This window comes from Crinia signifera, unplaced genomic scaffold (genome assembly GCF_055691185.1).
Source record: "Crinia signifera unplaced genomic scaffold, ASM5569118v1 HAP2_SCAFFOLD_379, whole genome shotgun sequence".
Taxonomy (NCBI): Eukaryota; Metazoa; Chordata; class Amphibia; order Anura; family Myobatrachidae; genus Crinia; species Crinia signifera.
The window spans coordinates 43,391-105,012 of NW_028142272.1; the positions used below are offsets into that span (position 1 = coordinate 43,391).

General features: G+C 44.3%; 2 protein-coding genes across 2 annotated transcripts; both read right to left on the bottom strand.

Annotated features, from left to right (window-relative positions):
* Positions 1-34,349: 34,349 nt before the first annotated feature.
* LOC146055223 (uncharacterized) lies at positions 34,350-44,806 on the bottom strand. The gene is made up of 3 exons (XM_083168221.1): positions 41,580-44,806; positions 34,485-34,598; positions 34,350-34,440 (listed from the first exon to the last, which is right to left on the bottom strand). Exons 1-3 carry the CDS (start codon positions 44,804-44,806, stop codon positions 34,350-34,352), a joined length of 3,432 nt encoding a protein of 1,143 aa, XP_083024347.1.
* Positions 44,807-45,988: 1,182 nt separating this feature from the next.
* LOC146055222 (thioredoxin domain-containing protein 11-like) lies at positions 45,989-53,064 on the bottom strand. The gene is made up of 2 exons (XM_083168220.1): positions 53,022-53,064; positions 45,989-47,122 (listed from the first exon to the last, which is right to left on the bottom strand). The coding sequence occupies exon 2, from the start codon at positions 46,999-47,001 to the stop codon at positions 46,528-46,530; it is 474 nt and encodes a 157-aa protein (XP_083024346.1). The 5' UTR covers positions 47,002-47,122; positions 53,022-53,064; the 3' UTR covers positions 45,989-46,527.
* Positions 53,065-61,622: the final 8,558 nt, after the last annotated feature.

Consider the following 61,622-nt stretch of genomic DNA (forward strand, 5'->3'; position numbering starts at 1 on the left):
CAATTTTGAGCCCCAGGTTCCTGAGTTTTTGGCCAACCCAGGAATCCAATTTGATAGTACAGGCCTCAAAGAAATTGACTTTTTCAAAGTCTTTTTCTCTGATGATTTTATAAATTTAATGGTGGACCAAAGTAATTTATATGCCCAGCAGTTTATTGCCCAAAACCCCACGTCATCATTTGCTAGGTGGACCCCTGTAGATGCAGTAGAGATGATGACGTTTTGGGGTCTGGTGTTACATATGGGCATAGTTAAAAAGCCAGAAATTAGGCAATATTGGAGTACAGATGTTCTGTACAGCACCCCACTTCATCGTATGGCCATGACCCGGACTCGTTTTGAGACGATCCTTAAATTTTTGCATTACAACGATAATGCACAGTGCCCACCCAGAGATGATCCCACCTTTGACCGGCTATTCAAAGTCAGGCCGGTCATTGATCATTTCAGCGCCAAATTTGCTGAGATGTACATCCCCCAAAAATTCATTTGTGTGGACGAGTCACTTATACATTTTAAAGGAAGGGTTAAATTCCGCCAGTACCTTCCCAATAAGAGGGCAAGGTATGGCATAAAAATGTATAAGCTGTGCGAAAGTACCTCAGGGTACACCCACAGGTTTAGGGTATATGAAGGGAAGGACTCAAGAAATGAACCACCAGAATGCCCCCCCTCCCTCGTAGGTGTTAGTGGAAAGATTGTCTGGGATTTAGTGCACCCCTTCCTGGATAAGGGTTATCACCTCTATGTGGATAACTTTTACACCAGCATCCCCCTGTTTAAGGCCCTTGGTTCAAGAGGTACAGCAGCTTGCGGTACTGTGCGCAAGAACCAAAGAGGCCTCCCAAAAACGCACGTTGCCCAATTACTGAGAAAGGGTGAAAGCAGGGGAATATGCACCGAAAATATGTTGTTGGTCAAATATAAGGACAAGAGGGATGTCCTTATACTGACAACTATACACGGAGACAGTACCACCTCCGTCCCTGTACGAGGTACCAGTACCCACACCTCAAAACCTATTTGTATCCTAGATTACAATAAGTACATGGGCGGAGTGGATCTTTCAGATCAGGTACTGAAGCCGTACAGTGCCCTGCGGAAAACAAAAATATGGTACAAGAAGCTGGCCGTGTATATCATCCAGATGGCACTGTATAACGCTTACGTACTATTCCGTTCTACCAGCCAGACGGGGACATTTATGCACTTTCAAGTGGAAGTCATAAAGGGCCTAATATTTGGGAACCAGCAGGCAGAGGGCCCCAGTACTTCTAGTACTGGCCCCAGTACTTCTAGTACTGGCCCCCGTATTGTATCAGGGCAGCATTTTCCTAACGAAATCCCCTCCACTGGAAAAAAGGGCAGGACACAAAAAAGGTGCAAAGTTTGCTATAAAAAGGGAATACGAAAGCAAACTATTTTCCACTGTGAAACTTGCCCCGACAAACCCGGCCTATGTATGAAGGAGTGTTTTAAAATATGGATTATTAGGTTCATCATTTCACCGTGCTTCGGGGGTCTTGCTAATGCGACATAGCACCCACCATTCATTCCACCAGAATCTGTGCTGCAAAATCCAAATATCACTCCTTCCCTTCTGAGTCCTGCCATGCACCCAAATGGTATTTTTTGGTCACATATGAGGCATTGCCGTACTCGGCAGAAATTGGGGCACAGATTTTGGGGTGCTTTGTCTCCTTCATTCCTTGTGAAAATGAAAAATTTTGAGCCAGAACTGCATTTTTGTGTAAAAAAATGTAATTTTTCATTTTCACAGCCCAGTTGTACCACAATTGGTGAAACCCCTGGGGGTTTGAAATGTACACTATACCCCTAGATGAATTCCCTGAGGGGTGCAGTTTGCAAAATGGGGTCACTTGTGGGGGGGTTCCACTGTATTGGTGCTTCGGGGGTCTTGCTAATGCGACATAGCACCCACCATTCATTCCACCAAAATCTGTGCTGCAAAATCCAAATATCACTCCTTCCCTTCTGAGTCCTGCCATGCACCCAAATGGTATTTTGTGGTCACATATGAGGCATTGCCGTACTCGGCAGAAATTGGGGCACAGATTTTGGGGGGCTTTGTCTCCTTCATTCCTTGTGAAAATAAAAAATTTTGAGCCAGAACTGCATTTTTGTGTAAAAAATGTAATTTTTCATTTTCACAGCCCAGTTGTACCACAATTGGTGAAACCCCTGGGGGTTTGAAATGTACACTATACCCCTAGATGAATTCCCTGAGGGGTGTAGTTTGCAAAATGGGGTCACTTGTGGGGGGGTTCCACTGTATTGGTGCTTCGGGGGTCTTGCTAATGCGACATAGCACCCACCATTCATTCCACCAAAATCTGTGCTGCAAAATCCAAATATCACTCCTTCCCTTCTGAGTCCTGCCATTTTTTGGTCACATATGAGGCATTGCCGTACTCGGGAGAAATTGCGGCACAGATTTTGGGGGGCTTTGTCTCCTTCATTCCTTGTGAAAATGAAAAATTTTGAGCCAGAACTGCATTTTTGTATAAAAAAATGTAATTTTTCATTTTCACAGCCCAGTTGTACCACAATTGGTGAAACCCCTGGGGGTTTGAAATGTACACTATACCCCTAGATGAATTCCCTGAGGGGTGTAGTTTGCAAAATGGGGTCACTTGTGGGGGGGTTCCACTGTATTGGTGCTTCGGGGGTCTTGCTAATGCGACATAGCACCCACCATTCATTCCACCAAAATCTGTGCTGCAAAATCCAAATATCACTCCTTCCCTTCTGAGTCCTGCCATTTTTTGGTCACATATGAGGCATTGCCGTACTCGGGAGAAATTGCGGCACAGATTTTGGGGTGCTTTGTCTCCTTCATTCCTTGTGAAAATGAAAAATTTTGAGCCAGAACTGCATTTTTGTGTAAAAAAATGTAATTTTTCATTTTCACAGCCCAGTTGTACCACAATTGGTGAAACCCCTGGGGGTTTGAAATGTACACTATACCCCTAGATGAATTCCCTGAGGGGTGTAGTTTGCAAAATTGGGTCACTTGTGGGGGGGTTCCACTGTATTGGTGCTTCGGGGGTCTTGCTAATGCGACATAGCACCCACCATTAATTCCACCAAAATCTGTGCTGCAAAATCCAAATATCACTCCTTCCCTTCTGAGTCCTGCCATGCACCCAAATGGTATTTTTTGGTCACATATGAGGCATTGCCGTACTCGGCAGAAATTGGGGCACAGATTTTGGGGTGCTTTGTCTCCTTCATTCCTTGTGAAAATGAAAAATTTTGAGCCAGAACTGCATTTTTGTGTAAAAAATGTAATTTTTCATTTTCACAGCCCAGTTGTACCACAATTGGTGAAACCCCTGGGGGTTTGAAATGTACACTATACCCCTAGATGAATTCCCTGAGGGGTGTAGTTTGCAAAATGGGGTCACTTGTGGGGGGATCCACTGTATTGGTGCTTCGGGGGTCTTGCTAATGCGACATAGCACCCACCATTCATTCCACCAAAATCTGTACTGCAAAATTCAAATATCACTCCTTCCCTTCTGAGTCCTGCCATGCACCCAAATGGTATTTTTTGGTCACATATGAGGCATTGCCGTACTCGGCAGAAATTGGGGCACAGATTTTGGGGTGCTTTGTCTCCTTTATTCCTTGTGAAAATGAAAAATTTTGAGCCAGAACTGCATTTTTGTGTAAAAAAATTTAATTTTTCATTTTCACAGCCCAGTTGTACCACAATTGGTGAAACCCCTGGGGGTTTGAAATGTACACTATACCCCTAGATGAATTCCCTGAGGGGTGTAGTTTGCAAAATGGGGTCACTTGTGGGGGGTTCCACTGTATTGGTGCTTCGGGGGTCTTGCTAATGCGACATAGCACCCACCATTCATTCCACCAAAATCTGTGCTGCAAAATCCAAATATCACTCCTTCCTTTCTGAGTCCTGCCATGCACCCAAATGGTATTTTTTGGTCACATATGAGGCATTGCCGTACTCGGGAGAAATTGCGGCACAGATTTTGGGGTGCTTTGTCTCCTTCATTCCTTGTGAAAATGAAAAATTTTGAGCCAGAACTGCATTTTTGTGTAAAAAAATGTAATTTTTCATTTTCACAGCCCAGTTGTACCACAATTGGTGAAACCCCTGGGGGTTTGAAATGTACACTATACCCCTAGATGAATTCCCTGAGGGGTGCAGTTTGCAAAATGGGGTCACTTGTGGGGGGGTTCCACTGTATTGGTGCTTCGGGGGTCTTGCTAATGCGACATAGCACCCACCATTCATTCCACCAAAATCTGTGCTGCAAAATCCAAATATCACTCCTTCCCTTCTGAGTCCTGCCATTTTTTGGTCACATATGAGGCATTGCCGTACTCGGGAGAAATTGCGGCACAGATTTTGGGGTGCTTTGTCTCCTTCATTCCTTGTGAAAATGAAAAATTTTGAGCCAGAACTGCATTTTTGTGTAAAAAAATGTAATTTTTCATTTTCACAGCCCAGTTGTACCACAATTGGTGAAACCCCTGGGGGTTTGAAATGTACACTATACCCCTAGATGAATTCCCTGAGGGGTGTAGTTTGCAAAATGGGGTCACTTGTGGGGGGGTTCCACTGTATTGGTGCTTCGGGGGTCTTGCTAATGCGACATAGCACCCACCATTCATTCCACCAAAATCTGTGCTGCAAAATCCAAATATCACTCCTTCCCTTCTGAGTCCTGCCATTTTTTGGTCACATATGAGGCATTGCCATACTCGGGAGAAATTGCGGCACAGATTTTGGGGTGCTTTGTCTCCTTCATTCCTTGTGAAAATGAAAAATTTTGAGCCAGAACTGCATTTTTGTGTAAAAAAAATGTAATTTTTCATTTTCACAGCCCAGTTGTACCACAATTGGTGAAACCCCTTGGGGTTTGAAATGTACACTATACCCCTAGATGAATTCCCTGAGGGGTGTAGTTTGCAAAATGGGGTCACTTGTGGGGGGGTTCCACTGTATTGGTGCTTCGGGGGTCTTGCTAATGCGACATAGCACCCACCATTCATTCCACCAAAATCTGTGCTGCAAAATCCAAATATCACTCCTTCCCTTCTGAGTCCTGCCATTTTTTGGTCACATATGAGGCATTGCCGTACTCGGGAGAAATTGCGGCACAGATTTTGGGGGGCTTTGTCTCCTTCATTCCTTGTGAAAATGAAAAATTTTGAGCCAGAACTGCATTTTTGTATAAAAAAATGTAATTTTTCATTTTCACAGCCCAGTTGTACCACAATTGGTGAAACCCCTGGGGGTTTGAAATGTACACTATACCCCTAGATGAATTCCCTGAGGGGTGTAGTTTGCAAAATGGGGTCACTTGTGGGGGGGTTCCACTGTATTGGTGCTTCGGGGGTCTTGCTAATGCGACATAGCACCCACCATTCATTCCACCAAAATCTGTGCTGCAAAATCCAAATATCACTCCTTCCCTTCTGAGTCCTGCCATTTTTTGGTCACATATGAGGCATTGCCGTACTCGGGAGAAATTGCGGCACAGATTTTGGGGTGCTTTGTCTCCTTCATTCCTTGTGAAAATGAAAAATTTTGAGCCAGAACTGCATTTTTGTGTAAAAAAATGTAATTTTTCATTTTCACAGCCCAGTTGTACCACAATTGGTGAAACCCCTGGGGGTTTGAAATGTACACTATACCCCTAGATGAATTCCCTGAGGGGTGTAGTTTGCAAAATTGGGTCACTTGTGGGGGGGTTCCACTGTATTGGTGCTTCGGGGGTCTTGCTAATGCGACATAGCACCCACCATTAATTCCACCAAAATCTGTGCTGCAAAATCCAAATATCACTCCTTCCCTTCTGAGTCCTGCCATGCACCCAAATGGTATTTTTTGGTCACATATGAGGCATTGCCGTACTCGGCAGAAATTGGGGCACAGATTTTGGGGTGCTTTGTCTCCTTCATTCCTTGTGAAAATGAAAAATTTTGAGCCAGAACTGCATTTTTGTGTAAAAAATGTAATTTTTCATTTTCACAGCCCAGTTGTACCACAATTGGTGAAACCCCTGGGGGTTTGAAATGTACACTATACCCCTAGATGAATTCCCTGAGGGGTGTAGTTTGCAAAATGGGGTCACTTGTGGGGGGTTCCACTGTATTGGTGCTTCGGGGGTCTTGCTAATGCGACATAGCACCCACCATTCATTCCACCAAAATCTGTACTGCAAAATTCAAATATCACTCCTTCCCTTCTGAGTCCTGCCATGCACCCAAATGGTATTTTTTGGTCACATATGAGGCATTGCCGTACTCGGCAGAAATTGGGGCACAGATTTTGGGGTGCTTTGTCTCCTTTATTCCTTGTGAAAATGAAAAATTTTGAGCCAGAACTGCATTTTTGTGTAAAAAAATTTAATTTTTCATTTTCACAGCCCAGTTGTACCACAATTGGTGAAACCCCTGGGGGTTTGAAATGTACACTATACCCCTAGATGAATTCCCTGAGGGGTGTAGTTTGCAAAATGGGGTCACTTGTGGGGGGTTCCACTGTATTGGTGCTTCGGGGGTCTTGCTAATGCGACATAGCACCCACCATTCATTCCACCAAAATCTGTGCTGCAAAATCCAAATATCACTCCTTCCCTTCTGAGTCCTGCCATGCACCCAAATGGTATTTTTTGGTCACATATGAGGCATTGCCGTACTCGGCAGAAATTGGGGCACAGATTTTGGGGTGCTTTGTCTCCTTCATTCCTTGTGAAAATGAAAAATTTTGAGCCAGAACTGCATTTTTGTGTAAAAAATGTAATTTTTCATTTTCACAGCCCAGTTGTACCACAATTGGTGAAACCCCTGGGGGTTTGAAATGTACACTATACCCCTAGATGAATTCCCTGAGGGGTGTAGTTTGCAAAATGGGGTCACTTGTGGGGGGTTCCACTGTATTGGTGCTTCGGGGGTCTTGCTAATGCGACATAGCACCCACCATTCATTCCACCAAAATCTGTACTGCAAAATTCAAATATCACTCCTTCCCTTCTGAGTCCTGCCATGCACCCAAATGGTATTTTTTGGTCACATATGAGGCATTGCCGTACTCGGCAGAAATTGGGGCACAGATTTTGGGGTGCTTTGTCTCCTTCATTCCTTGTGAAAATGAAAAATTTTGAGCCAGAACTGCATTTTTGTGTAAAAAATGTAATTTTTCATTTTCACAGCCCAGTTGTACCACAATTGGTGAAACCCCTGGGGGTTTGAAATGTACACTATACCCCTAGATGAATTCCCTGAGGGGTGTAGTTTGCAAAATGGGGTCACTTGTGGGGGGTTCCACTGTATTGGTGCTTCGGGGGTCTTGCTAATGCGACATAGCACCCACCATTCATTCCACCAAAATCTGTACTGCAAAATTCAAATATCACTCCTTCCCTTCTGAGTCCTGCCATGCACCCAAATGGTATTTTTTGGTCACATATGAGGCATTGCCGTACTCGGCAGAAATTGGGGCACAGATTTTGGGGTGCTTTGTCTCCTTTATTCCTTGTGAAAATGAAAAATTTTGAGCCAGAACTGCATTTTTGTGTAAAAAAATTTAATTTTTCATTTTCACAGCCCAGTTGTACCACAATTGGTGAAACCCCTGGGGGTTTGAAATGTACACTATACCCCTAGATGAATTCCCTGAGGGGTGTAGTTTGCAAAATGGGGTCACTTGTGGGGGGTTCCACTGTATTGGTGCTTCGGGGGTCTTGCTAATGCGACATAGCACCCACCATTCATTCCACCAAAATCTGTGCTGCAAAATCCAAATATCACTCCTTCCTTTCTGAGTCCTGCCATGCACCCAAATGGTATTTTTTGGTCACATATGAGGCATTGCCGTACTCGGGAGAAATTGCGGCACAGATTTTGGGGTGCTTTGTCTCCTTCATTCCTTGTGAAAATGAAAAATTTTGAGCCAGAACTGCATTTTTGTGTAAAAAAATGTAATTTTTCATTTTCACAGCCCAGTTGTACCACAATTGGTGAAACCCCTGGGGGTTTGAAATGTACACTATACCCCTAGATGAATTCCCTGAGGGGTGCAGTTTGCAAAATGGGGTCACTTGTGGGGGGGTTCCACTGTATTGGTGCTTCGGGGGTCTTGCTAATGCGACATAGCACCCACCATTCATTCCACCAAAATCTGTGCTGCAAAATCCAAATATCACTCCTTCCCTTCTGAGTCCTGCCATTTTTTGGTCACATATGAGGCATTGCCGTACTCGGGAGAAATTGCGGCACAGATTTTGGGGTGCTTTGTCTCCTTCATTCCTTGTGAAAATGAAAAATTTTGAGCCAGAACTGCATTTTTGTGTAAAAAAATGTAATTTTTCATTTTCACAGCCCAGTTGTACCACAATTGGTGAAACCCCTGGGGGTTTGAAATGTACACTATACCCCTAGATGAATTCCCTGAGGGGTGTAGTTTGCAAAATGGGGTCACTTGTGGGGGGGTTCCACTGTATTGGTGCTTCGGGGGTCTTGCTAATGCGACATAGCACCCACCATTCATTCCACCAAAATCTGTGCTGCAAAATCCAAATATCACTCCTTCCCTTCTGAGTCCTGCCATTTTTTGGTCACATATGAGGCATTGCCATACTCGGGAGAAATTGCGGCACAGATTTTGGGGTGCTTTGTCTCCTTCATTCCTTGTGAAAATGAAAAATTTTGAGCCAGAACTGCATTTTTGTGTAAAAAAATGTAATTTTTCATTTTCACAGCCCAGTTGTACCACAATTGGTGAAACCCCTGGGGGTTTGAAATGTACACTATACCCCTAGATGAATTCCCTGAGGGGTGTAGTTTGCAAAATGGGGTCACTTGTGGGGGGGTTCCACTGTATTGGTGCTTCGGGGGTCTTGCTAATGCGACATAGCACCCACCATTCATTCCACCAAAATCTGTGCTGCAAAATCCAAATATCACTCCTTCCCTTCTGAGTCCTGCCATTTTTTGGTCACATATGAGGCATTGCCATACTCGGGAGAAATTGCGGCACAGATTTTGGGGTGCTTTGTCTTCTTCATTCCTTGTGAAAATGAAAAATTTTGAGCCAGAACTGCATTTTTGTGTAAAAAAATGTAATTTTTCATTTTCACAGCCCAGTTGTACCACAATTGGTGAAACCCCTGGGGGTTTGAAATGTACACTATACCCCTAGATGAATTCCCTGAGGGGTGTAGTTTGCAAAATGGGGTCACTTGTGGGGGGTTCCACTGTATTGGTGCTTCGGGGGTCTTGCTAATGCGACATAGCACCCACCATTCATTCCACCAAAATCTGTGCTGCAAAATCCAAATATCACTCCTTCCCTTCTGAGTCCTGCCATGCACCCAAATGGTATTTTTTGGTCACATATGAGGCATTGCCGTACTCGGCAGAAATTGGGGCACAGATTTTGGGGTGCTTTGTCTCCTTCATTCCTTGTGAAAATGAAAAATTTTGAGCCAGAACTGCATTTTTGTGTAAAAAATGTAATTTTTCATTTTCACAGCCCAGTTGTACCACAATTGGTGAAACCCCTGGGGGTTTGAAATGTACACTATACCCCTAGATGAATTCCCTGAGGGGTGTAGTTTGCAAAATGGGGTCACTTGTGGGGGAGTTCCACTGTATTGGTGCTTCGGGGGTCTTGCTAATGCGACATAGCACCCACCATTCATTCCACCAAAATCTGTACTGCAAAATTCAAATATCACTCCTTCCCTTCTGAGTCCTGCCATGCACCCAAATGGTATTTTTTGGTCACATATGAGGCATTGCCGTACTCGGCAGAAATTGGGGCACAGATTTTGGGGTGCTTTGTCTCCTTTATTCCTTGTGAAAATGAAAAATTTTGAGCCAGAACTGCATTTTTGTGTAAAAAAATTTAATTTTTCATTTTCACAGCCCAGTTGTACCACAATTGGTGAAACCCCTGGGGGTTTGAAATGTACACTATACCCCTAGATGAATTCCCTGAGGGGTGCAGTTTGCAAAATGGGGTCACTTGTGGGGGGGTTCCACTGTATTGGTGCTTCGGGGGTCTTGCTAATGCGACATAGCACCCACCATTCATTCCACCAAAATCTGTGCTGCAAAATCCAAATATCACTCCTTCCCTTCTGAGTCCTGCCATGCACCCAAATGGTATTTTGTGGTCACATATGAGGCATTGCCGTACTCGGCAGAAATTGGGGCACAGATTTTGGGGGGCTTTGTCTCCTTCATTCCTTGTGAAAATAAAAAATTTTGAGCCAGAACTGCATTTTTGTGTAAAAAATGTAATTTTTCATTTTCACAGCCCAGTTGTACCACAATTGGTGAAACCCCTGGGGGTTTGAAATGTACACTATACCCCTAGATGAATTCCCTGAGGGGTGTAGTTTGCAAAATGGGGTCACTTGTGGGGGGGTTCCACTGTATTGGTGCTTCGGGGGTCTTGCTAATGCGACATAGCACCCACCATTCATTCCACCAAAATCTGTGCTGCAAAATCCAAATATCACTCCTTCCCTTCTGAGTCCTGCCATTTTTTGGTCACATATGAGGCATTGCCGTACTCGGGAGAAATTGCGGCACAGATTTTGGGGTGCTTTGTCTCCTTCATTCCTTGTGAAAATGAAAAAGTTTGAGCCAGAACTGCATTTTTGTGTAAAAAAATGTAATTTTTCATTTTCACAGCCCAGTTGTACCAAAATTGGTGAAGCCCCTGGGGGTTTGAAATGTACACTATACCCCTAGATGAATTCCCTGAGGGGTGTAGTTTGCAAAATGTGGTCACTTGTGGGTGAGGTTCCTGACTTTTAGCATCTTATGGTGCCTAGAAACCTACATGGTGCCTAAAAAATAATCTCATAAAAAGGAGGCTCCAAAATCAAGTAGGTGCTCCTTCTATTATGAAGCCTGTGGTTTGGTCAACGTGCACACTAGGGCCACATATAGGATATTTATGAAAACAAAAGAATTGGGGGAATCCATTTTTAGTCACATTTCTCTAGTAAAATCTACTGTGTTCCTTAGAAAAATTTATTAAAATTGAAAATCTGCAAAAAAAATGAAATTTTGAAATTTCACCTACACTTTGTTTTAATTCCTGTGAAACACCTAAAGGGTTAACAAACTTCGAAAATGCTGTTTTGAATACTGTGAGGGGTGCAGTTTTTGAAATGGCATCATTTATGGGGGTGTCTCACATACAAGTCCCTCAAAGTCACATCAGAACTGAACTGGTCCCTAAAAAAATCAGTGTTTGAAATTTTCTTGAAAATTTTAGAATTTGCTATTCATATTTTAACCCTCCTAGTGTCCAAAAAAATTAAAAGGAGGTTGAAATAATGATGGCAACATAAAGTAGACATATGGTCTTTGTTAGTTATTAACTATTTTGAGTGGTATGATTATTTGTCTCACAAGCAGAAAATTTAACATTTTGAAAATTGCAAAATTTTCAATTTTTTCACGACATTTTGGTATTTTTCACAAAAAAACACAGACTGTATCGACCAAAATTTACCATTAACTTGAAGTACAATGTGTCACGAGAAAACAATCTCAAAATCACTGGGATAAGTAAAAGCAAAAAAAAGTTATCCCCACATAAAGTGATATATGTCAGATGTGAAAAAAAGGGCTCTGTCAGGAAGGCAAAAACTGGCTGCGTCGGGAAGGGGTTAAAGTACAAATACTCGCATAAAAAAGTATAATACTGGACTTTGCTCAGCAATTTACAATAGTCACAACATTTTGAAAGGTTATTTGACTTTGGTATATTCCACTTTCTAAGCCCTCAAATAGGTGGACACTGGAAGGCAGGAGTATAGTGAGTGAAGGTGCTTGAAATTCTAAATGCCTGTCCATGCTTCACCCCTTATACCCCAAGCTTACAGGAAGCATCCTGGGTAAGAATGGATTCTAATGTACGACGGTGGATCAATAAGTTACCTGTGTTTGAAGACAGGTGGCATTGCTGAGGAAAGTTGGTATTACCGTCGGGCACTACCATCTTTCAAACAACTCCATACCAAATTTCAGAATGATTAGTAGGCTTGTTTTTTTCCCCACTAGGACAATGCACCAACTCCCTCATCAGGAATTGTTGCGGCCAAATTGCATAAATTACACAATGAATGGTTGCCGCATCGACCGTACTCGCCCTACTTGGCTTTCTGCAACTTCTTTCTGTTCCCTAACCTGAAAATGTGGCGCGCGGAAAAAAAAACAATTCATAGCACAATTCATGCAATTTGGCCGCAACAATTCCGGATGAGGGAGCTTGGTGCATGTCGTGGTGGGGAAAAAAAATAACCTATGAATCAATCTGAAACTTTGTTTTTCGTTGTTTGAAAGATGGTAGTGCCTGACCGTAATACCATCTTTCCTCAGCAATGCCACCTGTCTTCAAACACAGGTAATTTATTGATCCACCCTCGTTTAAGTTGACTCCTTCTGAATGACAGGTACACAAGATCGACTAGATCAAAAGGTTGAAATGACAGCGGGTGACACCAGCTGCATTAAAACTTCCAGAATTATTCTCCTTTTAGCTATTTCATAGAGGTTAACAGAGTTTTGGAGCCGGGTGCTCTGTCTAACAAAGCTCTCTTTTCAAGAAGGTAGGTTCCTGGTTTTAAAGTCAGAATATAATGTTTTTTTTCCCCTTTATTGGAATGTTGTAGGTGTACATAACCGATAGGTTTCTTTGATTCATGGAATATAATTCGGGTATTGTGGATTTATAGCCCACAACCATCCATGGCTAGACTGATTACAACCATCAGGATGGGTAACCTGTTCTACTCCTCTCAAGCACGTTCTACTAGTTCAACAAATAGCTGCTGGGCGGCGAAACAGCTGCAGCTGAGATGCTGTGTGAGGCAGCCACCCGCATGTTAGTTTATACAGTTACAAAATGAAACAATAAAACAAAACAAACAACCTAATATTGACCAAATAATGGAGGTATATGGTGCACACAATTGTTTACAAATCTAAACTGCGATTACATCTCCTGCTTCCACTATATTCCAAAACCTTCTAAGCATTCCTCAGTGGTCATAAAGAAGTTATCTTACGTACAAAAATCCTCATCAAGAAATTGTCATTAGCAGTACATAATACACATTTACAATGGAGGTATTTATGCTGTAGCAGCAAATCTCACTACACAACTGCCCAAGAGCTATGGAACATACAAAAAGGCACTACCAAGCAACATGTGTAATAATAACATGAAGATTTAATGTTTGGACAGTGTACTCTAAATGACAATAATACTGAATCACACTAGAGCAATATCAGATGCAGGGAGAGCGGAGGAAAGCACCTTGTCCCAAACATAGGGAGCCAAGTGGTACACTTAATTGGGGTCCATGTTATCAAATCTACATATTGACACCAAAACACAAGCTGTGTGGAAGTTTTGTGTATGTTGATACACACAGAGACTGAACATTTATATAAAATACTGTGCAGGCATGTCCAAACTGTGGCCCTGTGCAACTACACATCCCAGCATGCTTTGCCATAGTTTTAGCATTCCCTAATAGCAAATCTGTGGCAAGGCATGATGGGCCTTGTAGTTTCACAACAGCTGGAGGGCCTTAGTTTGGACTGTAGAGGCTATAATGTTCTTGATATATTTGATTGGCTCTGGGCAGCCATAAGAAAGACCAAGTAAGGACATAAGTAGTTAATACTTATACATACATTAGCCTAGTTCTGGAACCAGCTATGTGAATCCATATGCTTGTCATATATAGAACTACGAATGTGTAGTTATATAAACTGCTGACTATCCTAAGCCTTACAGGAGGAGCCTCATTTCCTAGCTGTAATCTAATACATATCACACAAGACATAATACAGTCATGCAGATAAGGGCACAGCCGTTGAACACATGTTCTGTTGAAACTAGTTTTTTCCAAGGCTAAAAAAAAAAACATAACAAAACTGCTTTGACCTATACAACATTTTTTTTTCCCATAAGGCAACAGATCTGATCTCTTACCAAGAACACAGCTCCCTTATAATGTATCCGTTCTACCATGTAAGAATCATGGGCACTTGTGTAGTGTAACTGCAGCAGCTGGCCGCCCACCCGCTCCTTCACGCTCCTTCATGCCCCCTCACGCTCGTAACACTTTACAAAACCAACTCCACTCCGACGTGGATAGTTCATACTGTCCAATATCCACGTTAGTCTGGAGTTGATTTTATAAAGTGTGGCGAGCTCAGCAAGCCACGACCCCGAAGTGTGGGGGAGCGCAGCGATCCCCGCGAGGGGACATGGACACGGAAGGAGCGGGTGGCCAGCTGCTGCCGTGAAACTACACAAATACCTAATCGGGTCTTCTCTAAAGGGATCCATTGCTGCACCAGAGCCCTGCCAGTTGCTACATGCAGCCATACTGTATAACAAAGGGCTTAGGCCATTATGAAATATAGACCCAGCAAATTAATTTTACCTCACCTGCTGAGTTTTTTGCCAAATCAGACAGCTGGGGTTACCTTGGGGGAAAATATTTGCAAGGTGGAAGTACAGGTTAGAACAGATTGAGTAATGTGATCATACAAACAAGGAGAGAATTGTTCAGTTACAAGCCTGTACACAAAGGCATCTTACAGTAGGATCAGTATAAGGATAGAGCCTTAAAAACTCCATCGAGAAGCATTGAGTGGAGTATAAGGCATAGGGCCAGATGTATCAAGCTTCACACAGTGATAAAATGGAGAGTGATAAACAGCCAGCCAATCAGCTCCTACCTGTCATGCTACAGGCTGAGCTTGAAAAATGACACGTTGGAGCTGATTTGCTGGTTGTTTATCACTCTCCATTTTATCACTTTGTGAAGCTTGATACATATGGCCCTAAGACCTTTATCTGGCGACCACAGATGGAAATGTGACTTTATGTCAGTGCCCCACGTGCTTTCATGGTTGTGCAAGTCTATAGCTGCTTATAATTTTGTTACAGGATTAATATAGGCATATATATTTATTATAAATCAAAAGTTAAAAATAAAGGGTGATGTAATAACGTGGGAGAATCAGAAAGTGAGATTTTCTAAGAGAATTCTTCCATTTTTATAAAACGGCAATCGTTTACATGACAAAATCAACATGGCTTTGCAGTTGACAAACATGGCTTTGCAGGAGACAACTTTCTCGGCTCCCGATTGGCTGCTAGGCGGCCAATAGAATCATTCAGTGGAGAGGCGCGGAAGATGAAAGATCTCTGCGTCTCTCATCAGTTCGATGCGGGGAGCTGCCGGAATCGCCGGCATGTGACAGAAGACCAGGACTACGGCGGATCAAGACGACAGATCTTCGCCGGAGGACCTGGGTGAGTTGGATTTCCTTCCACAGGTCCCCCATGGATTTCTTCGGATCCGGAACGGACGCCATCACAGACGCCGACAGCATGGAGCCGAACGCCGACATGGACCAGGAGCAGGAGACCAGACCAAGACCCAGGGACCTACCTACGGGCAGGGCCGGTGCTAGGGTGTTTGGCGCCTACCTGCAAAATCTAAATTTGCGCCCTCCCATATCTTATAACAGAGCGCACGCTAGAGGCATGCACCACAAAAAAAGGAATTTTGTTCTCACAAGGAATGTGTTCTCAAATAACACCACACAGTAGCACAGTCTTATTCACATTACACCGCATGTAGTGCCACTGATTCAAATTATACCACACATCAGTTTCCCATTACGAAACACAATACAGTCCATTATTTGTTACGTCAGGCATTTGTACCCTTTATACACATTATGCCACACAGTAGTGCCCCTTATATAAAATGCTAATAGTAGTAGTGCCTTTTACACATAATGCCCACAGTAATATGTCTTACACATAATGTCGACAGTACTACATCTTACACATAATGCCGACAGTACTACATCTTACACATAATGCCGACAGTAATGCCACTTATACATAATTTCCAGAGTAATGCATACACATAATGCCAACAATAGTGTGATTACAAATAATACCCACAGAAGAGCTGCATACACATAATGCCAACAATAGCGATGCTTATGCATAGTGTCCACAGTAGCACAGCTTTCACATAATGCCCAGAGTAACATCCTTTACGCATAATGACCAGACTAGCATTGTTTATGTAAAATGCTTACAGCAGTGGCACTTACGCGTAATGCCCAGAGTAGCGACAATTATGCATAATGCCCAGAGAAGCCCTGCATATATATAATGGCTAGGGTAGAGCTGCTTATGCATAATGCCCAGAGTAGCACCCCTTAGCCATAATATCAACCATTGTATTGTTTGCTTAATGCCCAGAGTTGTGCCACCACAATGCCACCTTCCATATCTATAATATGCAAGTGTTTCTTTATACACTTAATTTTGAGAGTGCCACTGCCAAGTCTGTGTTAACTCATGTGCCTCTCACCTCATGTAATGGGAAGGCCACAGTGTCTAGTATAGTGGCCCACCATTCTGGCCGTGGGTAATTAGTTACCCCTTTATTTACAGTGGCACAAACCTTTGCTATACACACTGTCACACAACAGTGTCATTACGTCACCTGCGGTCAGAGCCGGCCCTAACCAATTTGATGCCCTAGGCAACATTTCAGCTGGAGCCCCCAAGCACTGCCACTAGTTCTGCCTCTGTCCCAGCACCTATCAGCGAGCAAACATAGTATCCCTCACCCAGAGCAATCCAAATCCACAGAGACACAAGTACACATTTTGGTGCCCTGTGCCATCAGTGACCGTATGATCCTTATTACCACAGTGAAGCAGGAAGCTACACCTTCAAGATGTATTAAATCATGTCTGATGAAGAAGGCATAGGTGGACAGATTGGTTTCTGGGAGTCTGGACATGCAGACAGGGTATTGGCAGACAAAGCACCATATGGGGGTTATAGACAGACATTAGTAGCATTGATGGAAAGGTGGAAAGACTGCACAATATGGGGGCATAGATGGACAGGCAGACAGACGGATGGATGGATGGGACAGGGCATAGAAGGGTGGATTGGAGGGCATAGATGGAATACAGTACGTGGGGCATGGGCAGACAGGCAAAGCATCAAATGGGGGCATAGATGGACAGACAGACAAATGGGAGGGTGCACAGATGAACAGAAGGGAGGGGGCATAGACTGACAGATGGGAGGGGTAGGAGATATAGACTGACAGAAAAAAAAGACAGATCATTATATGGGGATGTAGAAGGGGGTATAGAGAGATGGACGAGAGGGGGCACAGATGGACAGGCATGGCCCGGACCCTCTAACTAGGAGTGTGCAGCTGCTTTGGGGCCCAACAGATTAGGGGGAGGTCCCAAAAGCAATCTCACTAAACCCTCTAAAAATATATATTTTTATTTTTTTATGACTGCTTTGGCAGAGTTTGGGGCCTAGTAGGAGTCAGTAACAGTGATGGTGAATTAAGCTGGTCACAGGGAGGGGGAAGGTGGGCACAGAAAGACCTGATGGTGGCACAAGGAGAGCGAAGGGTGCTCACAACGAGGGGTAGGGTATCTGTCAGGTGGGGGAAAGGTTTCACATCACTGAGAATAATCCACCCCCCAGACACACCCTTGTGTCCCATCAGGGACTGCAGCATCAACCCATGCACTACTGACCACTGTGCATGTCGCAGCTCCGGCGGTAGGGGAGAGCTGAGATCACCTGGAAGCTCCAAGCAGCAGCATCGCTAGCTTCTCTTCAAGCTGCAGTCCAACTCCGGCCACTTGCTATCAGGGGTGGCGCTGCTGCAGCTGCTCCTTCCTTGCTGACGTCAGAGAGAAGTTCCGTGAACCTGGAGTGCTGCAACCGGCTCAGGTTTTTTAATGCGCTTGTCAGGCAGCTGCAGTGGTCAGCTGGCCTGATGTGGGTTGGTAGGGGTTTGGAAAAATATGTAATATTACCACCTCCGCATGCCGGATTTACTGCAATTCCACCCAGACCAGGCGGGGCAGCGTCACTCACCAGGACTGGGTGGGGAGCTTCCATCCCGCTGCTGTGTGGGGAGCTTTCATCCAGGCTGCTTGTGTGGTGGCCTTAGCCTACTGTCGGCGCCGCTGCCTGTCATATACTTTGACAGACGCAGGCTCCGGCAGCCGGCAGCCCGGACCTACACTGCAGTAATGAACGAGGGGAAGAAGCGCCTCTAAGGGCCGGCGCCTACCTGCTTTGCAGGCTGTGCTGAGCGGGTAGCGCCGGCCCTGCCTACGGGCTCAAGGTAGGTAAGTATCAGTATGTATGGGCTTTGGATGTATTAAAGTTTTTTTTTATTGTGTGTCAGTGTGTGTTTATTTGACTATTTTTATTACTGTGGAACTACAAGTGTCAGCGGGCCCTTTAATGCCCCGCATGCTGGGACTTGTGGTTCTCCAAGTCCCAGCTTGCGGTGGAGGCTTGCTGGGACTCATAGTTCCACAGTAAAAGACAATAGTTTTTATTCTATTTTTTTTTTACACTGAAATCAGCCCGGTGACCACGCACAGGGTCACCGGGGAATGCACCAGGATTCAGCCTGGTCAGGTAAGTTCTGGAGGGGGGGGACCCCTTTATTGGGGGGGTCCCCACTCCCCCAGGGCCCCCACTCCCCCAGGGCCCCTGGCCAGGCTGACTGGTCAGTAGGGTGATGTTTTGGCCGCGTGACCTTATATAATAAGTGTCCCCCGGCTGTGACATTACCCTTCTGGCTGGTTTGGCCTGGGGCTGGTTCTTAAAATACAGGGGACCCCTAGTCATTTTGTCCCCCGTGTTTTGGGAACCAGCCCCGGACCTGGGGGCTGGTTTTAAAAACTCGGGGAACCCCTATTTGTCGGGTTTCCTGATTTTTTATTACCGGCCCGGCTCTGTCAGCCTGGTGCTGGTTATGGCTGTGGAGGGGACCCCACGCCGTTTTTTTATTTATTTATTTTTCTATTTTTTTTTACACTCTGCAGCCTTCATGGATCTGACTGATCCGTGCAGACTGCCTGTAGGAATTCGTATTAGCGGCCGTATATATGGCCGTTAATACGACATTGGAGGGTTACAAAAGCAGTCGAATTTGACTGCTTTGTAAATTCCCCTCCAGAACGACATATGCAGTCGTAGTCATTCGTATCAAGAATACAAATACAATTTTTTGTATTCGTATTCTTAGTAAAAGTCCCCCTAAATGTTTTACCAAATACAGATAAAAATAACACAAACTTCATGACTATCCCAAAAACAAGCTGAACTGCAAGCACTCATGCAACGCAATAAAGCCCACTCTCTACTAGCCCATAGTCTCTGGTCTAAGCAAGAATCTCAAACTATTGCCTCAATTAAGGATTCATCGGGAAATATGATGTATAAACCTAGAGAGATCAATGAGGTCTTTGCTTGTTACTACAAAGCATTATATAATTTGGATGCCCTATCTGATGTTTCCTCTCACGTCCAAGCAACACAACAATATTTAGACTCATGCAGCCTCCCTACTATCACAGAGGAGGAATTTACTGTTGCCCTTAAATCACAGAAACCTTCAAAGGTTCCTGGTCCTGATGGCTTCACGATGGCTTATTAGAAAACATTTGCATGGCAATTTTCCCCCCACTGATCCGACTGTCTAATGCTGTTCTACAGTTTCACCCTGATTCTGCTACCTCCAGAATAATTGTCATCCCCAAACCGGGTAAGGACCCCATCAATTGCGCGAGCTACTGTACCATTTGCCTGATCAATATGGATCTTAAATTATTTGCCAAGATCCTAGCCACTAGACTGAAAGGGTGTCATGAACCCCGGTTCTCGCACTGCTCGCATGCGCCCCTTACCGGCACGCTGGGGTAGTGTCCTCCGTAGGTCGGCTGCCGGCACAGTCGGCAATCCCTGGCGTGATGTCTTTTGCTTCCAAGTTGCCCCTGCGTCACTGTGAGCTCCAGGTGTATTCCCTGATCAAACTGCGGGTCACATGATCCAGGTAAGCTCCAACTCACTTCCTGGTCTGTGTGCTGCTGCTGCGGCTAATCCCATCACCTGCGTCTGATTCCCTAATCACCTGGAGGAATAAAAGCCCAGCTCACAGTCTCCTCCTTGTCTTGAACAACTCGTCAGTTTACCTGTGAGTTCTCCAGCGTTAAGCTCCTGTCAAGACTCCCCACGTGCTCCAGAGGTCCGGTTTCCTGAGTCCGCTGTCACCTGTGTTACTCTCAGCGTCCTGGTCATTCCACTCCTGCCAGAAGTCTCCACGTGTTTCCATCTGCCGTGTGATCCTGTCTTCTCGTGCAGCCCAGGTTACTTACTCAGTGTCCGGTTATCCGTGGGTTTCCTGCCCGTCTCCCCTCAGCTCTCAGGCCGCTCCAGCGATCCCCAGTGATCTCAAGTACCGGCTCTCAGGCCGCTCCAGCGATCCCCAGTGATCTCAAGTACCGGCTCCCTAGCCGCTCCAGCGATCCCCAGTGATCTCAAGTACCGGCTCCCTAGCCGCTCCAGCGATCCCCAGTGATCTCAAGTACCGGCTCCCTAGCCGCCCCAGCGATCCCCAGTGATCTCAAGTACCGGCTCCCTAGCCGCCCCAGTGATCCCCAGTGATCTCAAGTATCGGCTCCCTAGCCGCCCCAGTGTTTCCAGTGTCTCCAGCGCCCCCCTGTGCTACCCTCGTGTCATCCTCGGCTTCCAGGCCGCATCTCTCACTTCTCAAGTACCCTCTGTGTTGCTGTATAGCATTCAGTGCCATCGACCACCATCGATGGTTTAAGTACCCCGTTAAAGACTCTTGTTGTCCCAACTCTGCCAAAGCCACAGGGGAACCTGGGCAGAGGGCCGCGACCTGGTCGGCAGTTGCAGCGAAGTCCATATCCCCTTGCAGGGGTCCCTGGTGAATACCACTGTCGGCTTAGACCCCACGCCTCTGCTTTAGGTCTCAGCCAATCCTCTGTGTCCCCGGCAGTTCATCTCCCTCCAGTCTCCGTGCATGAGCTCCAGCTACCTCAAGCCTCCTCGCTTCCTGTTCCCTGCGCCCTCCACTGGCGCACCCAGGTCAGTGCCGGGAACACAGACAGTCCAGGCCGTGACAAAGGGCTCTTGACCTCACTAATTCACTCAGATCTGGTAGGTTTTGTTCCTACGATATTTCTACGGTAGGTGCACCATTAATCTGATTCATTACTCCAATGTGAGATCCACTCAATAATGATGGTTCTTGATACCGAAAATGGGTTTGACCACCTCTTATGTTCACCAGACTAGCTTCAGCGGACATCTCTGGCAATTTTTTACAAGCTATAAGATCTCTATATTGTTGCCCAACATCCACTGTTATGACCAATGGTTCTCCAGTCCTCACAATTTGCTCTAAGAAATGGGACAAGACAAGGATGCCCTCTTTCCCCCTTCTCTCTGCTATATGTATAGAGCCACTGGCAGCTAGAATTAGAGCTAATCTTGATCTGCGCGTAATTGAAGTGGGGAATCACTAGCACAAATTGTCTCTCTTTTGCTGATGATGTAATCCTCGCCCTATCCAACCCTTTGGCATCCCTCCCTAATCTTCATTTGGAACTTAACACCTACAGTATGTATCACTCTCGGGTTACAAGATCAATAGCTCCAAGTCTGAATCTCTTACTATGGACATTACATACTGGCAATCTCTCTAGATCTCCTGGATTGGTAGGATTAATGCGATCAAAATGAACCTAATCCCGAGGCAACTGTATCTCTTTCAGACCCTAGCCATACCTGTTTGCGCATGGCCCTGGACTCCTTGCAGACACTATTTAACCTCTTTATCTGGGCAAAACTACTGCTGCTAGACCCACATCTAAAGGCAGACTTTGACTCCCAGATCTCCCCTCTTATTACCCGCCCATTTTAATCGGGTAATTTCATGGCAATCTAGCCCCGGATGTAGGAGATCGGTCGACCTTGAAAATGCTTTGCTCCCGGTAGGCCGAGTCGATGAGATAGTTTGGCTTCCTGATCACATAGGCCAGCCTTGGCCTATACGACCCTGACCATCCGTTTAACCCTGACCATGTAGGACAAACTCTGCTCATTGCTGAATCTAGCCCCATTTCCCTCCCCTATGTCACCTATTTGGGACCACCCTCTCTTCCCCGGGGTGCCTTGGCGTAACTTGCAAATAACTTGGTTCAAACATGTTAGGGACCAATTGTCCGCACCCACCTTTGCTGAGCTGCGATCTTCAGATTCTGTCCCTGCCGTGATCTGCTTCCAATCTGTGCAGGTTTTGAGTTTTGTTGTTTCTCAGTACCCCTCTACCAAATTCCAAATCTTGACACCATTCGAACCACTTTGCTCACTCTCAATGGGCTGACAAACCCCAGGGAGCATGGGAACAGGACCTGCCAAGATGACTGCCAAGATGACTGCTCTGCCATTCAGACTAGAATTGCTAAAGCTTCCATTAGTGTGGCTATCAAAGAGACTACAAGGTCTACACACGATGGTTATTAGTTCCGTCTCGGTTGAACGCCATATTTCTTTGTGGGAAATTATAACTTTAAAGAAGCTTAGCCATTGTATTTTGTTATAATAATCAATAATGTTTCAATATAAGGAAACTAATTCTTAACATATTAGCTTGTAACGGCAAAGAGAAAGTACAGTACCTGCACTCTGGTTTTTCAGAAAAACCACATGTCAGCTATCTGCGCTCATCTCAGAGTCAGACTAGACAGCCAGAGACCACAAAGATAGATGTGCTAAGAGATTGTAGCTCAACAGACGTGCAGATAGGAAACCAGAGCTGTATGAAACTATAAGATTAGATTAGGGACGCTAGACATTGCACGTACTCTTATGTTTTATCATATGTACGGGGGGGATATTTTGTAGTCTGTAAGCCCTGTGTTGGGCAGGATATGTGTGGGCGGCCAACTATGGCTGCATATAAATATGCAAGTTGTTCACAAATAAAGTCCAGAATGCTTTGAAGACATAACTGGATGGTGGTGTCTCTCCTCATTGTGTTCTCACCAATGCATTGGTAAAAGGTATCTGAGAGGTGACCTGATTAATTGAAGGGATTTCTTAGTGCTTCAAATAGCGATATCAGATGGGGGCTCGTCCGGGATGACACATGGAAGGATCGACATCTAATGGCACACTTCTAAACTGGACGAATCTCTTGGACTCTGACTGATACCCGGGTGAGTGGAAAGATTGATTTCAGTCTATTTTACTCAAGTCAGACTCTTTGAGTTTCATCTGGTATTTTGTAGAAAACTATACATTTCCTGTCTTTCCTTGCTGTCATTATAGTAACCCAATTAACTGGTCACACAGCCTAGGTTATTTGTAGTTGTATTTGTATTGTTTCATTTTCAAGGTATAATACACTACATTGCTGCTATATATGTTTATATGTTTTATATGTGTATGAAAGGTTTGGGCCAGCCTTAACGGGGTCTGATCGTTAACTGAACACTGAGGTATTGGTCCGCCTGCCGCCTCAGTTGACAGTCCGTTGTTGTCTGCTGTCTGTGTCGACTAGTGTTTTAAAGTTTAAATCAAATGAGTGTAAAGTGTATAAGGGCTGTTAATTAGTCCATAGGTACTCAAAGACCACCCTTGGCACTTGCTACCATAGGCTTGATCTGTCTCTTGTCAATGGTGGCCCCTGGATGTTCCTAAGGGACCGTACCAGCTCAGCCTTTACAATTGATCGCATTATTGTCATGTCTGTATAAGTCAAACGTGGTTGAATGACTGATCCAAGTACTTGCCTTTATCCTATAGGCACTTGTACCCATTGTACAACCAGCATTGTGTTGTGGTATAAACCAGTATCCAGTTTCAGTTATTATGCAACTTTATCCAGTGTTTTACAAAATAGAACACCTTTTAAGATAACCATTTCAGAAAAGGAAAAGGTTTTAACAGCGTTTGTTGTTATTGTGGGATGTCATTTGAATGCAGAATTATTGTCAGGATATATAATTCTATCATATCCTTCATGTTTAGACAAATGGCCCATTAATCATTGCAATATACCAACAATTTGTCCAAAATTTTTTCAAGAGTTAGCAAAAATTAAATACGGTGTTAAGATTTCAAGTATCATAGATGTAGGATATCTTCCTAATGTTAAACCCAGATGAATTAAGTGGGTAAATTTTCAGAGTAAACAGAAGAGATTGAGAAAGTCAGTGTCCAAACAAAAGCCAGCCAGTGATACACAGTTTACTTCCCGCACAACTATACATCCCGCTTCACCGCAATTGGATACGGCCAATACCCATAGAGCTTAATTACCTCTATCGGAGGGAACGGGATTAAGATACAGGAGCGCTCACCTACAGAAGTTGTTGCAGAACGGGAAGGTAGGAAAAGGTATTAAAATCATCAATACCATTTTTAAGAAGACTAATTTTCCCAAGTAAGGGACATTAGATCCACAGCAGTCTTGGAAAAGAGTCCAAGTCACAGACGGTCATTGGTTACAGAAGGGTTATTTAGACACTGTACAAACATGGCAAATTGTTTCACAAGAAATTGATGTAGGAAAAAAGGTCTGAACAGGAAGATTATATGACTGATATAATGCCACCACTGTATGTTCCAATAATACATAATACTGTTGACAATGTTGAAATTGTTGCGGTGGGGTCATCACAATTAGTACTGCCCACAAATGTAGAACAAAAGACACCTGAAAAACGTTATTTAAAAACACTAAGTGATTCAGAAAAACCAGAAGATACACTAAGCCTTAAAGATGTAATCCAAAAATACCCTGTTTGTGGGGAATGTGTTCCGGAGGGCAGTGAAAATGGTCGATTTTGTAATATTGACTTGGTGCAAAGGAGATTATGGGATTACAATACTAGTCCCAATAGAAATGGTAATCCAAAATCAGGATTTAACATACCTGGTAATGAATACCAAATAATGCCTGTCAGGGTGAATAGCCATCCTAACCCTAGACATACACCTAATTTAGGACCTAATGATGTTGGGTATGTTGAACAGGAAAAGTACATACCATGGTTTTTCTCAGATATTATGCGCATTGTAAATGATTTACCAGATATCAGAAAGAGTCCAGCAAAATTTGAAAAGAGAATCAAACCCATGTTGGGTTGACTTAGAACAGATTCTTAAAGCCTCTATAGGAATAGGTGAATTCAATACTATTCAAGCCATAGGTGCCCAACGAGCACAAGGTGATAGAGGGGCAATTGAGGCAGCCACCACTCCTCCTAATCGCTACACTACAGCTTCAGGCAAACAGTTGTTATATAGAGTGCAATACAGATGTGATCAGATTAGAGACACTGCACCAGCCGAGCCTGATTTGGTGCAAAATAACCTCACCATTAGACAATAGTATAACAGATTGTCAGTCAGACATGAAAATGAAGGATTTTCCCCTTAACAGAGGCAATAATGTCAGACTGTTCCAACTTCTCTCCTTGTAAATGATGAAGTTACACCTGTACCTAATGAATTTTTAACCTCACCTACATGTCCAGTGAATCTGCTTGGAGGTGATATATACCAGTAATATTCCAGCTGCCATGAAGCCCAACATTGAAGCTGCAATCAAAGTTTACCTATTACAAGAAACTGCCACAGGGGTAAAATGCATTTAAGTAGAGTTTTATACAAGGTTCTAGCAGAAAACAACATTCAAGGTTACACCTATTTTGTTATGTTATGTTTTAAGTAAAGGTAGATGTTTATTGAGAAACCATTATTTGGCCAACTGCATTGTTTTCTTCTTCCCAAATGGGGGATGAATATATATATCGAATGGGAAGAAGAGAGATCAATGAGTTAATTACACATGATGAGGTCATTGGCAACATTAATTAGAACATGTCTTATATACAGAAATCAATTTGCTGGGTCAACATTAGTATTAGTACCAGAGTTTGTTGTTGATTGGAAGCATAGCTTCAGGTACACCTAATGCACATTCACAAACTGTAATAACATTGATAAAACATAGGAGGTTTGCAGTTATTAAATGCCAAGATCATATTAGACAAATTGATCTTGTTTCTAGGGGTAACGAATGATTGGTTGGTTGACATTATTGCCAGGGAGGTCCCTCCCATGTCATGACACATATAACAATAATTGTTGTTTTGTTATTAAATGAAGATTGATTTACTGAAAAAGTATCAAAAGGAGTAGCAACTCTACAAAAAAAAAAAAAAAAACCTGACATTTATTAGATGTCATAACAGTGTATTTGGATAAAGTCAGAAAATAAAAGAGTAACATCAAAATAATTACCGAGAGTTATAAAAATGAATAAAGCCAAATGGCAAAGTAGTATTATTTGTTTAAGAAATAATTAAGAGACAAGGGTGTTTATGAAATAAATTAAGATAAAGCATTTGTCACATTTGTAGAGGTTACAAATCGATATTATTGATTTTATTCAGTTACAGAAAAGAAGGTTTATGTACGTATATGAAAGTGCTTATATGTTAAGAGGTATGGCCTGAAGTGTCTGAAATTGAGCAGTTTACTGCCAGAAAAGGATTTTGCAAGAATTGGTATGTAGATATGGTTTATCAAGTGTCATAGAAAATGACCAAGGAACAAATACAGTATTATAGGGAAAGTTTTTCAAATAATGTGTGAAATGATGGGAATGGAATCAAAAATACATATGTCTTTATATCCAAAGGTGGTTAGGACGGTATCTTACAAGGGAGAAAGGAGTGGCATGACCAGAAGCACTGCACTAGTGCTTCATAGTATTTATACCACACCTGGGCCTCTGCTTAACCTCTCTCCACATAAATTCAGATGGCAGACCAGATACGATACGGTACTGATCCAAAGACTGACTTTGAAATTGCATCATAATTTGACTGTTCAATATGTTATCCACTTATTTAAGCAGTTACAAGACCTTCGTCGAGTTCAACAGGAGATCCAACGTCTTCTTCATTTGGTCCAGAGCACGATACACAGCCTGGAGACCATGTTATGGTGAGAAGTTTCTTGCATTCAGGTTCCCTTGCAGATACACAGACTGGAGACCATGTTATGGTGAGAACTTTCTTGCATTAAGGTTCCCTTGCAGATTGATGGGACAGTCCTTAAGAAAGTATTGCTGACAACAGATACAGCTATGAAAGATGCTGAGAAGGACATTTACCTGGATTCGCAGGTCGCATTGCAAAACGGTGAGATGTTCAAGTTTTAAAATCACCAAAGGCTAAGCTGTGTGCATACACAGAGACTTTAATAGAGTTCTTCAATCAAGATGGAAAGCATTGTTTATAACTGACTGTATACTTACGGGACAATGTTAAGGACAATATTCAAGTTGCGTGAGTGGAGTAATCATGGACATTGCAGTATTTGAAAGTATCGAAGATGTGAGTGTCCCCTCCAATGGTGCCAAAGCAATAGATACAGGAAATATAAGGAAGTACACCCCTTACAGATGGGAAACGATCCTCTTCTCCAAAGTACGACCACAAGTTTTAATGTTCACAATTTCCGCCAAAAGGTACCAATGGGGATTGCAGTATTTATAATTATCTACTTTGGAGAGGGGCCCAGTCGAGGTTCATGGTCTGAGTACAGTACCTGTCCATTAGTATGGATAGGGGTTATTTCACTAAGTCCAATTCCTTTGTCCCTTCTAAGCAGGTCAACAAGAACATTTAAGGATATTTATAAGGAACAGGGTACAACACCCTTTGAAAGATTAATTTGTGATTATTGTACTTCCACCAAAGGAGAAAGATATAATCTGATGTATGGATAACATGGTATATTATTCGAAAGAATATCTAAGTTGACGGTATCATTCACTGTATGAACAGGTAACAAATGCAACTGATTGTTGAGTATGCATTAACACACCATTGATGAGTAATAACATGCCAATGTCACCACATGTTTCATATAAGGAAATACTAAATAGTTACTTTTGGAAATTTGTGGAAAAAAAGGATTGTGATTTATATAAGATATCATTATTTTGTTTCAGCAAAATTATAAGTGAGATGAAACTAGATTTTAGGTAAACAGAGGAATGTACACACTTCCACTACCAGGAAATGCCATACAAGATAAAAGTTTATGTAGGATATTGCAACAATATTTTTACAATGCATACGCCATACAGTATGTTCTGCTGAACCATGTGCAAATATTTTTTAAAGGTTTTCGGTTTATCGTATGCACCTTAGATTGAAATGATAAAGTATTTGAGTTTACACTACATATGACTGTTCCAGAGTTTAAAGTTATAAGTTAGGAATAATGGTTTTCACCATAGTTCTAGAAGTTTGATGTTCTTTTTCTTTATGCTAAAACCAAAATTTATAATATTGGTTGAAAATATGGTTTGAAAAGATTACCAATAAAGTTTGAAGATTTTGCTATTTGGGAATAAAGAGAATATATACCAAAATCTTATACAATAACCCATGATGAGTTGAATGAAGTCTTTTCACAGGTCAATCAACATCTAAAAAGAGACATTAATCCGGTTATTAGGAAATATATTCCATTTATCGATTCTCCAGTAAAAATCATATGGATACCACCTTGGAAAATATCTGTACATATATATGGAAATGGTGGTTATTTGGACAATCAACAAGAGACTATTGAGTTTGCACAATTTATGGACAATGTTACTGGACTTTACAATGACATTTTTAAATATGATGGACATGATCTAAAAGCTAAAAAGCAATGAAATATTACAACAATTATTTCGGACTGCATCTCATTACTCAAAGTTAAGTTTGGATAGGAAAAATGTATAATTTACCCGAGCCAGACAAAGTAATTTACTGATGTTTTCTTTTAAAAGCTGTTGGAATTGCAATTGTACTATATCTGTGTTTTAAGATACTGCTTTACTGTTTTTCAGTTTGTCAAAAACGGATAAAGAAAGCTTGTGAATCCTCTAAATATAAATCATTGCAGAAGAGTCTGGTAAAAAAGGTCCAACAGCAGTCTACCTTAATGGAGATGCGCCAACAGTCCGCCAACTGGACACAGCCAAGGACCAACTCACTTGATAGGGTGTAGCATCCTACTTGTGGAAACAAAGCCATGTTTTCTTTTTTATGCCATTAGAGTAGACTGTTATTGCTTAGACTTGTTGGGCAGAGAAATTGTAATGCCAGATAATTCTGTAGTGTTTGATTATTATAAAGACGTGGGGAAATGATAACTTTAAAGAAGCTTAGCCATTGTATTTTGTTATAATAATCAATAATGTTTCAATATAAGGAAACTAATTCTTAACATATTAGCTTGTAACTGCAAAGAGAAAGTACCTGCACTCTGGTTTTTCAGAAAAACCACATGTCAGCTATCTGCGCTCATCTCAGAGTCAGACTAGACAGCCAGAGACCACAAAGATAGATGTGCTAAGAGATTGTAGCTCAACAGACGTGCAGATAGGAAACCAGAGCTGTATGAAACTATAAGATTAGATTAGGGACGCTAGACATTGCACGTACTCTTATGTTTTATCATATGTATGGGGGGGATATTTTGTAGTCTGTAAGCCCTGTGTTGGGCAGGATATGTGTGGGCGGCCAACTATGGCTGCATATAAATATGCAAGTTGTTCACAAATAAAGTCCAGAATGCTTTGAAGACATAACTGGATGGTGGTGTCTCTCCTCATTGTGTTCTCACCAATGCATTGGTAAAAGGTATCTGAGAGGTGACCTGATTAATTGAAGGGATTTCTTAGTGCTTCAAATAGCGATATCACTACGATGGAACACATTACTTGTCTACAGAATTATTCTGTTTCCGCATTTCATACTATATGGTCCCCTTGATTTAATTTCCACTTCTCCCCATCCATGGACTCTGCTAGGTAATCTTTGTATTATTGTTGCTCATTTTTTCATTGTTTTGTTTTTAATATACTCATAATGTTGATTTTTTTTTGTGTACCATATCTCTGAAAATACTGTATTTAATTTTTTTGTTTCTTGTCACTGCTGGTTATGTTTATCGGTACAATACTAAAGGTGCCCACACACACACCGATCCCGGCGTGCATTGTGGGCTTAACTAGCACACATAGCATCGCATCGTATGCCTTGTGCATGCGATGCGATGCTATGCTATAAAAAGCTAGTACAAAAAGTATGTGCAGCACATACTTTTTGTACTGTGCGATGAGGTGCCGCGGGAGCGCGCACCCCATCGCATAGCATCGCCGGGATCGGTGCGTGTGTGGGCACCTTTAGTTCTTTGTCTGTTTTTCCCTGTGTGAATCTTTATTCTGCATAAGTAAAACAAATACACTATAAAAAAAATAATAATTTAAATGGACAAATCTATCCAAACTTTTTTTGTAACTAAACTGTTTATTAGAGAAACTGATCAGGTATACAGTTCAATAAACACACTGAGGTTTGGGACTATAAATAGAAGCCCCAGTGAGAAGCCCACAAGCAGGACATCTTAACTATGACATCCCAACATGAACAATACACATTGGGGGTTATTCTGGTTGGTTTACAAAAGCAAACTCCTTCTTTCATAGACAAACACATGTGCACTGCAGGTGGGGCAGATGTAACATGCGCAGAAAGTACATTTGGGTGAGTTATTTTGTTTCTGTGCAGATTAAATACTGGCTGCTTTAGTCTTACAATGCAATTTAGATTTCAGTTTGAATACACCCCAGCAAAATGAAACTCTCTCTGCACATGTTACATCTGCCCCACCTGCAGTGCACATGGTTTTGTCCATTAAAGAAGGAGTTTGCTTCTGCAAACCAGCCTGAATTACCCCCATTAGCTAGAGCAACCCGCTGCCTTTGCATATGGCACAGACAACGCTGTCCTACAGTATTCCCCAGCAGCAAGAATATATTTATTAGCCAAATATACTGTTTGATAATCTTCTCTGATGTAGTTCAGTTATCATTGCCAGCTATACTCAGGATCTGAAAGAACTTTCTTACATCGTTCACAAAAAGGTTTCGGGCTCCATAATCAACTTCTTTATTCAGCATTTACGCTCTTGCCAATCACATCTGTATGCAAGTCTTGCCAAAATAGCTTCCACATATTAACCCTCTCTTCACATCTTTAGACAAATTTTGTTCTAATCAATGAATATGCTATATGCAGTACTGCAGATCATTGGTTTATCCTTTGAAAGCGGATCCAACCTATTGTTTTTATTTATTTATTGGTGATCAATTTGGGGTGATCGTTTATCTAGTAGCATAGCTATCTTCACATTGGATTTAGAAGTCATTCTTATTTTAGCTCAGTTGCTTTATGGGATCTTTTATGAGAAACACTTTTACACCCAAATGTTATTGAACTTAATAACAATACAGGTGCAGGGATTTTCTGTGACTTACCTATTAAACAGCCTTCCCCTAACGGCAGAGGGGGCCTTGATGGGCGTATTCTCCCCCAACACACCAATATTACCCGATAGTAAAAAAATGATGCTTATAATCTCGGCAGTGGCCCGCAAATGTGTCCTACATCAATGGATCCTCCAACCATTCCACTGTTTAGGGCGAAACTTTTCCATATCTTTCATATGGAGTGTGTAGAGACATCCCTTCAGAAAGTAGAACGCATAGAGATTTTTTTCCAAAATATACAAAGGTTTGATTGACATCAACACAATTCTCATATTTTGTGCTCTATACACCACCACAATGTATTTGAAATGAAACAAACAAGATGTGCTTTAACTGCAGATGTTCAGCTTTAATTTGAGAGTATTTACATCCAAATTAGAAGTACAACGGTTTCTACATGTGCCCCCCACTTTTTAAGGGACCAAAAGTAATGGGGCAATTGGCTCAAAAGCAATTTAAAGGACAGGTGTGGGCTATTCCACATATAGTCCATCATCAATTAGGCAGGTAAAAGGTCTGGAGTTGATTCCAGGTGTGACATTTGCATTTGGGATCTGTTGCTGTCAACTCTCAATGTGGCCACATCAACTGTTTGGAACATTCTTAAAAAGAAAGAAACCCCTGGAGAGCTCAGCAACACAAAAAGTTCCAGAAGACCACGGAAAACAACTGTGGTGGATGACAGAAGAATTACTTCCCAGGTGAAGAAAAAACCCTTCAAAACAGTTGGCCAGACCAAAAACACTCTCCAGGAGGTAGGTGTATAGGTGTCAAAGTCAACAATCAAGAGAAGACTTTACAAGAGTGAATATAGAGGGTTCACCACAAGATGTAAACCATTGGTGAGCCTCAAAAACAGGAAGACCAGATTAGCGTTTGCCAAACAACATCTAAAAAGGCCTTTGCAGGTCTGGAACAACATCCTATGGACAGATGAGACAAAGGTCAACTTGTACCAGAGTGATGGGAACAGAACAGCATGGAGAAGATCAGCTTGTACCAGAGTGATAGGAAGAGAACAGCATGGAGAAGAAAAGGAACTGCTCATGATCCAAAACATACCACCTCATTAGTGAAGTCACATTATCAATAAAAAAGATACAAGGGAACCAGTTCCATTGGCAGCCATACATGCCCACGCCATGACACTATCACCACAATAAAAGCAGCAGGATGAATTGGATGAAAGTGTTTTGGGCAATATTATCTACATATGCAGTCAAATGCTTTAGAACTGATTGGACGGCACTTCACAGTGCAGATGGACAATGACTCGAAGCATACTGCAAAAGAAACCAAAGAGTTTTTTTAAGGCAATTAAGTGGAATGCTATGCAGTGGCCAAGTCAATCACCTGACCTGAATCCGATTGAGCATGCATTTCACTTGATGAAGACAAAACTGCAGGGAAAATGCCCCAAGAACAAGCAGGAACTGAAGACATTTGCAGTAGAGAAACAGAAAGAGGTGACCCTAGGGACACTTAGGAGCGCTGGAGTATTTCACTAGAAATCTCAAATATGGCTTTTACACCGGGCAAGACTGCTGCTGCTTTTAAAAAAGAGGATGTGTAGCCTCTTATACAAAACAAAAAAATATAAAAAGAAACTTTGGCCCAATATGGGTCGCTGTCGCTTTAAGAAGCGCAGTCTTGTCGGTATCAATGAATATATATTCAATCAGGTGTAATTCAATATATTTATTACAATCTACTGATACATAAAAAAAGAGAAGTGCACTTCCCAATTACAATAATAATTCATTTTAAAAAACACATACTAGACATTCAACATATAACATATACTACTGGAAACTTTGTCCTTGAGGCTAATGTTCATGAGGCTTAATATGGGCTTGGATTTAGATGTCATAATGTAACAGTTCCTTTATATACTGTATTCCAAGGAATGAGGCTTGGAATACAGGAAACAAAATGGCCGCCGCCCTCTATAAATACAAGGGAACTGAAAACGAGGCTTGGATGCTAAACCCGGAAGTGCGGGGGCGCGAGACGCGCAAACCGGCATGCCTTAAATATGAGTTGTGTATCTGTGGTAGCTCAAACTGAGGAAGCCGCCGATCAGTATCTGAGGCGGAGAAACGCATTTTTGAGCTTACTATCAGTTCCTGGAAGGCACCAGCAGTGCCAGGACTCTCTATCATTGGCAGAAACAAGAGACTGTGTCCAGTTACATCACTGGTAAAGGAGTTTTTCACCCACAAGAGAAAGCATTGCCTGAGGGGATCATACTCAATCATTTCATCTGCTGGAGTCCAATAATCACACAGGACTGGTAACTATAAAGGATTACAAAATGCCTTATATAAAGGAACTGTTACATTATGACATCTAAATCCAAGCCCATATTAAGCCTCATGAACATTAGCCTCAAGGACAAAGTTTCCAGTAATATGTTGTATGTCTAGTATGTGTTTTTTAAAATGCATTTGCAGTAGAGGCCTGGCAGAGCATCACCAGGGATGATATCCAGCGTCTGGTGAGGTCTACGCGAAAGTCTGTAGTTAACGCACATCTTGTTAGGTTCATTTCAAATCCATTGTGGTGGTGTATAGAGCCCAAAATATGAGAATTGTGTCGATGTTCCAATATTTGTGGACCCGACTGTATATATACAAAAACATTTCATAAAAAGTACAGTAGGTATAATTCACTTCAACATGTCCACCAGTGGCCACCACCGTGGTCTGTTATGCAATATACCAGATATACCATCAGATTAATTCAAAAAGATTATAGGAATTATTCCAAAATTGAAGATTAATGCCTAGATCCAAACCTTTGCAAACTGCCCTTTTCAGATACAGTAGAAACAGAAAGGCAGCAACTTTTGACATTTAAAGATCATGAAGGGCATGGCTTAGATGCCTGCAATGGAGGGGGGGGGGGGGGGGGCAAACACTTCTAGTTCTCCTCATCTGAACTGTGTGTCTAACCATCTTCTGTTGTGCAGGAGAGTAGCAGTTGGACCCTACTTTATTTGGCAAAGCTGCTGCTGTACCACTCCATAGGCATCTCCATCTCCCAAACTTCTCTGTTATCGCCTGGATGAACTTTCCCCATCTTCCTAGGGAAAAAGAATCAAAATCCATGGAGTCGGCCTTTAACTACCTGGCCAGCAGCTCCATGAGGTCAGCCTCTGTAGTGGTCTCCTTAGGTACTGTGTCCAGTACCTTTTTAAATATGGTTGAGCCACCATCTGAAAGCTCAAACTCCAACACAATCCTGCAGGGAGCCCCATAAATTTTCCACAGAGTCCTTGTGTTTTCCGTAGTTCTGTCTGCAGTCTGGAGTCCTCAGTACCAGTCCCCTTGCTGCTGCCTCTGGGTAAGCTGACCCTACTTCCTCATGATCTCCCTCCTCCATACTACAGGGGATGCTCAAACCTCTCTCTGATAGACATATCCATGACAAAACTCCTTCCTTTCCTGAATGATATGGATCTCCTTATACATTGGAACGACTGTCTCCTGAAGCCCTGTAATTCTCCTCTTTGGCCTAAGGATACACTACTAGCGCTCCATTTCTTCCACGTGAAAGCTGTGATTCTCCTGGTTACCAGGGCTGATAGGGACTCTAATATCACCGGCAATCTCCACCTATTTCTCAATTAGATTGCTACAAATCCCTAACCATTGTTACTTTCAACCTATTAAACATTTCTTATATTCTAATGCGGTAGGATGGCTCTACATATGTTGCATGCATGCTTCAAATACACAGGGTCAAAGCCTTTGGGGGAGTGGCATATCTCAGTACCCTGACCATCCTCCTTAGATCATGACAATTACTTGCCTCTGAGTGGCTGCAGGTGTGTTAAACCCAGAACCATATCGTAGTTTGTGTGGACGCAATCAGTTTTAATATTTCCCCCCCTTTTCTCTTTATTTCTTGTGGCCATATTTGCCCTTTCAAAATTAAGACTTGTGGGGTGCTGATGTACATGTTTCATTGTTGATTGTTTGATACATTAACCCTTTATAGGTTTTTGCTTAAGTCCATTGTTAAGTACATAGTAGTTTGCATCATCTATGTACATGGTTGGACTTGGTCCTGTCCATCCCAAGTATTACTGATTTATATTACCTTGTCGGCTGTGGCCAATACTACTGCATAATACTGGGCTGGGCTGTGTCCTTCCTTTTCCGGAAACTACTTTCTTATTATTCCTCCAATCAGTACAGGGTTTTATAAAAATATACTAATGAAACAATAGAACATTTTATTACAGAACAAAGATCTAACCCAAATCCCAGACTAAAGAGCGGATATTAGCCCTTATTCAGATCTGATCGCATTACAAATTTGTTCTCAAAATGGGCAAAACCATGTGCACTGCAGGTGGGGCAGATGTAACATATGCAGAGAGAATTAGATTTGAGTGGGGGTGTGTTGAAACTGAAATCTATATTGCAGTGTAAAAATAATGCAGCCAGTATTTACCCGGCACAGGAACAAAATAAATCACCCAAATCTAACTCTCGCTATACATGTTACATCTGCCCCACCTGCAGTGCACATGGTTTTGCCCATTTTGAGAACAAATTTGAACTGCAGTCAGAACTAAATAAGGGCCATTGTGTACAAATAAAAAAAAAGATTTTTTTTTTATGGTAAGAGATCACATTACATCTAAGTAAATCAATCAAACCACACTCACTATAATATAAATAACAGGTGGTTTCAACAACTACGGCATATGCTGAAGCTGGACCTCACTCAATAGAAGCATCAAATGAAATCAATAGAATTACTTCCTGTTTGCTTTTTGTAAGCATTGTGTGTGGTTATGGATGCATCATGTGAGACAAAAGGATTGATATCTCCTTAGATGAAATAATGTAGGCAGAGCAATTAGACCATTTAAAAACAAACTCTACCAGCATCTAAGAAACATCAGAATCGGATAAGAGGATCACAATGTACCACAACATTTCAAAGATTTTCATACCTTCAAGCCCATCAGTTTACATTTTTGAATCATAGAACAAACCTCCATAAACAAGTAGGGAGATTATCACATATAAGCCCTCTCCGGGAGCAAATTAAAATGGTTTTACACTCTAAAACCATCAGTCAAATGGACTAAATTTGGGACTTCATAGAGGATGGTTCAGGTAGAGCATAAGCTCCAGGCAACACAAAATTTCAGAGGGCGCCATATAGGCTGCTCCCAAGACCCTTGCCCACAGTGCAGCTCCCTTGTAGTCTGACCAAGCCAGCACAGACTGGCAAGGCAAACACATGCCTTGTAAATATTTGCCCCTTTTAAAAACCACTGGAGTTCGACCGGCACGTCTGCCGAACTCGGATTTTTATTACATCCCGCCGGGGGGATACGGTCATTGGGTCACCAGCATGATGGTAGACAAGCATTAGGTCGACATGACTTAAGGTAGACATGGTCATAAGGTCGACATTGGTAAGGTCGACAGGGTCATTAGGTCAACATGGGTTTTTTCACTGTTTTTTGAGCAAAAATGTGCCGGCAGGCGATATTTCATGCCCTACTATCCACTTGGGCGTGGTGGGAGAATAACATAGTGTGCCTGAAGCATGGCGAGCCATGCCAGGGGACGCAGTGCTATGTTTCGGTCTCTATGTCGACACATGTGCCGACAGGCAGCATTTCATGTCCTAACATCCATTAGAGTGTGGTGGGAGAATAAAATAGTGTGTCCAAAGCATGGCGAGTGCAGCAAGCCATGCGAGGGGACACGGTGGTGCGTATTAGTGTTGACTGTGTTGACATTCCAGTAAAAAAAAAAAAAAAACAACATGTTGAGTTTTCAATGTCGACCTTACCCATGTTGACCTAATGACCCTATCGACCTAAAGTCATGTCTACCTTCCTGCATGTTGACCTAGACTCATGTCGACCTAAATGCATGTCGACCTAATGACTGTCTAACAACTTGCAGGTGACTAACTGACCCCCACCCCCACCGGGGGAAGGAACTGACAAGAACTAGCTTACATATGGGAAAATAGGGTATGGCTCTTTGAATAAAGCCTAGTGACAGAGGAGATCTCTTGTTTTTCTGAGTCGGTGCAGAGTCTAACCAGAATGGCATAACAATTTATTGCTGTATTTTGGAATCACAATTTCCTGTATTTAAATTAAATATATTTGCAATGCAATTATTTGAGTGCTGAGAATGTATGATTTTTTTTATACAGTATTTAAATGGTGTGGTAACATACCTCCGGCAATGCAGATGGTTCCACAGATAACTTAATACCTTGTAGAAAAAAAGTATTGCAAACTTTAAGCACTTTAGAATACTTGTAAATCAGAACAATTACAATAAACTCTACAATTTAAAATGGAGTCATAATATGGTTTCTTAAGGTACGTACACATGGGGGGAGAGATATTGCTAGCAATATATTGCTAAAGGTGCGTACACACGGGGGAGATATATGGCTCAGCCATATATTGCTAGCAATATATGGCTGAGCAATATATTGCTCAGTTTCTCCTTTTCATCAACGACCGGAGATAGTCGCTAATGAGAAGGAACCTCTGCCGGGGGAGCCGCAGAGGTAATCAGCTGGTCGCAGGAGCTTGCGAGGATGTGCTACGCAAAAAAAAGAGAATACTAATAAATCAGAACAGTTATAATAAACTCTACAATTTAACACAGAGTAATAAGGTTTCTTCCTATGTTTATCCAAAAATGTAAGCGCACCTACCACAGCAAGGTGGACCTTTATCAGGTGGATCCCTAACCTCCATAATATTGACACCTTCTATAAATGTATTCAGATCTTACCTTTCATTCTTGCATTCTAAAGTGTAGACTTCTATGCAAGGATCATACTTTCATTAAAACAACAAGACGGGCAGGTGAGTGGGGTTTTATTCCAGACAGAAGGAGTATGACAGTCAGATTGATTATACTATCTCTGCACAAGCAGGATATCTGTAAAACTTTAGAACGGTTTTCCATTTCACAAACACTTGTGTCCCTAGTATTCTGGATCGCAGTCGTCCTTTGTATGTACAATCTGCAAGTAGATCAATTGCTCTAATATCCAGTCCATCTATGAGCCACTGGGGTCGGTGGAGAACACCAATGTTCCCTTTAATTTTACGAGGGCTGTGTGCGGCAAAAGATTTTGGCTGTGCGACTTTGGAAGGAAATTTAAATTTTTGTGCGTCACTTATATATAACTGGAAAATGACGTTCAGCATTTGTGTTACTTTACTTCAAAATGATATTAAACATTTAAACATTCAAAACACAGCACACAATGTAGTTAATGGGTGAAACACACATTAATTGAGTCCACAACTGCAAAAAGGGACCACTGCTGCTTTGTGCGCTCAGTTGTAATGTCTGTGCGCACGCTCGTCGAGTTGTGTGCGCGCGCACGTGCGCACAGCTTAGAGGGAACACTGGAGAACACCAGATAACAGGAAATCATACTTGTGTAGTTTCACGGCGGCAGTTAAGTAGTTAGCGTAGCGTCCCTGTCAGAATCAGCGTAGTGTTCCTGCGGCCAGCGTAGTCAGCGTCCCTGTCAGTATCGGCGTAGTGTTCCCACCCGTTCGCAGCTAGCCGGAGCTAACATAGTTAGCGTAGTCAGTCAGGTGTCCCTGTCAGTATCAGCATCAGGTTTGCGGCTAGCCGGAGCTTACGTAGTTAGCGTAGTCAGTCAGGGCTTTTTACATTGTGGGGAACCATTGACCATTTTAACCTGCCTGACATGACAGGTGTGAATGTGTTCCTGAAACACCCCCACTATCCACGCCAGTCAGAAGCGTGGCGAGCTTAGCGAGCCCCGCGTGGGGACGCGGTACACGTCTTCCCGACCTTCTCATAGCCCCACTATCCACATTGGTGTAAAGTGTGGAGAGCGCAGCAAGCCACCGAGCCCGAAGCGTGGCGAGCGGATGCGGAATACACGTTAAGTAACCCGCTTCCCCTCGCTGCGCTCGCCACACTTTATAAAGACAACTCCATGCCAACGTGGATAGTGGGGGTATGAAAAGGACGGTAGGACGCGTACCGCGTCCCCTCGCCAAGCTTCAGCCTGGCGTGGATAGTGGGGGTTTGAAATGGAGGCATTCTTTATTGTGCATGAGATGCACTTGCACACTGCACCCCTCTTTTGTGCAGAAGACGCACGCGCTACCGAACCCCTAACCCTGTCCGCCTCCCTGCATCTCAGACAGATGGAGCACCTCTCCGCCAGCGCAGGGGATATGGTAGTTAACAGGGCTGTGTGAGAGGCGCCCACAAGGCTTGCCAGGGACAGAGCTGCAGCTCCCGGGGACAGTACAGTGACTAGCTGCCTGACGGGGACACTAAGCTGACTACGCAGTGCTGCCGCGTTGTCCCTAGGCTGACTACGCTAGGCAGCAGTTGGGCTACGCTGACCATGTAGCTTAGCCTACGCTGAAAACGTAGAGTAGCCTGCCGCCGTGAAACTACACAAGTACCCAGAAAATTCCTTTCTCTGTATGCTTTAACCATGTTTTAAGTAGGTGACAGGAATGGGGGCTTCTCAGATATCTAAATGTAGCCCTAGTAGTCAGGAAGTGACTCCATCACAACACTACAATAAAATACATTGGAACCAGACCTGGGTTACACATGTAAATTCTCTAGGCCTGTTTCAAATGTTTCTGGGGAAATAGGGGAAAAAAGTGTCTGGAACAAACCATGATGCCATGCAAGGAGAGCAAATGCAATTATATTTTTACTGTGAAGGGTAAGCACTGGCTGCTTTTGGATGTAGCCCACAAATGTTAGCATTATTTTTTCATTGTAATAAAAATTTTGGTTTGGACACACCCCACTGAAATCTAATGCGCACATGTTACAACTGCCCCAGCTGCGCTGCACTGTATTACACTCAGTGGTGGAACACGAGCGGTAAGTCCATATGCAAGAATATGCTTTGGGCCCTCTCCTGTTGATAATATGGACACTATTCTGGTTCACTCGCAAAGGCAAATTCCTTCTCAAATGGACAAAACCATGCGTACTGCAGTTGGGGCAGATGTAACTTGTGCAGAAAGAGTTAGAGTTGGGTACTTCAAAGTGAGATCTATATTGCAGTGTAAAAATAATGCAGCCAGTATTTTCCCTGCACATAAACAAAATAACTCACCCAAATCTAAATCTCTCTGCATATGATATGGGGGGGGGGGGGGGGGGCAAGATGTAACATGTGCAGAGATTTAGATTTGGTAGAGTTAGTTTGTTTCTGTGCAGGGTAAATACTGGCTGCATTATTTTTACACTGCAATTTAGATTTCAGTTTCAACACACCCCACCCAAATTTAACTCTCTATGCATATTGTGAAGAACCGGAGTAACAGAGCCTAATCTCAGAGTGTACTCCGGGACTTCTGGGTCAGGTCATGCAGACAGGAGACAGACTAATATATAAAAATATATTTATTAACAAATTACTTACTACAAGCTCTCTAAATCAGCTATAAATAAACACATTTGGAACTAGCAATATAACACCAGGTCCCAATAGACATCAGATTACCATCACACTTGCCAGCACTCTCCCACACTGTCCTGTCCAGATGCTGTATAATTGTCCATGATCACAGGAGATTGGTGAAGTTTCAGTATAACAGAGTCAGCAAGTCTGTGAGTCCAGAAGGTTAGCATAAACCAGGCAGAGCAAACAAGTCTGCAACCCCAAGAGAAGCTGTTAATCCAGTAGCCACCATGTTCCCAGGCACAGTCCTAAGCACACTGGCAGGAGCCGAGACTCCAAGGCCAGTAGCTTTTAGAAGCAAAATCACCCCCCAGCTCTCTTGTCTTCTCTTTTTACAAACTGACCCAATTTCCACCATTAAAGTCCCTCCTGCAGTGGGTGGTCTTAGGAAAAGGTCTCCCTTAATTGGTAGAGCTCAATGTGGATCTGTAACAGAGATGAGTCAGGAAGAGATCCCCCCTGCTGTTACCCTGCCACAGTGTCTGACTCAGTCCTAGGGGAGAACAAAGGGATCTTGATGAACTTAATCCTTAGGTGAGGGGGGATGATGGTCCATCACTCCTTGTCTTAACCCCTTATAGTCATTTGTGACATCTGAGGGGCTCCAGGTGCTCCCAGCTTCTGGTATTTACAGTGAGTGACTGGTCCCAAATAAAACATCACACCTGGCCCTGTTTAAGAACTATAGCACAATATTGTCAGAATGGTCCAGGGACAGTCCATTCTGTCACATACCTCCCCCTTCTTAAATCAAGGGAGCAGGGTTGGGTCCTAGTCCAGGACCAGCCATGTGACCTGGACCAGGTGCGATGTGGAGTGAGGGTGGTTGTCCCCTTTAACACTTTCTCCATGTCCCAATGTTGAGCAGCACTAGGTGTTTTCCTGTGTTGGACTGCCTCCAATCCTAACCCATGGTCCTCCATGGGCGTACAGCATACCACCATTGCTGCTACATTTCTTTCCACATAAGCTTTCAGACGATTAATATGAACGGTCCTGATATGTCGGCCACCCTTATCCAGGGCAACCAGGTAATTCATTGGGGTTAACTGGTTCACCACAACATAAGGGCCATCCCAGGTAGCCTGCAATCTATCCTTACGTCCTGGGATAAGCACCATTACTTGCTGACCATGGTGTAACTCCCTGGGTCTTGCATTCTGGTTATACCCTTCAGATGCCCGATCTTGTGCCACATGGTGGCTTTCTTGCATTAAGGCCATTAACCTTGTCATCCGTTCCTGTATATTTGCCATGTATTGCAGGATGGGTTGTTCATGATCAATAAAACTTCCTTCCCAGCTTTCACGTACTAGATCCAGGGATCCTCTGGCCCTGTGGCCATACAACAATTGAAAGGGTGAAAACCCAGAACAGTCTTGTGGCATTTCCCTATAAGTAAACACAAGCTGCTGCAGCGCCTTCTCCCAGTCCCTCCCCTCTGACTGCACATACGTCTGCAACAGGCGTTTGAGAGTTACATTATTTCTATCACCAAGTATGTTAGTCTGCTGATGATAGTGGGTAGTCTTTAAGGGATCCATTCCAAATTTATCCCACAATATCTGTAACAATTCCTTCTCAAATTGGCTCCCTGGGTCTATTACAACCTCTTGGGGATGACCTATCCTTCGAAATATGCCCATCAGGGCCTGAGCGACATGCTCTGCATCTATAGAAGAGAGTGCTACAGCTTCAGGATAACGAGTTGCAAAGTCTACGAGAGTCAGAATATATCTTTTTCCTGTATTACTGGGAAATATAAAGGGTCCAACTATATCTATGGCTACCTGCTGGAAGGGCTCCCTGATTATAGGTAAAGGAGGTAAAGGGTGTCCTCGGGGTACACTTCCCAATCTCTGACAGGTTTTGCACAAGGCTCCATAATGCTTCACATCATGGGAAACCTTGGGCCAAAAGAAGTTTCTCAAAACTCGAGCAAGTGTTTTCCTAACCCCAAAATGCCTGACTGTTGGGATCATATGGGCTAAGGTCAACAACTGCTGTCGATATTTCTGAGGAACCACCAATTGCTTTACGACAGTACTGTGGTCCCCGTCATCAGTATGAGGGGAGATTCTGTACAACAACCCATTCACCCACCCTATCTTATACCCCTTTGAATCGGATAAACCACTATCCGCAGCACTGAGAAGTTTGACTAAGGTTGGATCAGTTTTCTGCATCTTTCTGAATTCATGTCTGTCCACCTCCCCCAGGTCAACTGCTGTATTGCCATTCATACCCATATCATTATCAACAATGGGAAGCCTCACTGCCTGTGGATTGGGTTCAGATGCAGCAGGGGGGTGGGTCTGAGTAAAAGCAGGTGTCAGGGTGGACGAAAATGTGGAGCTAGACTTGATTGAGGGGGTCATTCTCTGGGCTTTGCTCCTAGTCACCACTTGAACGAAATGTGTGACCAATCCCTGTCCTAGATCATTCCCCAGAATGACTTTTGCAGGCAGTCCACTAAGAACTCCTACATCCACAAGGCCATGGTCTGCCCCCCAGTCCAAATGCACACGGGCCACTGGGATATCCTGGACTTGATTCCCTGCTGTGGTGATTCGGACCCTTTCATCCTGCAGGATCTTGTCTACAGACACCAGCTCAGGTTCTATGAGAGTAAGAGAGGCTCCTGAATCTCTCAAACCCTGAACCTCCTGGTTATCCACCCAGACAGCCTGTAAATGACCCTTCATGTTTCTGGGAGTTTGGTACCCCTCCCCCACTATAAGATCCACTACATAAACTCCATCCCTCACCTCTGGTGCATCAGGATGGACATATTCTCCTTCAAATTCCCCTGCTGGTTGGTAGAGCACGTTAACTGGGGCAGGTTGAGTTCTAACATAAGGTCCTCGAGACAGGGTGCAATCCTTCTGCATGTGCCCTGGCTGATTACATCTGTAACATCTCCGAGGATAGACCTGTTGCACTAGTGGGTGTCGAGGTGCTGCATCCCGCTGGTAGTCTAGGGCAGATGACGGTCTGGTTTTCTGGGTCTCCTTTGTTTCTATTCTCTGTACACTGGGTGCCTTCCATCTGACTCGGTTAGCCAGATACTCATCTGCCATTCCAGCTGCTGCCTCTGGATTAGGAGGTTTACGATCAGCCACCCACTCTCGAACCTCTGATGCCATTTTATTTAATAATTGTTCCAGCACCACTTCATTCAGGATTTCTTCAGGGGAATACACGTGTTGTCCATCCCACCACTGCTGGCATGCTCTTTTAAGTTGTCTGGCAAATTCAGTGTGGGAGTCATCCCCCTCAAGATTTAGAGTCCGGAACTTGGCCCTGTAGGATTCAGGAGTCACTTGGAATTTTGCCAGCAGGGCTTTCTTTATAAGCTGGTAGTTTCCCACATCCTCATTGGCTAGGGATTGATAGGCTTGCTGAGCTTTGCCCGTTAAGCTGGGTCCCACATAACAAGCCCACTCTTCCTCATCAATCTGGTGCACAGTCATTAGTTTCTCAAAAACCTGCAGATGAGTATCAATGTCCGTCTCTCCTTCCTTAAATCTGGGCACATCTCCATATCCTAGCCGTGGCTTTCTTCTCCATTCTTCTTGCACCACCTGCCTCGCTGGTTTCTCTGAGTAGATATTCACCCCCAGAACAGTTTGTATAACTCCTGCCCTCTCCCTAGAGGAAGCTCGGTCACCTAGGGCTTTTAATAACCGTTCCAATGTTTTAGAAGTTGTCTCTGGTCTCTGCATTCTCCCTCTCCTTGCACCCACTTCTGGGATTTGCTCTTCCTCCTCATCACTTAGTGCAATCTCCTCTGGGTGAGCTCTGTCATACTCCAATAGGCGAGTGACTAACTCACCCTTTTGCTCAGTTCCATTACAGGGTATTTTCTTTATCTTGCAGAATTCCAACAACTGCTGTTTCCTAGTCCTCCAGTAAAATTTCTCTGCTTCCCTCAAATCATCTATTGCAGCTTCACTCGCCATTCTTCCTGGGATATTTCCTGCGTTATCTAACAGGACTGTTTGTTTCTTGGCTATTTTACTTAACCTGTTCCTGTAGAGCATTGGTGTATCAGTATACCACCCCTTGTGCTCTTCCCACTGTGCGGGACTGCATGACCCCACTGCTTGCCACCATTTGTGAAGAACCGGAGTAACAGAGCCTAATCTCAGAGTGTACTCCGGGACTTCTGGGTCAGGTCATGCAGACAGGAGACAGACTAATATATAAAAATATATTTATTAACAAATTACTTACTACAAGCTCTCTAAATCAGCTATAAATAAACACATTTGGAACTAGCAATATAACACCAGGTCCCAATAGACATCAGATTACCATCACACTTGCCAGCACTCTCCCACACTGTCCTGTCCAGATGCTGTATAATTGTCCATGATCACAGGAGATTGGTGAAGTTTCAGTATAACAGAGTCAGCAAGTCTGTGAGTCCAGAAGGTTAGCATAAACCAGGCAGAGCAAACAAGTCTGCAACCCCAAGAGAAGCTGTTAATCCAGTAGCCACCATGTTCCCAGGCACAGTCCTAAGTACACTGGCAGGAGCCGAGACTCCAAGGCCAGTAGCTTTTAGAAGCAAAATCACCCCCCAGCTCTCTTGTCTTCTCTTTTTACAAACTGACCCAATTTCCACCATTAAAGTCCCTCCTGCAGTGGGTGGTCTTAGGAAAAGGTCTCCCTTAATTGGTAGAGCTCAATGTGGATCTGTAACAGAGATGAGTCAGGAAGAGATCCCCCCTGCTGTTACCCTGCCACAGTGTCTGACTCAGTCCTAGGGGAGAACAAAGGGATCTTGATGAACTTAATCCTTAGGTGAGGGGGGATGATGGTCCATCACTCCTTGTCTTAACCCCTTATAGTCATTTGTGACATCTGAGGGGCTCCAGGTGCTCCCAGCTTCTGGTATTTACAGTGAGTGACTGGTCCCAAATAAAACATCACACCTGGCCCTGTTTAAGAACTATAGCACAATATTGTCAGAATGGTCCAGGGACAGTCCATTCTGTCACACATATCTTACATCTGCCCCACCTGCAGTGCACATGGTTTTGCCCATTTTGAGACCAAATTTGTACTGAGATCAGATCTGAATAAGCACCATAGTTTAGCGCACAATGGTATTAATGACATTTTTCTGGGACTTAATGGACTTTTGTGCATTTATTTATTAAATTGCATAAGAAGTGGATATTACAGTTTGTTGAGATATATTTGAGATTTCAACTCTAGTCTTTAATACCTTATCTCATGTCCTGCTTTCAGGATTTCAGCCTGTGGGAACCGGGGGATAATTACTGACAAAGCAAAATAGATTACCTGTGCATCATTATTATAGAAATGCAGAAAACATGATCTGTTGGGGTTATTTAAGAACTGAATTTAAAAAAATGCAGATTATTGCAGATTATTCAGACAATTTGTCTAACTATTTTCAAAATGTACAATAAAAAAAAAAACAAGAATTAAACCTCAGGCAACATGGATTTAATTAATTTCAGAGAAGTCATCAAACTTCTGCCAGAACAAACGCAGACAAAAAATCTGGAATAGAACTTGTTCTTAGAAACTAGGCTGTTACAAAAATAGAAGTTTTAATTCCTGACCCCCAAGGAAATAAAGACCTTAATTTACAGTTTGAAAATCTGTATAAATAATTTTTGAAATATTTCTGCTAAAAAAAAAAATATCAGTCTGTTTTATTTTCTTTATTATACTCTGTGCTGGAGCTATCAGATTGTCCTTCAGAAACATCAGTGCTTGGCCGGATTCCATCCTCGTGGTTATCAAACCTTTCTGTCTCTGCATTAGTTTTGTGTTTGGCTTCCAGTGCTACCATAAGAAACTTAAGTAGTGCATTTTCTGCCAGAAGACTTTCAGAAGCCGCTACCAGCTCCTTCATCTTGTCCGCCATCGTGCCCACCTCCCTAGTTTTTTGCTCACACAGAGCTTGTAACTGTTCCGTGTGATCCTCCAAGGCTCTGTTGTGTTGTTCTAGGGTCCGTTTTTGGACTTTAAGGTCTTGTGTATCTTTCCTCACTTTCGAAATCCGTTCTGCCAGCTGATCCTGGGCATTGTGTAATACTGTAATTTCAGCCCTCAGTCTTTGGATTTCTCGCTCCAGATAAGTGACTTGATCTTCTTTGTATTGCAGATAGTGCATTGGGCAGGAGGCAGGAGGATCAGCTGCAGCAGAAGGCAGGGTGGCATATTTTAGGATAAACTTCAGAAGGTTTGGAACAGTGATTTGCTGATCTTCAGGATACACTACACTGTGGTCTTTCCTGCAAACACATAAGTAATAAGTGGAGGGTTGGCATTAGAGTACTTGTACTTATATATGTCATCTGCGAACTATCCCAGCAGACTTCCAAAACCTTGTTCGTTCAATAGACAGAAAAAGCATCAGGAAAGGAAATGCATGCAATCGCAGTCATATGAACATTAGAATAAGCAAGAAAGAAGCACATTTTGTTTCCCCCAGCACACTCAATGATATCAGTAACAATATTTAAATCTACATGATAATGTAATTCAGAGATCTTGGTTACATATGTATGCAAAAATTTGGAAAGCCCCCAAGTCAATTGACAAGGCATCTTAGAGTATTGCAATATCTATTTGCAGGGTGCAGCATCCCAAAATCAAATCAAAATCGAACAGTGTTTAAGCTGGATCCGATCTCGAAGCGCAGCCCCACGATCGAAAGTAGAAATAAACTTGGCAGGCAACTGCGTGTGTGGCCGGAAACGGCATGTGCGGCCGCCAAACAGCGAGGCTCGTGGCTAAATGCAGCGGCGTCCCTGCTTTAGCCACGAACCTCGCTGTTTGGGGGAATCCTCGCGGCCATCTGACATTGGCCGGCACTGGGGTTAAACGACAAGGGTCATTGTTTTCGGTGAGCCCTGCCGTTTAACCCCCTCACCGGCCGCATTGAATACTGCCCATTAACTCTTACTGCCTGCTATATTGGAGGCACAAGTACACTTTGAGATTGATGTTTGTCTGTTGAAAGCATCCTGTAAGGAATTCAGTTATTTATATTTTTTACAGCAGCATATCTTTTAAGTTACTGTAGTGCGCATTCCACCAGGGTAAGCGCTGAAAAAAAATGAAAGTAAAACAAGGAAAACGTTGCTGGTGAAATCAGAATGCGATACTGGGGATTGTATCCAACATATAGAACAAAGAGTGTACACAATAATACACAATTATAGTGGCAAAACTTTCAGGCCAGGGGGAGGCGTGGCCACGGCAGGGCACGAGTGAGAGCGTGTGCTTGAATCTCCCTGTGCCATGAACTAAGGAGCCCTCTCCTACGCACATCCACATGTTGGAATAAAGGAAAAATAAGACTGTTACCAGTGGGAGCCTGTGGTCGTGGTGACCCCCGGTGGAGGTGTGCGGTGCGTCGGCCCCCTGCTCCGGCGGTGCAGTGTGCCTGCGGTGGAGACTGGCGAGAGGGCGTTTTGATGCAGCGAGGAGAGAGAGGCGCTGCTGCACGGAGAGATAGGATCCGCATCATCGGCGGCGACATCCCCGAGTTTCCCGGCGCCAGAGAGTGACGCGCTGTGAGAGAGCGGACCCGTGGGGCGGCGTGCACAGCACAGTAACACGGCAGCCTGAGACACCCGCCGCAGAGAAAGGGGGAACGAGGTGTGGTGGCGGCGGAGCAAGCTGTTTTTGCACCCCAGGCTCCAGTTCCTGCGGTGCTCATTGTTCCCTGGTAGCCCCAAGACAGTGCAAAGCATTTTGGGCAGCGCAGTTTGTGAGGCGAACGGATGCTCGCTGGCCTACAGAGTCTGCTGGAACCTAGGCTGTATGCTGCTGTATGCTGTAATCCAGGAGAAATCAATCTGCCAACGGTGATAAAGGTACTTGAATTGCACTTTCTTGCACCAATCAATAAATACCAGCACCAATATATTGAGGACTAAGCATTGAAGGTTGGCTGTGAATGGTCCTGGCCCCTATTGGATAATAGGGAATAAAACTGGTTAGAATATCTGCAGTATAACCAGAATTCTCAAAAGAAAGTTATCACACACCAATAATAATGGGGAAATCCAGCCAAAACACAGCTGCTGCACGTTTAGAAAAATTTGCCAGGCATCAGACTAGCAACAGCTCCCAGGCCAGCACACCGCACACCACTCCAGTGAAGGAGAATAAAAATCCACAATCTCAAGAAGTCACTTTACAACAACTGCTAGAGGCCATTAACTCTAGTGAGACCCGTATGGTGGAGCAAACCAATAAAATACAAAGTGATCTAATGCTGTTGAGAGATGACGTACGCAAGATCAGAGACCGAGTGGCTGAAGTGGAGAGTAGAGTATCGGCTGTAGAAGATACAGTAGCGCCACTTCAGAGCCAGGTCAAAAAAATGACAGGCCAAATGCAGGACATGCAGCGCAAAATGGTCGACATTGAGGGGCGGCTTAGGCGTAATAATTTACGCTTTATTGGTTTTGAAGAAGGAGTAGAAAGAAATACTCCAGAAAAATTTATTGAAGAGTGGGTGGTACAAGCCCTGGGCAGCAAGTCACTCACGGAACAGTTTATAGGGGGATAGGTGATAGAGGATAGGGGATAGGGGAAAGGTGATAGGGGATAGAGGATAGGGGATAGGGGATAGATGATAGGGGATAGGAGATAGGTGATAGAGGATAGGTGATAGGGGATAGAGGATAGGTGATAGAGGATAGGTGATAGACGATAGGGGATAGGTGATAGGGGATAGGGGATAGGAGATAGGGGATAGGAGATAGGGGATAGATGATAGGGGATAGGAGATAGGTGATAGAGGATAGGGGATAGGAGATAAGGGATAGGTGATAGAGGATAGGGGATAGGTGATAGAGGATAGAGGATAGGGGATAGAGGATAGGGGATAGAGGATAGGGGATAGGTGATAGAGGATAGGTGATAGGGGATAGGTGATAGAGGATAGGGGATAGGTGATAGGGGATAGGTGATAGGGGATAGGTGATAGAGGATAGGTGATAGGGGATAGGTGATAGGGGATAGGTGATAGATGATAGGGGATAGGTGATAGAGGATAGGTGATAGGGGATAGGTGATAGGGGATAGGTGATAGAGGATAGGTGATAGAGGATAGGTGATAGAGGATAGGGGATAGAGGATAGGGGATAGAGGATAGGGGATAGGTGATAGAGGATAGGTGATAGAGGATAGGGGATAGAGGATAGGGGATAGGGGATAGAGGATAGGGGATAGGTGATAGGGGATAGGTGATAGGGGATAGGTGATAGGGGATAGGTGATAGAGGATAGGTGATAGGTGATAGAGGATAGGTGATAGAGGATAGGGGATAGGGGATAGGAGATAGGGGATAGATGATAGGGGATAGGTGATAGAGGATAGGGGATAGGTGATAGGGGATAGGTGATAGGGGATAGAGGATAGGGGATAGGTGATAGGGGATAGGTGATAGATGATAGGGGATAGGTGATAGGTGATAGATGATAGGGGATAGGTGATAGAGGATAGGTGATAGGGGATAGGTGATAGAGGATAGGTGATAGGGGATAGGTGATAGGTGATAAAGCATAGGTGATAGGGGATAGGTGATAGGGGATAGGTGATAGATGATAGGGGATAGGTGATAGATGATAGGGGATAGGGGATAGGTGATAGGGGATAGGTGATAGGGGATAGATGATAGGGGATAGGAGATAGGTGATAGGTGATAGATGATAGGGGATAGGGGATAAAGGATAGGTGATAGGGGATAGGTGATAGATGATAGGGGATAGGTGATAGGGGATAGGGGATAGGTGATAGAGGATAGGGGATAGGTGATAGGGGATAAGTGATAGGGGATAGGTGATAGGGGATAGGTGATAGGGGATAGATGATAGGGGATAGATGATAGGGGATAGGTGATAGGGGATAGGTGATAGGGGATAGGTGATAGGGGATAGGTGATAGAGGATAGGGGATAGGTGATAAAGCATAGGTGATAGGCGATAGGTGATAGATGATAGGGGATAGGTGATAGATGATAGGGGATAGGGGATAGGTGATAGGGGATAGGTGCTAGGTGATAGAGGATAGGTGATAGGGGATAGGTGATAGGGGATAGATGATAGGGGATAGGTGATAGGGGATAGGAGATAGGTGATAGGGGATAGGTGATGGAGGATAGGGGATAGGGGAAAGGTGATAGGGGATAGAGGATAGGGGATAGATGAAAGGGGATAGGAGATAGGTGATAGAGGATAGGGGATAGGTGATAGGGGATAGGTGATAGATGATAGGGGATAGAGGATAGGTGATAGAGGATAGGTGATAGATGATAGGGGATAGGTGATAGGGGATAGGTGATAGGGGATAGGTGATAAAGGATAGGTGATAGGGGATAGGTGATAGATGATAGGGGATAGGTGATAGATGATAGGGGATAGGAGATAGGTGATAGAGGATAGGGGATAGGAGATAAGGGATAGGTGATAGAGGATAGGAGATAGGTGATAGGGGATAGGGGATAGGTGATAGATGATAGGGGATAGGAGATAGGTGATAGAGGATAGGGATAGGAGATAAGGGATAGGTGATAGAGGATAGGGGGATAGGTGATAGGTGATAGGGGATAGATGATAGGGGATAGGTGATAGGGGATAGGTGATAGGGGATAGGGGATAGAGGATAGGTGATAGGGGATAGGTGATAGATGATAGGGGATAGGTGATAGGGGATAGGTGATAGAGGATAGGTGATAGGGGATAGGTGATAGAGGATAGGGGATAGGTGATAGGTGATAGGGGATAGAGGATAGGGGATAGGTGATAGGGGATAGGTGATAGGGATAGGTGATAGAGGATAGGGGATAGGTGATAGATGATAGGGGATAGGTGATAGGGGATAGGTGATAGATGATAGGGGATAGGAGATAGGTGATAGGGGATAGAGGATAGGGGATAGGTGATAGGGGATAGAGGATAGGGGATAGAGGATAGGAGATAGGGGATAGGGGATAGAGGATAGGTGATTGGGGATAGGTGATAGAGGATAGGGGATAGGTGATAGGGGATAGAGGATAGGTGATAGGTGATAGGGGATAGAGGATAGGTGATAGAGGATAGGGGATAGGTGATAGGGGATAGAGGATAGGAGATAGGGGATAGAGGATAGGGGATAGGTGATAGAGGATAGGGGATAGGTGATAGATGATAGGGGATAGGTGATAGGGGATAGGTGATAGGGGATAGGAGATAGGTGATAGGGGATAGGTGATAGAGGATAGGGGATAGAGGATAGGTGATAGGGGATAGGTGATAATGGATAGAGGATAGGGGATAGGTGATAGGGGATAGGTGATAGGGGATAGAGGATAGGGGATAGGTGATAGGGGATAGGTGATAGGGGATAGAGGATAGGGGATAGGTGATAGAGGATAGGGGATAGGTGATAGGGGATAGGTGATAGGGGATAGGTGATAGGGGATAGGTGATAGGGGATAGGTGATAGAGGATAGGTGATAGAGGATAGGTGATAGGGGATAGGTGATAGGTGATAGGGGATAGGTGATAGGGGATAGGTGATAGGGGATTGGCCGGACTATGTGCTTCCGCGATCACGGCGGATATCACTGCGCCAGACTGGGTCTTTACACCCTCCATCGATAGTGTATAAATATTCACGGACGACCATCGATGTTTTTATATATCGATGGTCATACATTTTCTTTGATTGATTGGCCTGTAAGCCAATAAAAATGCGGTGGCGGTGCTTCGCGGGTGCCGGGGGTGGAGCTATGCTCCGTGTCCCGACACCTTGGGGAAAAAGCAAAAACGAAACTATTTGTTTTAAGCTTGACATCGATGGTGGGAAACCATCTGGTTCTCCCACATCGATGGCAAAACTATTCGACATCGGCCATAAACCATCGATGGTTTATAATCATCGATGGTCGATGGCCATCTGCTGTGCTACCGCTGGGGGTGGGTAGCAGGGGCTGTCCTTTGCTGCTGGGCAGGTGGAAGCAGCTGTTCTAGTGTTACTGGGGGGTGCAAGCTACTCCGCTGCTGCTACTCATCACTTGTTCAAGTACACTCACACTGTGCTCGGCCCGCGCACCACAACCACGTCAGTAAGCCCCGCACCTAAGCGCTAGGGGAGGCGCGTCCCTCGCGGCTGTTGCTTGACGTCATCACTCACCTTTTTGTCACGTGACAACGAGTGGACGGTTGGGCTGAGAGATGCGCGATAGAGATGGGCAAAACGGATCTTTTCGCGGACCCGGGTCGACCTGGGTCGGTCAGTGAAAAGATCTAGATCCTTTGGGCGGCTCTGCGGCTCAGTTTGTGTAAAAAAGACAGTTATTTATGGTTTGAGTTAGTGTACCATACCTCCCAACATGACCCTTTCCAGGAGGGACACAATGCTCTGTTTCTGGACTTCCCTCTTAATGTTTGATTGTTATTACCTGTGTGGAAACACCTTTCTTATCCATTTACCTGTTTAGAACAGGTAATAGCAATCATTCGTTAAGAGGGAAGTCCAGAAACAGAGCAAAGTCGTAGGTCAGAGATGGGGAACCTTTGGCCCTCCAGCTGTTGTTGGACTACACATCCCAGCATGCCCTGCTACAATTTGCTATTTGGCCATGATAACACTGTTGCAGGGAATGCTGGGATGTGTAGTCCAACAACAGCTGGGGCCAAAGGTTCTCTAACCCTGACCTAGGTGGTGCACTTAACATAGATAGTCGTTTGGTCGACTGATCTAGGTCGACATTAGGTCAACAACACTAGATCGACATGCTGAAAGGTCGACGTGGAACAAGATCGACATGGTTATAGGTCAACATGAGGAAGGTCGACAGGTCATAAGGTCGACATGGGGATTTTCACTGTTTTTTGAGCCGACATGTGCCGACAGGCGGTATTTCATGCCCTACCTTCCACTAGGGCATGGAGTGAGATTATAATAGTGTGGCGAGCGAAGTGAGACACTGTGCCCAAAGCATTGCGAGCGATGCGAGGGTCCGATTCTCACTTCCAACTGTGTCCATGTCAACTGTGTTGACATTCGGGTCAAAAAACAGCGAAAACCCCATGTCGACCTTATGACCTTCCTCATGTCATCCTAACGTCCATGTCTACCTTTTCCCATGTCAACCTTTTCCCATGTCGACCTTTCTGCATGTCGACCTAGTGACTGTCTGACCAACGCTTGTCTGACGAACAATCCAGTTCCCAGGACCTGGGTAGAAGTCCCGTGTAAAGGGACACGGCGTGTCCCATTTACACTGCCGCTGACAGGGGTCTGACCCGCTGAAGACCCGGGGTTTTGCAGCGGTGTAAAAGGGGTATTAATTTGCTCGTTGCCAAGGGAGACTAAATTTGCTCATTGCCGAGCCCCCCCTCCCCCCCCCCCCAAATGAAAGTTAAAAGAAGGCCCCCTCCCCCTCCAAATTAAAGTTAAATGTACTACACAGCCCAGCAAACAGAGATCTAGTAAAAAAAAAAAAACACATGTGCACTGCCTAATTTATGTCTGTGTGTCTGTGTGTTCATACTTCTACTACACACCTTTCTGTGATACTACTGGTGAACTCAGGTGAAGCAATCTTGAAATGCCTGCCAGTGCCTATGCCTCTGCTCTGTCTGCTGTTGATGTGTAGTCACCAGACCTCCCTCAGGGCTTCCAGATTCAGAAGAATCTAGATCTGCACGTGACACAGCAACAGCAGCAGCAGCACAAGCAGCCAATTAGAAGAAAATATCTCAGCTGCCAAAGGGGGCAGTGCTGAGCTCAAGCAATGCAATGTGCATTGTATTGTATGTAATGCTAAGCGAAACCGATCCGGATCACCATTTTGGGATCGGCGGCTCGCTCGTTCCTTTGATGGATCCGTTCAAAAGAACCGGATCGTTCGCGAACGACACATCTCTAATGCGCGAGCGAGGACGGTTGGGCTGAGAGTTGCGCTGGAGGCGGCTGTGTGAAGTTGTCCCATCTTTCCCCTTCATGAAGATTATACAGCCATAGACTGCCAGCATATTGCCCAGCACGGTGACGGAGAGGAGGCAGAGGTAGCAGGTACCCCCACTGATACTGCAGTGCTACCGAGGGGTTGTGGTGGGCGGGCGCTGCCAAATAGGAGAGAGAGGTAGAGCTGTCCCCAGTGTCGCGGCTATTGGTGGAGGGCTGGCCCCGGGGCAGGTTAGACTAGCCCCCCCCCCCCCCCCCCCTGATCACAGTGCATAGCTCCCAACATTGCATGTTAAAATTGGTCGTGAAAAGAGGAGGGGCTAAATGGGAAATGGGCGGGGCATCGGTAAAGGGGCATGGTCTATTGCCACGACCACCTGTTTTTTATCATTTTGGGGGGCATTCCCAAAACTTTCATAGTGACTAGGCAAGCCCCAAACTCTCTCCCTGACAAATTTTTTAGGGATGGCCATCGATGGTTGCCATCGATGTCAATTGTGCAACTGGTCATGGATAGTGTTAACATATGCAATGAATGACCATCGGTATTTTTAACTATCGATGGTCATCCATTGTGTTTCACTGATTGGCTGGTGGGCCAATCAAAACACAAGGGCGGGGCTTTGCTCCATGCCCCAGCACTTTGAAACAAACAACAACAAAAAAAGCAAACCATCTGGTTCTCCCCCATCGATGGCAAAAGTATTTGACATCAGCCATAAACCATCAATGATTTTGAAATCATCCATGGTCAATGGCCATCCCTACTCCCCAGTGGCGTAACAAGATACATGTGGGCCACATAGCAAAGTTTGTAAGTGCCCCTATTTAGCACCTAATGCTGAAAAGTGTATACAGCACATGATACTTTGACAGGTAAAGTGGGCCCCTCTCAGCTCTGGGCCCCATAGCAGCTGCACCCCCTGCACCTAGGGTTACCACCTAGTCCCTTTAATTCCGGACACATGTTAATTACACAGGTTCTGTGGCAGTTTAAAATCAGGTGAAGTGGAGTCTTGAAGTCAGCCAGCCACAGAACCTGTGTAATTAATATGTGTCCGGAATTAAAGGGACTAGGTGGTAACCCTACCTGCACCTATGGTAGTTACACCCTTGCTACTCCCTGTTCTTCTGCCTGTAGTGAAGAGATGCTGAGCACAGGTGCAAGGCATCTCTTCAGCGATCACCAATATGATCTCCTGCTCCACCCCAACTGCGGGTCAGCCTCCAATAGAGGGACAGTACTGATGTATTTGGGTCTGGAGACTGTGTGCAATCGATGTGCAGGATTGCGGTCGGGCCGGGACACATGCAGAGAGAGATCTGCAACAAGGCTGAGTTCGGTGTCAGAGGGCTGAGTTGGGGGTGGGGCTATCCGAGTATTCGGGACACTTATCAAATCCCCTCCCTTAAATATAGTGAAAGTGTAATCCCTGAGTATAATTGATAGCCCATTTTAGCCAAAATTGTACATTGGCTGAACCCTCCGCTAGGACCAGCCATCAATGGGAGGAGATGTTTTCCAGGCTGATCCCTCCTGTCAACCATGACCAGCTTTTTCTGACCTTTTTCTGACCTGTATATTATTACACACACACACTCACAGGTAATCAGTTCTGATATATCGCTGCTGCAAAAGCAGTCACAAATGACGGCAGCAAATACGATTGATATTATGTGCAGCAGGTTCAATCTCCAATTTCTGTGCTCGATCCACAGAATTGGGTGAAATCTCCCAAAATCGCATAAGTGTATGTGTTTTTAACTCAGGACACCCTCATCCCAAGGGACCTTAATGAGTAAAACACAGTGAATATTGTTTTGAAAAAAATGGATAATTTTTTGCCTTTATTCTCCCCATTTAACTTTCCTTTTTACTTGTATTCTGTGGTGTTTTATTTCCTATTTTTTCATTAGGTTCACTTCATACTGTAACATGTTTTTTTTTTTTTTTTTTGTGTGTGTGACCGCGCTCTGATTGGTAAGCTTCTCCAATATAAAAAGGTACTTCAAGGGTTTGGTGCTAGGAGCGCTAAAAATAATAAAGGGGGTATGTGATATGACTGGTCCAGGCGGGAGAGGAGGTTGAAAATAAATAAAAAATAATAAAAATAAAATAACTAAAAATAAAATAATATAATAAAAATAAAGATAAATAAATAATAAAATGAAAGTAAAAAATAAATAAAAGAGAATAAATTGAGAAAATTAATAACATGTATACTGTATGTACATGAATTATTTATATGTATTTTAGGGGCCTATTTATGAAGGATTGGGTGGAATATTACCGCCCAGGATCGCATTGTAAAATGTAATCCTATTGCCAGAATGGGATTGTTAACACTATGTGCTGCTGAATTTAGAATAATGCTTGGTGAACCTAACTTAACTGTTAATTGGGATACATTTGAATGACTGGCGGTTGGGAATGCGGGCGGCCAGAACACTGATGCCGGCATACCAAATGAGTAATCCTGACGGGGGCCAAGTTAGTATACCTACCCTCCTTCTGCGCCCCCCCCCCCCATTTATCCCTCCCTGCAGTGTAACCCCACTGCCTAAACCTAGGGATGGCCATCAGTGCATATGCCATCGATGGTTGCCATCGATGGTGATTCTGCACCCATCCATTGATATCTGTAAACTATTTGATAGATAACCATCGATAGGTATAGCTATCGATGGTCATCCATTATATATGACTGAGTGGCCTGTGGGCCAATCAGAACTCGGGGTGGGACTTCCGGGTGTCGTGGGGGGGGGGGGGGGGGGGGGGGTTTGCTATACTCCGTGTACTGGCACCTTGAAAGGAAAAAATGGAAATATCGGTGCTCCTTTGCCATCGATGTAGGGAAACCTTCTGGTTCTCCCACATCGATGTCAAAAGTTCTCAACATCGGCCATAAAGCATTAGACTGTGGGGTAGGTTTAGGTAGGGATGGCCATTGTCCATCAATGATTTGAAATCATCGGTGGTCAATGGCCATCCCTACCTAAACCTACCCCACGGTCTAATCCCCACTGCCTAGGTATTATGGAATTTTGATGTTTTACTACCATGCACCAAATCTAATTTGATTCAGACAAGCCCATGGAGTGCTGTCTGCTGATCTCTAAATGCTTTCGGTGATTGTTAATTGTGTATATTTTCCTGTGGAAGGCACCGCGGCATAAAACCTACAAACCTTTATCTGGAGTGCCAATCATCTCACTGCTGATATATATATATATATATATATATATATATATATATATAGATAGATAGTTAGATAGATCTATAGATCTATCTATATATAGATAGATAGATCTATCTACTGTATATATATATATATATATATATATATATATATATATATATTCTTTTTTTTTTTTCTTCTTTTGGACAGGCAAATGGGATGAATGAGCTTACACTTGCAAAGAGACACCCTCCACCTCTCACCGCATAACAGAATTATGTGTCATTCAGTGTGGCGTAATGTCATTTTTGTCTTATACTGTGTGTCATAATGTGAATTTTGACGCATACCGTGTGGCATAATGTGAATTTTGTCCCATGCCATGTGGCATAATGTACATTTTGGCATATACTGTGTGGCATAATGTGATTTTTGGCTTATACCTTGTGTCATAATGTGAATTTTGGCTCATACCGTGTGGCAAAATGTGAATTTAGGCTCTTACCGTGTGGCATAGTATAAAGTTTGGCTTCTACCTTGTGACATAATGTGAATTTTGGCTCATACTGTGTGTCATAATGTAAACTTAGGCATATACTGTGTGGTATAATGTGATTTTTGTGAAGAGGGTTTTGGGAGGGTAAGAGGGGTTTGGTGAAGGGGGGTGGAGGATGCAAGGTGAGATATGGTTGGTGTAGGGTGATAGGGGTTTGGTGAAGGGGGGCTGAGGATGCAAGGTGAGAGGGGGTTGATGCAGGGGGGCGTGGGAGGCAGGGTGAGAGAAGACACAGGGTATAGAGTGGGTTGGTGTAGGGTGTAAGGGGGTTGGTAAAGGGGGAATAGATTGCAGGGTTAGAGGGGGTTGGTGAAGGGGGGTGGCGGATGCAGGGTAAGAGAGGGTTGGTGCAGGGTGAGAGGACACAGGATGAACAAAGACACAGGTTGAGATTGGGTTGGTGTAGGGTGAGAGGGGGTAAGTAAAGGGGGGTGGAGGACATAGGGTGAGAGGGTGTTGGTGCAGGGGGGGGGCAGATGATGTAGGGTGAGATGTGGTTGGTGCAGGATGAGAGGGGTTTGGTGCAGGGGGGCAGAGTATGCAGGGTGAGAGTGTGTTGGTGAAGGGGCTGGAGGATGCAGGGTGTGAGAGGGTTGGTGCAGGGTGAGAGGACACAGGATGAGGGAAGACTCAGAGTGAGAGGGGGTTTATGCAGGGTGGCAGAGGATGCAAGGAGAGAGGGGGTTGGCACAGGGCCAGAAGAGGTTTGTGCAGGGATAGAAGATGCAGGGTGATATGGGAAACAGGGTGACGGGTTGGTGCAGGGAGGCGGAGGATGCAGGGTGAGAAAGGGTTGGTGCAGAGCAATAGGGGTTTGGTGAAGGGGGCTGAGGATGCAAGGTGAGAGGGGGTTGATGCAGGGGGGCGTGGGAGGCAGGGTGAGAGAAGACACAGGGTATAGAGTGGGTTGGTGTAGGGTGTGAGGGGGTTGGTAAAGGGGGAATAGATTGCAGGGTTAGAGGGGGTTGGTGAAGGGGGGTGGCGGATGCAGGGTAAGAGAGGGTTGGTGCAGGGTGAGAGGACACAGGATGAACAAAGACACAGGTTGAGATTGGGTTGGTGTAGGGTGAGAGGGGGTTGGTGCAGGGTGAGAGGGGGTAAGTGAAGGGGGGCGGAGGACATAGGGTGAGAGGGGGTTGGTGCAGGGGGGACAGATGATGTAGGGTGAGATGTGGTTGGTGCAGGGTGAGAGGGGTTTGGTGCAGGGGGGCAGAGTATGCAGGGTGAGAGAGTGTTGGGGCAGGGTGAGAGGGGTTGGTGAAGGGGCTGGAGGATGCAGGGTGTGAGAGGGTTGCTGCAGGGTGAGAGGACACAGGATGAGGGAAGACTCAGAGTGAGAGGGGGTTTATGCAGGGTGGCAGAGGATGCAACGAGTGAGGGGGTTAGCACAGGGCGAGAAGGGGTTTGTGCAGGGAGAGAAGATGCAGGGTGATATGGGAAATAGGGTGAGAGGGGTTTGTGCAGGGAGGCGGAGGATGCAGGATGTGAAAGGGTTGGTGCAGGGCAATAGGGGTTTGGTGAAGGGGGGGCTGAGGATGCAAGGTAAGAGGTGGTTGATGCAGGGGGGCATGGGATTAAGGGTGAGAGGACACAGGGAAAGGGAAGACCCAGTGTGAAAGGGTGTCGGGGCAGGGTGAGGGAAGATGCAGGGTAAAAGGGGATTGATGAAGAGGGTGGAGGACGCAGGGTGAAAGGGAGTTGGTGCAGGGGGGGGGGTGGAGATTATGCACTGTGATTGAGGGTTGGTGCAGGGTGAGAAGGATTTCGTGAAGGGGGGTGAAGGATGCAGGGTGATAGGGGTTTGGTGCAGGGGGCCGTGGGATGTAGGGTTAGAGGGGGTTGGTGCATGGTGAGCAGACACGGGGTGATGGAAGACACAGGGTGAGAGTGGGTTGGTGTAGGGTGAGCAGGGATTGGTGCAGGGTGAGAGGGATTGGTGCAGGTGGGCTTGGAATGCAGGGTTAGAGAGGGTTGGTACAGGGTGAGAGGACACAGGGTGAGATTGGGGTGGTGTAGGGTGAGAAGGGGTTTGTACAGGGTGAGAGCGGGTTGGTGCAGAGGGGCAGAGGATGCAGGGTGAGAGGGTTGGTGCAGGGTGAGAGAGGTTTGTTGAAGGGGTATAGGATGCAGGGTGAAAGGGGGTTGGGTTCTAGGGGATAGGTGATAGGTGATAGGGGATAGGTGATAGATGATAGATGATAGGGGATAGGGGATAGGGGATAGGTGATAGAGGATAGGGGATAGGTGATAGGGGATAGGGGATAGATGATAGGGGATAGGGGATAGGTGATAGGGGATAGGTGATAGGGGATTGGTGATAGGGGATAGAGGATAGGGGATAGGTGATAGGTGATAGAGGATAGGGGATAGGTGATAGGGGATAGGTGATAGAGGGATAGATGATAGGGGATAGGGGATAGGTGATAGAGGATAGGTGATAGGGATAGGTGATAGAGGATAGGTGATAGGGGATAGGTGATAGATGATAGGGGATAGGTGATAGATGATAGGGGATAGGTGATAGATGATAGGTGATAGGTGATAGAGGATAGAGGATAGGGGATAGGTGATAGGGGATAGGTGATAGGGGATAGGTGATAGGGGATAGGGGACAGGGGATAGAGGATAGGTGATAGATGATAGGGGATAGGTGATAGATGATAGGGGATAGGTGATAGAGGATAGGGGATAGGTGATAGATGATAGGGGATAGGTGATAGGGGATAGGTGATAGAGGATAGGGGATAGGTGATAGATGATAGATGATAGGGGATAGGTGATAGAGGATAGGTGATAGATGATAGGGGATAGGGGATAGGGGATAGGTGATAGGTGATAGTGGATAGGGGATAGGTGATAGATGATAGATGATAGGGAATAGGGGATAGGTGATAGAGGATAGGGGATAGGGGATAGGTGATAGATGATAGGGGATAGGTGATAGGGGATAGGTGATAAGGGATAGAGGATAGGTGATAGGGGATAGGGGACAGGGGATAGAGGATAGGTGATAGATGATAGGGGATACGTGAAAGATGATAGGGGATAGATGATAGGTGATAGAGGATAGGGGATAGGTGATAGATA

Excerpts from the sequence above, each read along its gene's own strand:
- LOC146055223 (XM_083168221.1), bottom strand. The coding sequence starts at position 44,806 with ATGGCGAGTGAAGCTGCAATAGATGATTTGAGGGAAGCAGAGAAATTT. Across the intron at positions 34,599-41,579 it reads CTTGATTTAAGAAGGGGGAG|GATTGTGTTGGAGTTTGAGC; the intron begins GTATGTGACAGA and ends GGCTCCCTGCAG. Across the intron at positions 34,441-34,484 it reads CTCATGGAGCTGCTGGCCAG|GAAGATGGGGAAAGTTCATC; the intron begins GTAGTTAAAGGC and ends CTTTTTCCCTAG.
- LOC146055222 (XM_083168220.1), bottom strand. The coding sequence starts at position 47,001 with ATGCACTATCTGCAATACAAAGAAGATCAAGTCACTTATCTGGAGCGA.